At 46.0% G+C, this 54,183-nt stretch overlaps 1 protein-coding gene and 1 long non-coding RNA gene across 2 annotated transcripts; one reads left to right on the top strand and one right to left on the bottom strand.

Annotated features, from left to right (window-relative positions):
- Window positions 1-9,494: 9,494 nt before the first annotated feature.
- Window positions 9,495-10,259, bottom strand: LOC149328619 (uncharacterized). The gene is made up of 2 exons (XR_016285672.1): window positions 9,883-10,259; window positions 9,495-9,635 (listed from the first exon to the last, which is right to left on the bottom strand). It is a non-coding gene; the product is annotated as an uncharacterized LOC149328619 (long non-coding RNA).
- Window positions 10,260-11,644: 1,385 nt separating this feature from the next.
- Window positions 11,645-27,419, top strand: LOC149328618 (uncharacterized). Its single transcript, XM_089559039.1, has 4 exons — window positions 11,645-11,985; window positions 13,762-14,836; window positions 15,082-15,142; window positions 27,413-27,419. The coding sequence occupies exons 1-4, from the start codon at window positions 11,863-11,865 to the stop codon at window positions 27,417-27,419; spliced, it is 1,266 nt and encodes a 421-aa protein (XP_089415165.1). The 5' UTR covers window positions 11,645-11,862.
- Window positions 27,420-54,183: the final 26,764 nt, after the last annotated feature.

Raw genomic sequence — 54,183 nt, 5'->3', positions numbered from 1 at the left:
CAGGTGTGCATTCAAGGAGTGTGCAAAGCGCGACCTACTCGAAAACCTTTCCTCACCACAAGTATTACTAATTATAGCGCACCACAAAAAAGGGTGGTGTAGCTTCAGTGAGTGAATAATTCTTGAATGGACCGTAACTTTTGTACAAATAAAGCATTGAAACAAATTGTGATCTTCTGCCGTTTACGCAGCGTATCGCTATGACCCTTTCTTAATGCGGCGAGAAAGGCGGCCGTGACATCCTACAGTGGTTATTCGCAACTCCGGAAAAAGTTACGCGTATGGCAACACTGCAATAACATAAAGAAAGATGGCCGTCTTATCCGGATATGTGGCGATGCTTTCGCTTGGCGCTGTCTTTCAATTTCTAGGTTGTGATGTTGAATGATTGTGTTTTGTCGAAAGTTATTGGATTATAGCGAATAATTCTTTCTGTCTAATCCGGTTTGGCAACTACTCTGCTCGCCACGCTGCAGTCTTCACCCTGTGCAACACTGCGCATAGACAAATCAGGTTCGCAGTGCGATTTGCACCATACCTGCCTCAAAATAAATGCCTCTTCTAAGAGTCGGGCGTAACGGGAGGGCAGTCCACATGCACAAGGGCTTTACTGAAAGGCGCAAATCCCGGTACATGGCATTTATTCACTGCGACAAGCAAGCCACCTTTACGTATTCTCAGAGCTAACTGCGGATTGATTAGACGATGCATTTTTATGTAGCCGGCTGCGGTTGCCTCATTAAAGCATCAGGAAATGATAACATGAGAAATTGTGAATTGCTTCGCTTGCTGTAACTCTGCAGTTCTGTAAGTTCTGTAAGTAACACATAGGCACTGAGAATTCTGAAATCACGTTTTGACGTCTAATGTGGGGGCCGAGCCGCATCGCCTTTAAATCACGCGGTATTCTGTGGAACAGGTAGCCCTACAGTAGCTTCTATTTAGAAACCCGAGTGTCATTCGTGATGCCATTAAATAATGTATACAATAGTTTATCGAGCGGAACGTATACGGTATTCGTTTTGCGCACGTACTCATTTACATGGATCAATGTGCCTTCGCAGACCGACTCAGCGCCTCTATCCAAATTACAGGCAGTTCGTCTTGTGTGACGCCTATGAGGTCGAGAAAAGCAAGCAGCTTAGGATCATGATGCATGGACACTCTAGAGCTTCCTATTATAGATCCCAAATAATTTCGGATTTAGAGAGAAGAAAGCCGTGAAGAGCCGGGGGAGATGGTTGGAAGTCGAGAAAACAAGACATAAATATATCCTGGATAAACACGATGTTTCAATTAAGACTTCCCACAATTCCTAAAACTAGGCGTTTTGGGTTAGTAAAGCGCTTGTTTTGGCGTAGCATTGTCAGCGGTGTACTAAATCAGAATACAGCTAAGACGTCCTAACTACCAGGGTGGTCAACGGATATTTATTAGTTAAATTTTTATCTATTGCTGTATGGCCCATTAATTATTGAGGTGTGCACCCCACCCCCCCCCCCCCCCTGCCCCCGTAAGTAATATCCACCATATCAGTTTTCAGAATTTCGAAAACGCGGTTACCCTCGGCGCTGTGGCCCAACAAATTTGGGCTACATCGCGCTAAAATACTGCGTTTTCGAGAATCTTGCAGGGTAAGCAACCTCTGCAGTGCATGGAACTCGCCGAAAAAGCCAAAATTTTTCAGGCCACACCACAGAGGGTAACCGCCTTTTGAAATTCTAAAAACTTTTTTGAATATTACTTACGTTAGGCTATGCGCTTCTCACCAACTAAAGAGCCTAAGAGTAATCGTTAAGAAGTTAGCTATTCAATATTAGTTAACCAGCTTGCTAGTTACCAACACTTAGCTGTGCTCTTATGTATTTAACCGCTTGTCAATGCTATGGTGAAAGAAGCCATGTTTTACAGATTTTTGAAAGTTTTACGCGAAACGCTCTGTACAATTTAGTGACGCAAAAACTACATTTGCCTCTCTAATAATCTAATCACCTGATTGTGCTCCACTATGTCAGTGTCATTCATCGTGCACCATCGCTCTGATATACGGGTACGCTGAGCGACAAGCGGTTAGCATCCTGGCCTACTTTCCGAGGGCAAATATCAGCCACAGCGATGCTAAAACAACTCTATGGTACCACAAGCTCGGAGAAAACTGCAGTGGTCAGCTGCGGCGCGGCTGCGAAATGAAAGTGCATTGACAACAATATCGTGCTTCATTGAATCAGTTATTACAAGCTAGGTCGATGGCTGCCGGGAAGGAAGGAGTTGTGCGCAGTGGAGAATTTCGATCAAACGTCCATGATCACGGTAACTTTTTACAGAGCTCAGTATTTATCAGTAACGTTCTCTTCAGCGTCCCGCCCGGTTCTCTAAAAAACAATTACACTGTGCGGACGTTTCACCTGAATCTATAGATAATAGACAGAAGAAACACTTTTTCTATGTTAGAATTTTCATTTTTGTCTCCTTCGTGTCTTCAGTTAGGTGGTCTCTGTGCTGCTCAGTGAGTTTACTTTCATTAAAGGCTTTTTTTGTCAATTCCTTCTTGTGAATGAATCAAAACGAGTAAAAGAAACAAATGTGTCGCTTCAGAGCTAACGATAACGAGTAACGGGAAAATCAAAAGCGTTACTATGCTGGACCTGCATCGGCCGTTTTCTCGCTCAATCCCCTAGGTGGCGAGGTATGATCTGACATGGCCAATGTACCATCCACTACCGGCATCTGTGCAGCGTACCACAATCGAGCTTGGCTCGCACTGGCGGATATTTGTTTCCTAGGGACAGAGAAATGAGTACAATTTTGGAGCGCAGCTAGTAAGAGCCCTTTTCTGCGAGCGGCGGTGCCGTCATCTGTCGACGCAACCTAGCGCATGAGGTGCTCAGCACAGGATGAAAAAGATCTAAGGCAGAGCGCAGCATTGGTGGAAAGACGGCGATAGCGAAGAGAACGCGAGAGGAAAACGGAAGAGGAAGGTGCTGACAGGGAGGGCATGGTGAAGTTGCTGTGAAGCGCGCCCACGCGTCACCCAAGCACTGCCTCAGGCGGTGACCCATTAGCGAGGAAGTGGCGCCACATTCGGCACGTTCCGCGGGGCTGCTGCGAAATGTGCCGTACGAAACGGACGCAGCGTAGCACAATCTCGTTCCTATTTTTAATCACGTGCTTGGAGGAAGCATTCAGAAGGGTTGGAGTCTGCCAACCTGGATGTTAAGAACTGTGAAACCCGCAAAGGGAATGCGAAACAATTCGATATATAAAAAAACTTTACGTGAGGTTACCGGCAGGTGTGTAGAAACCCAATCGAAAATTCCACCAGGCCGTATGTGGTGTTAACACCAGAGTGGAAATTCAGACACGGTTCTGGTGTTTCCGGGCTGGTGTTTCCGGGCTGGTGTTTCCGGGCTGGTGTTTCCGGGCTGGTGTTCCCGGGCTGGTGTTTCCGGGCTGGTGTTTCTGGGCTGGTGTTTACGGGCTGGTGTTTCCGGGCTGGTGTTTCCGGGCTGGTGTTTCAGGGGCCGAGAAACCCACGTGGTTGTGCCTGGTGTTAACACCAGAATATACGGTTTGGTGTCTCCGGGCTGGTGTTTCCGGGCTGATGTTTATGGGCATAAAAATCCACCAGGCCGTGACACCAGACGACGTTTCCATGCATGCAGGCATACAGGCTCGTATCACGAGCCTGGCATGTGCCCTGCTGCATTCGGTATGTATGGTGAGACGTAATGGTGCATTATATGGAGAAAGTTGCATAGGAAAAAATCCCATGCCACTTCTTGGATAAAGAAACATGCAATTTTCTATGCTTACGCAAGATGTTTATTTCGGGGGTCTCTGTCGCCGCAGCTCACAGGCTTTTTGGGACAACCACATTCGAATGTTTTCGAGGCTTTGGCGACGTCCTCCTCTCCGTAGCCTTTTCGTGACGCGTAGTGCGTGAAAAACACTGCGTAGAAAAAATGCACCATGAGTGTTAGAATGCCGCACATTTGGATCTCCGCACTAGCTAATTTAGCTGCGGTACATTAGAATGCAGCTGTAAACAAACAAAAAATTTGAGGGGGCATTTAAGCTCTGCGGCTCACAGTTTTCTTTATTTAAGAGCCACCTCTCACAACCAATCATTAATTTCACTGCTACCTGCCATGATGGGCAGTTTTCTCACAATCCAGTCGGGATGTTGTGATGATGCCACAACATATGGTCCTTTCTTCCACTAGCTGTCAAATTATCTGCTATCAAAATTCCTCAATTGCTTTCCCACTGTGAACAATAAACCTTTCAGGCATTATTTTCTTTTAAAAACACTTAAATAATTAATTTCATGGCTGAAGGTGGAAGCACAATATCAATCACACAGAATGTGTAACACTAACAGCAATCAATTTTTGCGGACACAGAGCAAATTGAGTGAAAACTTTAGTCTGCTTACTAATAAATTTGAGAGTTAAACTGCAGTTAAATCACAGAACTAATAAATTTGAGAGTTAAACTGCAGTTAAATCACAGAACAGAGAGCAAGATGACCGCATTCACCTTTCAGTGCATCAACTTTGTGGGGGGTGAGGGGCTGTTGAGGCGGCTTCTCTCCGCCTTGGGCGACGAAGCGGTTGGACAGTGTGCCCGTCACACTCCGCTTGGCGAGCCCTTCCGTCGACCAAATGGCAGTCGCGGCTCGCTTCACGAAGTGTGAGTCCTTGGGCACTGTCAACAATTGGTCGTACACCCCTTTGGCCAAATAGACCCCATTGGCCAGGTGAACCTGCATGAAATCAAACCAAACTACTTTCAACACCACTTCATAATGTGAAAAAACACACACAGCCATACAGCCCATAAAAACAGCTGCTTCAAGGCAATCTGTGTTCAGTGTAGGTTGGAATATAGCAGTTAATGCAGCACAAAAAAAAGGTTACGTCACTTTCCTATCTGCCCTCAGCTCATGACAATATTGCGGCCCCTGGCCAAGTAATAAAACAACAAAACAAGAAAAAGGTAGGCACTTCCAAGAAATTACAGTAATCAAAATTGGCCATGTTACGTCCACTGCAACACAAATGCCTCCCCCACGGATTTCCAATAACAAACATGAGGAATTCACAGCCCCAAATATTTTCAGAATGTGTCCTCTTACTAGCTGTCGAAGCTTTCACACTCGCAGACAACCAGCTATATACCACACATCTTGCCTAAATCAATACCCAGGTCCCATGCAAGTCTATTGTTAAGCTCGAATATTCCAAACCAAGAGTTGTGCTTCATTCCACACTGCTCTCGTCGCACCCGAGTGCACCTGACCACCATCTGGTTGGATTTTTGTTTGACTTCAATGGTTTCCGGCCTGTTTCAAAGAATGCCCTCCCACAAAAATTTTCTGTATTGACCAATTAATATTGGAGATATAGCTATCACAATCAAGAAATTTCGCTGCCTTCTGTTTTGGTTCCAGCAACTGAAAAGTGCAGTATTATCAAAGCACGCACACATACACTGCAAGCCATGAAAAGATGGAAGTACAGGTGTGTTTTTTGTTGCATTCCTACATTATCATTTAGAGGAACACACAATATAAATTTGAGTTGGCATGCATTCCGGTATATTCTCAGAGACCACTCTCATTCAAAATGTGAGCTTTTATCAGCTAGAAAACACCAAAAAACGATGTACAGATGTTGCCACTAGCGGCCCAATTTATCCAGAGTACTTGTTTGTTTGTAATCTCTGAACATGGTCAGGGGACCTTTAATGTTATGGCTGTCACTGAAGGAATGAAGCTGCCTGAATAGTAATTGCCCGGCAAGTTTGTTGCTTGTGAATGTACTCTGCTTCTGCCACCTTGCCAGTGCCTGTGGCACAAGACACAAGAGTTTCATTGTCTCGCCTTCGCTATTATGTGAAACAACTAAGTGGTAACGTTACTACTAATATTAAATATTATTAAGCTGTATCTTTAACCATACCCTCCCATCCTCTGCTAGTGTGCACACTTGTGTGCCTTCCCTGGTGGGGCCTTCCTCCTGGCTGCCCAAACCACCCTCTGTGAACTCCACATGAACCAGGGCTCCAGGAATGGGGCTCGGTGGGGGCTCAGAGGTGGCTGCAGGTGGAGAGGAGGAAGCTGGGAACACCTCAGCCAAAGGGGCATCTATTGCAGGCGCCCAGGTAGCAGCTGCCGATGTAGCAGCCATCAGTGACGAAGCTGCTGATGCCGCAGGTGCCGGTGCCGCAGGTGCCAATGCCGCAGGTGCCAATGCCGCAGGTGCCAATGTCGCAGGTGGAACAGAAGCAGACGCCGCAGGTGCAGATGCAGCAGAGGCAAATGCAGCATGGGCAGGTGCAGCAGAGGCAAAAGCAGCACTGGCAGATGCAGCCGCCACGGCCGTGGAAGGTGCAGACGCAGCAGGCAGTGCTGCAAAGGGTGGCACAGATGTAGGCCAATGAAAATAACTTCACCAACGATCATGGTTTTTTGTAATGCGAAATTTGAGCACAGCTTAATTTTTTTATGTATTGAGGCAGAAAACAGACAATACTTAAGCTACCCTCAAGAGTACAATGTGGAGCACTCACGCTTTATCCAGTGCAAGGCCTCTAAACTACAACACTGAAAGAACACTCCTCAGCGGTGCGGAGTGGAGCAGTACAACCCTTGCCTGGCTGCAGCGTCCTCTCCTGTGTTTACTGCTCTTTGCAAGAATGCATTGCAAGTTGGTCGCCTCAGTGCTTCAAAGAGAAATGTTGAAGCCACAGAGGACGAGTCTTGAGTCTTTGTTAGGAGCGGGCCGCGAGGCACATGTCCCGTATATTTATAATATTGTGTGCCTGTTCCCATGGTAAACGCCTCGCACTCCACAAACAGCCCTCATACACGCTCATGCATGTGCTGGTTGACAATTCAACTGCAGATTCATGCCCGACTCAAGTTTAGACGCAGTTTTGTGGTAGATGTTACACTGATTCCAACATAATCAGCCATGCATCTGTGCGAAAAGTGCCTCCAAAATAAGCTCCACTACAACCTTATCCCCCGTTATTCCTTCCCATAGCTTGGGATTTTTTGCGGCATGGCTCACTGCTGTGCCAAAAAATCTATCAGTTCGTGTCCCACAAGAAACTGCATGTTTAGATATGGCTTTGTCAGGTATTTATTATTTTTTTTTTCTAACACCTGAAGTAATGAATTTTAAATCTGACATTAATGGAAAGCTTGGTCTTATTCAACAAGCCAACATGACTGAGTGAACTACTAGCGTGTTGACTTTGTGAACAAATAAAAAATTGTGATTTATGGCTTAGCCACAATTTACAATTAATCCATGTCCCGAAGCGACACACAGGCTATGAGGGACACTGCAGTGGAGGGCTTCGGAATAACTTTGACCACATGGGGTTTTTAATGGGCAGACGTTGCAGAGTACACGGACCCTTTTTGTGTTCTGCCTCCTTCGAAACGCCGCCACCACGGCCAGGATTGAACACAGGTGTCCTGGCTAAGCAGCCAAGTGCCCTGACCACTCAGCCACCGAAGCAGGTACAACAATTATTGGTATGGTGTTTTAAAGCAAGGGAAGAGAGTAAAAGAGTAACACAAAAAGATTTGTCGGCAGTCATGGCTAGGTTAAATCCTTCAAAGTGAGAGCAAGTTGCTCTTCAGTCCGCAGATTTCAATATGCGCCGTAAGCTATTCCCCTCCTCCCACCCCAACACACACACACACTTCCTTCTTAAACCACCCAAAAATTTTTCCAGGTTATGTGACCTGAAAACATTTAATCAATAAGCTTGACCAGCAGGAAATACAGGAAAAAAAACTCCTTATAAGGAGTGTACCATCAGCTGAGAGGAAGCGCAAGAGCTGGTGCTGCAGCTTGATGTTCAGCTGGCGCAGCTCCTCATTTTATTTTCTCAGCTTCTGCACCTCTTTCTCTGCTGCTGTCTCCGTGCTAAGGTCGTCCGTTGCGGCATGCTGCGCGAGCATCCGCAACTTTTTGATGTTTCGAACCTGCAGTAGTTAACACAGTGTCAAAACACATATTCACCCATATTGTCTTTAACATTATAAAAAAAATTAAATTTCTTTGGACACAAACTGCAGAAATGCTTGCATGTGACACAACGTTACTGAAAACCTATTAAACATCACATTTCATTACAAGGTTCGGGTTTCAATGGCGCATACATACTTTATCACGTGCCAGGTCTCTTGGGCGTTTTGCGGGGCGCGCGACTGCGCCACGATGTCGTTGACAAGAAATATGTTGGTCCATTTCTTCTTTTGATTCTGGGAAGAAATCTCTTTTAGGAGTATGTTCGCACAATTTTCCATACATTGATTGTAATGATAAAATGCAAGATAATGTTTCCTGCACCAAGCCTTTTGCAGCAGCTTCTATTCTAAATTATTTAATTGACAGTGCCTATCTGGCCATCAGCCAGAATTCCCCCAACACTCATCAGAGACTGGCTGCTCAATTGAGTAGTCTGTCCTTTTTTTAAGAATGAATCATTTTCGCCACTGTTCAGCAGCAGTAACAAACATTGCTATATGAAACTGCAGCCCCAGGCTTTTTTGTTTATGGGGGTTCAACGTCCCAAAGGAACTCAGGCTATGAGGGATACCGCAGTGAACGGCTTCAGAAATTTCGACCTCCTAGGGTTCTTTAATGTGCACTGACCGCACAGTACACGGGGGCCTCTAGAATTTCGCATTCATGTCAAGTTTTCAAGAAACAATGCAGAATCGACACTTCCTACCTAGTGTGGCGTGAGAACCTCTGTCACATTTGGCAGCTTTCTCGGCTACAGAGGTCTTCACAGTTTAATATTCAGTACACGTAGCTAGGACATGGTCATCAACTGAGCTATAACCAAGAGCAGTGAAGTATACATTTTATGCTTCCGAACTAGTCCCAAGTGATACACCCCCCCCCCCCCCCCCAAAAAAAAAAAAGCAACGGGTTCACCCTGGGAAGACCAGCCACTCATCACTTGTACATAAGACAGTTCATTACTACAACTGAAGAATGCCTGGAGGGGCGCCAGTGAGAAAAAAAAACGTATTCACGAGGCCCAGTTGATGGAGGTGCCGGGGTAATTTCAGCTGGGCGACTCTACCATCTACCGGACACTGCCAGATTAATTTCGTTACATCCATCAACATGCAACATGCTGCAAACAGGACGGAATTCGCAAACCTGCAAGTTGAACGTGAGAACTGCGCAACAGCGGTGCGCGTTACGAAAGGCAGAAAAGCTCAAGAACACATTCCTATAGCCCTGACAAGCAAATTCGAGTGCTGTACCGCCGTCAGCACGCTTAACAAAGCAACCACAGCTATCCATCGGCCGGCCGTTGGCCGTCCGTTTCGGATGTTCCGGACGGACATCGATTTCGGACGTCCGTTCCCGGATCTTTCTAAGATGTTTGCATATATGGCACATGCATACTTTCTTCGTGTCCGCGGGGCAATAAAATGAAAAAGCAACTGAAAGTACAGCGAGAATATTTTATTGTGACTGTACATCAGCACAGGACTGAGTTAATGTGAAGTGTGTAACTCCTCAATAAGACGTAAAACTTCGAGCGCACATCCATCTTCCTACTTCCATGATGAAGCAGAAGCGAACAGCTTTCTGCAAAAAATGAAAAGAAAAAGGTTAGTAATCAAGTCCACGCCAAATCTCAGTAGACCATGATAAATTCAAAAATGCTTGGCAACTTTGTTATTGGTATTCTCAACCCATTCTCAACAAGTCTCAACCCATCCGTAGCCCACACCACAGTATAGCCATAACATAACTCCAACTCTCCCGCGAGAGAATGTTACAGATCCTGCTCCACTGTCATAAAAGTAATTCCCAAGCAGTGTACTGCACTTACCTCCGTAGGACATGCCGTAGGCAATCACACTAGGCCTTCTTTCATCCGAAGTCGGTGTAGTACGATATTCCAGCGTTCCAGGAGGGCTTCAGGCACTTGCCGCATCCTTCGAATTGTTCAAGTTACACACCACTTTCGTCCGCAGACTAAAAAAAAGCCACACATTCTAGTAACAGAGCTCAAAAGGGGCACCACACTTCGCACCAAACCAGCAACGCCGCCATTACGCCGCTGCACTCTGTGGCTGATGGATTGGATTGGGCTGACTACAAGCTGCATTTATGATGATGATAGCGGAGTTAAACGGGAGTTTTGAATTTACAAGTGGTTTCAATCGCGTTTTACCACGGCTAGGGTGGCTACCACGGCGGACACGATGTCGCTACTGATTTTTATATGTTTTCTAGATGTAAATTAGTAACTGATTTACTGTAAATTTGTGTAGCACTCGCTCCTACCCTTAAATAAATTTAGTTCAGCAGTGGCCCTTGCACTGCAAGTATATGACTAGGGAATTGCGCGAATTTACAAAAGTCCTCAAGTCAAACCGTGTAGCTCATGGAAATAATTTCTCCAAAGCAGATATGCAGATATTAACGCAATTTCTCGCACACTAGCCAATAAAACTGACAAAATTTCCTTCGCGAATAAAATTTTCTAGGTTAAAAAAGCGAACTCTACAGTATACATACTCGAACGGCGCGACTTTTCTGTGTGAACAATTATAAAAAAACTCTATACTCATATCCGGAGAATATACTCCACCGTACATCCCTCGGACGTACACCTTGTCTCTAATGCGGATAGACAAAAGCGGATACTGTCTGTACGTCCGGCGGATGTATGAATACGGATATCCGAAATCGGATTGTGCTCGTACGTCCGATGGACGTCCGATCTCGGCAAAGGACGTTCGGATCTAGCTCGTACGTCCGACGGATATCTGTGGTTGCTTGGAGGAACGTTCGCTTGCGCATCCTGCACTGATATTACAGCCTCTGAGCGCTGGGCGCAGAGTCCAAGGCCATACTGCACGGTATGTTTGCGGACGTTGGAGACAGCTCGTGCCCTGCTTCCACTTTAATTTTGTCTCAGACGCAGCGGCCGACGCCCAGCGGCACTAACGTCAGTGAAAGACAATCGCTCGAGCGTCTGTGTTAAGCGTGCTCACGGCGGTACATACATAGAGGCTGAATGAAGTTTCAATATCAATCAACGCCCTGTACATTAAAGGCACTGGAAATACACGGGTAGCTACAGCTGCCGCAAAGTAGAAATTACAAAAGTACTCAGACAGTAATAAAAGTGTTCTTACCTGTCATCTGTAGGATTTCCGCGTCGTAGTATCCGCCCTTTGTTTTGTCGTCCCCCTCCCAATAGACCTGATAGATATTTCCCGCCGCAAAATCTTCCGTGCTCTTTGGGTGGAAATTTTTCACAAGAACCGATGAAGTGACTTTTTTCACGTTGTCAAGCAGAAACTTCACGTAAATGTAAAACACCATTGCACTGATGCACACTCGGGAGCAAGCCACCAATGACGCGCAGTATAGAACAATAGGATGTTGGAACGGTTGGAACAAACTATCTACATGATGTTTTGACAACGTAATGGTGTGTGTGGCGCTGCAGTCTTGTCAAACAAAAAATTGCATGCTGATGAGACTGCTTTAGCGCGTTGCTCTGAAACAGATTGAGTTATCTGTAGATGTTGCAAATGTAGTAGTTAACTTTGTAAGCGCCACTTTCTTTTTGGCTAGATTGTAGCGTTTGCCTTGCTGGGAGAGGCGGGCACGCATTGAAGCTATAAAAAAAAAAAGGAAAGGAGAGGCGGGCGTGCGGAATTTCCCGCGCAGTCTGTAGTCGCCTCCTTGGTTGTACGTTCCATCTGTCTTCAGTGTCGTTCTTGCACCTTATACAAGCCAACGCCTCATCTACTTGTACAAGCCTGTTACAAGCGTGCAAAGGAGGTGCTCCAACATGCCTCCCAAAAAACGCTACCGCGCCTATTTGGAGCCAAATGCGCTATCACTGAAAATTCCGCGGCAGACGACATGGAGCCGGCTGCAAAAGGAATCCGCTGCAACGTCTCAAGCACCGCAGGTAATTCACCGCCTTGTTTACGTCATATGCTAGGGCCCATTCACTTTCTGCGGCGAAAAGTTTTACATTCCATGAACTCATAAAGAATCCGCAAGTGTTTTTTTTTTTTTTTTCCGGGCTGTGCAATGTTGCAAAAGCGACCTTTGCCATTAGGCTTGCGAGCCGTGAGGAGAAGCCCGCTTTTCAGTGAATTTTTGAAGCAAAACGCGGGGCGAGCAAGTGCATATTTGTGGGTGTGGATGCGGAAAAGAGGTACGGGTCGCTGCGAAATAAAAGGCACTGCAGAAGTTGAGTGAAGTAGGGACAGCAAAGAAGGGCAAACGGGTGCTGGAGCTGGACAGCTCGAAACGCCGAGCACCGGCGGCACGGATCATGACGGCGCGGCTGCTGCTGTGCGTTGTGCGTGCATTACCGTAATGGAGATTTGCTTCGCTAGACTGTGCCGCGCTCATTTGAAGCGTTGCCTTTTGAATAACTTGGACCTATTCGTTTATTCTGTATTTCAACTTGCCCCCCCCCCCCCCCCACTACACACACTTTTTTTTCTTTGTGAAAGGGGGGGGGGGGAGAAAGCTAAAGTCAAATTTTTTTCTTTTTGCGGAATCGCGAGAACCTAGCGTCCTTACACCCACCGCAGGCAGTGGTCATGCTCTTACCTGCGCGGTAAGCATCTAAAGAGAGTTCCTGAAAAGGCGGAGCTTACATTGCTTACATGGCCTATCAACGTCCAAAATATTGTCTGTGATGGATGCAGACGGCTGATAGCAGAACGCAGCATGCAGAAATGAGAAACAGGGCTAGGAAACGGAAATGATGAATGTGATGAATGAAACCATGGCAAAAAAGTTTGTCGCATCAAAGATTGTGGCAGAAGAGCAAGGCAGCGCGGGTGTACAATGATCAGGAAAAAAAGCACTCCGCAGCATCGAATTAAGAGAAACAAGAAACAGAAGCAGAAGGAGACTGGTTAGGTGAAATGTGGATCGAAATATTGCGTTGTGAGGGCCTTTTGTAACATAGCCAGGCTGAAATACAGCCAAATAGCAGCCAAATTGGATGTAGCCGCCATCATTTGGGGACTTGAGCACAGGCGCCAATGAAAAATGCTGCGTATAGAAGAGTTCATCAACATAAATGCAGTCAAACACGAACTCCAACTGAACACTATAAATGTGTGAGAGGTGTCGACTACATCGGCATACTATATGTAGATGTGGCAAACATGAGTTTACGTGTCGTGCAATTCTGCTCTGACATCATCTGTGAGCAGCACGGATTGCACTGATACTTTTTAAAGCCCGTAGTAATTTTTATGGAAAATTCCTGTGCATACCAGTAAGAATGACAAAAAGTAAAAACACTGAGCCCTCAACATAGCGGATCTCTCAGGTCTCTCTCTTTGTCCAGCAGAACACCGGTTCAGACAAATCTTCTCATGTCAGTGTGTGAAGCTCACTTTATAGCACTGTGAGAGCTGGAGCCGGTCACTTGGTCAGCATCTTATCACAGCCAATGGCAGAGTTGTGTGCAGTGGACGCAATTACAACTGCTGCCCTCTCACATCCATTCCCATTTCGTCAGCTGGAATAGTCTCAAATGCTCAATCTGGGTAAAGAACAAGCGGTGTGAGGATGGAGCAGCAATTCAGCATTAATTGGGCTCACATCATGCCATGATAAGATGCTGACCCACTAATCGGCCAGATTTCTCAAAGCATGCCACTCGGGCTTTCGTCACTGTCTGATAATACATTCCTCTTTTGTTTATTCTTTGCAGTTAGCTGCAGTAAATGAGGTACCAAGAGGGGACGCTGAGGTTACAGACGAACAAACTGAGAGTGAAGAATGTCTGCTGCCACTACCTCAGCTCTCTGAACAAGCAGGAAGTGCTGCCTCTTTTAACCAGAATGCTGAGCAGGGAGACCCTGATGTGTATGCGGAAGCTGACGACCCAGATGATGATCTTTCTGATTTCATCGCAGCCAACTCAAAGACGACTCTTCCTGGCCAGTCCACAACTCGACTGCAAGCCATGCTCCTGATATTATCATTTGTTGTGGCAGCTAAGCTACCATGGACACAAGTTGACAGCTTGCTCAAGCTTCTGAACGCCCTCTTTGCTGAAGAGGTTTTTCCTTCAACCAAATATGGTTTTCGAAAACTGTGGAGGCTTCAGCAGTCAAAAATGGTGAGCATTCATGCCTTCTGCCCGACTTGCCAGTTCTTAATTGATGGCAATGGTACCAGCCACTGGCGTTGCCGAATTTGTTCAGAAGTTGCAAGCCTAGGAGAGGTTTTGAAGAAGGGGAGCTTTTTCATCACTCTTAACTTGAAGCGACAACTGCAACAGCTCCTGAAACGCATGGGCAAAATAGTTGGAAGCACCCTGCTTCAGCTTGTTTCATCATGCCCAGAGGCTTTCACCGATATCACAGATGGCCTGCTCTACAAGAAAGTTCGCAGCGACCACAAAATGAAGTGGAGTGACCTAACTTTGACGATGAATACTGATGGTGCACCGGTATTTAAGTCAAGCAAAGGTTCTGTGTGGCCAATACAAGTTGCCCTCAATGAGCTTCCCGTTCCTCTGCGGTGGAAGAATATTTTGGTTGGAGCAGTGTGGTTCGGCAAGGAGCATCCACCTGCACATCTCTTCATGAAAACCTTTGTGGACAAGTTCCAAGAGGTTGGCAGCCTGATGTGGACCTTTGCTGATCAAGTTGTGGAGTCTGCAGTCAGAATTGTGTGCTGCTGTGTCGACTCACCGGCCAGAGCTGCTTTGCTCAATGCAAAGCAGTACAACGGGTACTACGGCTGCACTTGGTGTCTTAACAAGGGAACTTTAGTTGACGGTGAGACTCCTGCTTTCATTCAGTCTTATGAAGGACACAGATATACAGCATATGTTTTACATGGCAGATTGGTTGCCAGCGGTAAAAGTAAGGAATAACAGCCTACTTGGCTAGTTGGATGTTTTATACTTTGCCGGTGTTATATTCATGTTTTTAATTATTTTCATTTGTTCTTTACTACTGCTTTGATCTGTGCGGCATGAAGTGAGTTTTGATTTTAATGATTTGTTGTGTTTTTGTTGTAGGCACAGTAAAGTACACGTTTGAAGGCGGTGCCATGGTTGAAAGGTCCCACGACACTTTGCTGTCAGCCATGTCCCTTGCAGTTACAAGAAAGTGCTCTGTCGATGGAGTGAAGGGGCCATCTCCAGTTACGAAGCTAGGAACATTGGACTTGGTCTGGGGCTTCCCTCCCGATTATATGCATTGTGTCCTGGAGGGTGTGACTGCACAAATGACAGAGCTTTGGCTGTCTGCAACTGGGAAGCCTTGGTATGTAGGAAATAGAATTGCCGAGCTAAATCATCGTATATTGAAAGCACGGCCACCAATAAGCTTCTCGAGACTGCCAAGGCCAATTTCAGAGAGGGCATTCTGGAAAGCCACAGAATGGAAGTATTAGTTGCTATACTACAGTGTGCCATGCCTTCAAAACATTCTGCCAGATAGATATATTAGGCATTTTTCATTGCTGGTAGAAGGCATTTTTATGCTGCTGAGAGAAAGTGTTGAACGCAGTGACACTTTTATTGCAGAAAGGTTGCTGAAACAGTTTGTGGAGGAAGTGAAAATATTTTATGATGAAAGTGCGCAAACATTCAATGGTCATCAACTTCTACATCTGGCGAAATCTGTTAGGATGACAGGTCCACTGTGGGCCACGTCAACCTTCCCATTTGAAGGGGGCAACGGGGACATCTTGAAGCTTGTGTCTGCTGCGAAAGGGGTTCCTCGGCAAATATCAGAAAGATTCATTATGAATGGAGTTCTAAATTCTTTGAAACGTCTGGTACCTCTTCCTCCATTTTTGAAAAAGCAGCAGGAGCTAATTTCAGGTAAAATTTCTAAACAGCACAAATCTAGTGTCTTAGGTGCAGCTTTGCCACCTTGTGTCTATGAAGAACCCATCCAAATACTGTTGAGGCAAAACATTGGTTCCGAGGCATGCGTAAGTGAGTACCTTAGAGCTCGTGTCAAGGGGTTCACTGTACACAGCGCCCATTATCAACAAGCAGAAAGAACATGTTCATGCTACCTGGAAGCAAGTAACGGCAAACTTGTTAAAATTCTCAAGGTGTTTGCTGCTGACAGCAAAATCTTGCTGTTGTGTCAAGAATTGATTACTGAAGTGTTTGAGCTTCCCTTTTTGTTCAGAATCGAGCACCCTCCATTTGGCATCGCTCTCTGCATGCTTTGCGAAGAAAGCGTTGTTTCATCTTGTGTGCTTGTGGAACAAGAGAGCACATTCTTAGTGAAGATGCCTAATCTTCATGAAAGTGATTAGTCATTTTCAGTACCATGAGGGAACAGCATGAAAATATTCTTGAGTAAGACACTTGTATCCCACTTGCTTCAAATGCTGTCAAATGGGAAAATGCCGCCCCTGTGCACCATATTTTTGCATGCTGGATACTACCGAGCTATGAAACAAACCATTCAGCATATTTTTAACTTTTAGGCCTCCTTGGTGTTATGTTTTTACAAGCACGGGCGTACAGTTCGACACGGCCCACTTTTGCAGGGAAACAAAAATTTAAACTTCTTCAGCTTTTGAGCTTTTTTCATCGGTGAACTGCAACATAATACTTCTTGAAGCAAGTTTCAGTGTACAAGCAAGTCGTCTTATACATCCAAAAGACTGCGGTATGGATATTTACCATATTTGAGGTCTTTTTATGAAGTGATTGCTACAGCTCTGTTCCTCTCTTTTTCTACAAAACCAGTGGTCAAAACTGGTTCAAAGCGATGTCATTCTGAGCACAGTTTTACGATATGTATGCAGCATGTGAGACACGAATACAGCTTTGTGAAAAATGCAAAAATGATGATGCTGATCTTTTCGACATAGACAAAATACCCTTTGCCCAGTCTGTTGCACATCTTACTCATAGCAGTTTCACTCATCCACTTTTTCACTGATCTCCATTTATGATTGTGGCCAACTTGCTATTGCGTTTTACAAAATTCAAAATGTCATGAAACTTGGCAGCACATTGCAAGGTACCTAGTTAGTGTTGTTTGAGGTTGCAGCGTGTTGCATTATCATTAACACACTGTCTTGTTTGTTGTGCATGTTCACTGTCACATGGCAGTGGCATCCAGTACACTGTCTTGTGCATGTTCAGCAAGAAAATGTTTCGATAGGCATGTTTTTCTTTGCATTTGCCAACACGTCAACACATACATGCTTCAATGGCAGCTTAGTACAAAATTCAGATACGTACTTGCCAACTGTCTCCATCAAGGGAACACGTAGCCTTAAATATTGAGCCGCTGGACAGACCAACCAAAGCATGAATGCTCCTGCAGTGCCGTGTTTCACATGAGGTTCGGAACTTAGTATTCGGAGAAGCCTTTGCCCCACAGTATATGCAGTTTAGTTGATGATTTCTCTACAAGATGTATCCCTATATATATGACTTAGCAACCCGAATGAGCCAGCTTTTTTGTAAGTGTTCATTTCTGTTAAATGAACACACTTATCAGGGACTGTTATCTCTGTGTTTTCAATCTGTTCCGAGTTCATGAACAGTTCTTTGAAGCAGTTCTCATGCATTCGTTTATATCCAGTGAAAACTGCACCCATTTATTTTTATTCTTTGCTTACTTCAGCTGGATAACCTGACTGACATTGTATCCTGTGATATGAGCCCTTTTTATATAATATTGTGCCTTATTAAGTAATGTCAAGTTGCGGTGTACTGTCTTGTGCATTATTTGCTGCTCTGCTGCTCAGCACGAGTTTTTTGATTCTTGTCCTTCATGCTTCGAAGTAGGCATTGTCATGAAAAACAGCAACTTATGCTGAAGATGTTCTCTACAGCGTATTTGCACTTCCTTTGCACCTTTCCATAGCCTTCAGTGGTAATGTACAGCGGGGAATTTTTTCAGTGCATGTAACTTTGGAAGGGCATTGTTTTCCAAGACCCTTTATATAATGATATGTAAAATGTCTTTTGCTTGTTTTTTTTACCTACATGTGCTGACCTTGAGACTTTGTTTGGCTGTTGATGAAAAAGTTGTCTGGGGCATCTCACCTAGCGGGTGTTAAAACAAGTAAACTAGTAGCAAAATGCTCCTTTTAGCAGCTATGCAATTGGTGGTGTTTGGTCAGTGCACGAAATAATCGTTGGCCATTTAAACTTGATAGTTCACATTCTCTTCATCTCTTAACAATGTACAGCTCTCATGTCAGTCAGAAAATTAAGCTCTTACAGGCAGAATCTATAGCACAGGGGGAGCTTAGGATGTTTTCGGCTGTTTTGCCGTGTAGCACTTTTTACTGTTGCCAACTCAGCCATGCCTGTTCCTGTCTTGCTGTTCCTTATGGTTTCTGGCATTGCGTCGATGAGCAAATGCACAGTGCTGTGTGAAGTTGTCTTCAAATGCCCTTGCAAAATTTGTTATCAACTGAGCTGGCATTTGCTGTTGTGCTTAATGCAGCTGGCAGCACTTCAGTACTTTCCTACCTGCCCGTCAAGTATTGTGTCTGCACAAAAGCCCACCTCCTTATCACCATTCTGATTCCAGTAATTTCATTGCCTTGATCACTGTGAAAGGCACTGGTAAGCACTATGGAAGCTGCCTGGCTGTATGAAAGGCCCCACATTGCTACAATTCAGGGGAATGAATTGATGGTGTTCTTTTGTGATGCTTTCAGGGGCACTTTCCCAAATGCCCATTTCGCGAAGGCACTACTGCAACTCTGAAACGAAGGAGTTCTATGCTGAATTTTGAGAATAAATGTGTTTTAATTTCTTTCAAGCTTTAGTTCAACCTGCTGTCATGCCTTTATGTTTTCATAGTCACACCAGATACAAATTTTTTGTTGTCCTGGCTGATATGAGCATTTAACTATACCTGGAAGCTAAAAAAGTGTGCCTTTTGTGTCCACATAATAAACAGACTGCCATTCATCCTTAGTGTAATAGTAATAAATACTAAATTATATGCTGTATGATAAGCAAATGCACCTCACAATTTACCTTGGACTTTTTTACGGTTTGACTGTGGTGTGAAGACATGAACACCCATAGTTGCAACAATGGACTATGCAATTAAGCAGGACAGAAATCTTTCATTAATCTCAGTAAGTACCAAACCAACCTACATGTTGGTCAGTGCATGAAATAATCCTTGGCCACATGTCTGGCATGTGCCTGAGATTGTATCTGGTACATCATGCAAACTAGAATGAACCGAACAGATCTTTTTGGTGGCGCTCGGCTCCCGCACATGAATACCGCAACAGGTCTGGTGTGCTTGAGCTGGATCATATACGCCAGATGACTCGAAACCAGTCTAGTGTACGTGCACACCAGACGACATGAAACCAGTCTAGTGTGCACACCAGACGACATGAAACCAGTCTGGTGTGCACATCAGACAACACCAAACCGGTCTGGTGTGCACATCAGACAACACCACACCGGTCTGGTGTGCACATCAGACAACACCACACCGGTCTGGTGTGCACACCAGACACCACCACACCGGTCTGGTGTGCACACCAGCACCACCAGGCTGGTCTGGTGTGCACACCAGGCTGGTCTGGTGTCCACACCAGCCACACCAGGAAATCCTGGTGTTAACACCAGAACACACCAGAACAGTCTGGTGGATTTTTCAACTGGGAATGTTAGAAAAAGTCGAATAAGAAAACGAATCTCATCCTATTCTACAGTTCATCAGGTTCGATTGTTCATGGTACTCATACACATGGCCTGCAAAGCTGCTTCAACCAAGCTCAGCAAATTTTCCTTTCAAACTGGAGATCTTACGCCATGGCTGCCAACTCTCGTTCCTCATCAAAAGTGACTTGAGAGTAGTTTGTTCACCGCCGACATCACAATCAAAAGCTAAATTTTGTATGTATATGACATGACACTAAAGAAGATAATATTCTAACATTTTTAAAGCCAACACTTATAGCTCCGGTGCTCACGCTTCGATGGTATGCGCGGAAAACTGATGTTACGAAACGTCTCACAAGGAACACATAATCATACAAACTTTCGATTCATATTTGATTCTGCTATTTGACTGTTTGATTCGTGTTCGATGAAATTTTACTCCATTAATCATATTTGATTCGGCTTCCAAAAACTACTGTTTACGCACCCCTATATAAGTACAGCAAAAAAGCAAGAATAAAGTTCGCCCGCGCTTGTTCCTTACATCGACATGCCACACGCTGGTGCACTACTCTCAGAGCAGTGCTCGCTAGGCTTTACTATGCCTAGCATGTTTCACATCGAAGCAGCAGCGGGCAGTTCTTTGCAGCTAGTCCCTTAACAACATCAAAGTAGAGCTCATTTCTGATACGGCTGCGGCAACAAAGCGATCGAGCCTGGCGAAAGCCGCCTGCATGCTTTAGTTATTTTGGTTGGCAGCGCCGCAAGACATCAGTGTGGCATGATAAACGAGTGCAAAAGATCGAAGACCATCTTCACCACACACCCCGTTCACCTCGCTCACCCAAGTTCGCCTTCTAAAGATTGGCAGTGGATGTTACAGCTGTAGTCAAGGCAGCCACCAATGCTTAAACATTGAAGACAACGACGATTGTCTACTTTTGTCAGAAAAACAATCTGGGAGAGCAATAATGGAAAAGGGGTGCTCCTTGTTCCAATACTTCGTAGCAAGTTGAAAAGCAGAGGTCTTCTTTCAGCACAAGCCACTAACTGACCATGTGCACTGTAAGACCTTGAGACCAGCTCAGCGGGCCCGATTGGTGATACTTCCATGGTGTGTTGATGCAGTTTTTCTAATTAGTTTTTTTTTCTCTTGCAGCCTTGGGCGCGCTATTCTGGTATTATCACCCTCAGATCCTGAACATAAAATGAAATCTTATGGTCCGCGGCGTCACTAGAATCGCAACGTGTGATCACAACATCGCAGCGATGGAACCTTCTTGTCTAAGATTTCATGGAAGCGTTGAGCGTCATGCTGAAATGAAAAGCAAGCATTCTCGCTGTGACAACAGTTGTGCGCATGTGCCCTCATTTCTGTCACCTACGTTGTACTGAAATAACGAGCTAACCTAAACATTAGTTGTGATTTGGACGTATCTGCCAGACTCCTGATTGCACTCAGCGTTGAATGCTATTACTTTTTAATGAATCTAGATTTGCGTGAAAGAGAATGGCTGCTCCCTAATCACGTCACCCAGCTCAGTTCGAACACTAATGGAAATAACAGCTATGTCCTGTAAGGAATTGGCTGATCACCATTTTTAAAGGGCTCACATCACACAAGGGCTGCCGTTAAAACTTCATTGATAACGCAAGCCTAGTTCCCAGATAGAAAAGGTCTCGTATATTCAAAGCCTTGATATATATGACGGAGTACAATATTACACTGTAATGGGCCCATAATCCGTTAATAAGCCTCCCCCACTAAAAATAGAGAGCGCTGTTCGATTTGTGATCATTGAAGTCAAAGTTCCATACAGTCATGGAATCTCCCGCTTAGTTATAGGGTGTAAGCTATAGTACATCACTTGCAGGTGCCTACCTGTGGTAATAGGAATGATGGTATGTGGAGTTTAGGGTCACGAAATCTCACGCCGGCGGCGAGAGAACACGTAGTAGAAGGCTCCTGAATATTTAAAACAGCAATGGCTTTTTGATGAACTAACGAAATGTACGCGCTGCTTTTTTTCTTTAATTGTCCTGCCACTGCGGTGTTCGCCTGCAAAAGAAGGATTTGGTTTCTCATCATTGGGTCTGACGGCCAAACGCCATAGGTACTCATTTTTCCCAGTGGGTAAGCAGAGACAATGCCGGCATGTAAGAAATCAATGTTAGACACATGAAATGCAGAGGAAGTATACTAAGAATAAGTTAATATTGTTTGATTCCTCCATTTATTCAGTGTTATCCTCATTAATGAACTTACTTCTTCCATTCGTCACTTTTACGTGCCGAGCAGCATTGTCTTAAATTCTTCCTTTCAACGTTCAGTAGGGCTTCGGACAGGGTGTAGAATGGGTTTCTGACATACTTATCAGTCGCGCAATGCATTTTTGCGGCCACCTAACTTGCCTTACTGAGCGAAAACGTGCGTGTGCGTGCGTATTCTTGCGTGCGTGCGCGTGTGCGCGTGTGCGCGTGTGCGCGTGCGTATGTGTGTGTGTTATACTACCGGAATGCGCACAGTAATAGTAGTAGCAAAGCAAAAGTACTCGTAGTATCGTAGTAGTCGCCGTCAAGTCATCGACGCCATCATCTACCGTCACCCATCATGTGACCACCCCAGGTAGTTAGACCGTGATACTCATTTTTCCTGCTAACCTCCCTGCCTTTCCCGCCAATAAACCCTCTCTCTCTCTCACACCTCACGATACCTTCCTCGTTTTAGATGAGGCGACAACGTGTGTGTGTGTGTGTCTTATGCTTTAAGAGGCTACACGATGATAACATTGTGAATTGACCAGATGAGGCGCTATCCAGCGTGCCGCAGTACCAAACCCCGAAGCTGGGATAAAGTCGCAAACTGTGGCACCACGGACAAGTCGCCTTGCAGGATGTTGGTACACAGTTGACGCACGGCAGCGTATTCTGTACACTACAAGTGCGCAATTGACGAGACCAATAAACGTGCGGTGGATCGAACAAAGGACGAAAACTCTTTGGACGCGGCCCAGAAGTGCGGGCCTCCACCCGGTGATCAAGCCTGTACAAACGCTGCAAGAAAAATCCTCACTACACTAAAAATCCTCGTTCCAAATCTGCCTAAAAAGAAGCACTGTCCTCGAAGTTCAAGCATGGCGGTAGCAATAAAAGTACACAAAACAATTGCGAAAGTACATCGTATACAAGCCTCACACAATTGCAAAAGTACGTCGTGCCAAAGCGTTCAGGTCGTTTGCACTACAAAGGGTGGAAAAGCTATAGGGATTTAACGCAGTCAAACCGAGTTGACGTGCGAAAATATGGGACTCCTAAGTTCTGCTTGAAGTGCTTTACTAGGTTAATGCACATATGTGCAGAACTGGGCATTCTCTTCTGATTGTATGTAGGTGGTGGCTAGTCCTCACAGAACTACCTGCGCAGTAGCCCACTGGTTAAGCGATGCGCCTCTACAGTGGCACGCTGCTGTTTCTATCACAGCCATTAGTAGGGATTTCGCTACCCACGTTGCTCTGCCCGCGCAATGAGGTGGAATGGAAAATCGTTATTGTGCTCTGCGCATGTCACAGGCGGCGTTCTCATCCATCCAGAGAAACTCTTCAGCTGTGCTCCTCTGCCCTCCGTTGAAGGCTCAGTCCGAGAAATTTCTCGCGACCAACCAACGAGGACCTAAAACTCAACGTCTACCTAGAAGGGACGCCCATACCCGAAAAGACAACAATAAGAATTTTGGGCATGTGGCGTCAATCCAACCAGCGCAGTACTCACACTTTTACCCTACTGAAAGCAACAACGCTACAAGTCGCACGCATGATCACCCGCATCACCAACAGGCGACATGGCATGCGTGAAGAGGACACACTAAAACTAGTCAGAAGCCTAGTAGTTAGTCGAATCACGTACAGCCTACCCTACCAGTGCCTCAACAAAAACGAAATACAACAAGCGGATGCCCTGCTACGCAAAGCGTATAAGACAGCGCTCCGACTACCACGCAACACGTCTACAGAAACACTCATTGCCCTGGGATTACACAACACCTTTGAGGAGCTACGAGAGGCGTAGCTTGAGTCGCAAAAACTCAGGCTGTTGCAAACACTGACAGCAAGAGCGCTCCTGCAGAGCCTCGGATACCGCGAGCAGATGCGAGAAATGTCGAGGACGGCAACGATCCCCGACGAGCTTCGCAAAACCCTCAAGGTAGCGCCAATACCAAAAAACATGGATCCCAACCTCCATCGAGGCAGAAGAGAAGCAAGGGCCAAATTCATCGAGAAAACACACGCTCCTCAAGCCACGCCCGTGTATGCAGACGCGTCTTGGAGAGGAGGAGATACCAAAATCGCTGTAGCGACGGTGGTCGATTCGTCTTTAAGCGAAATGACCAGCGCGTCTCTCCGAGGCTGCACAGCTGCAGAGTCCGAGGAAGTAGCCGTTGTCCTAGCGGTGGTGGAGGGCTATAGAACCGGGCGGTCACTAACAATACTCACGGACTCTCAAACAGCCTGCCGAAATTACATAAATGGCAGGATAGGTCGTCACGCGCTCCCTATACTCCTCGCAGCGAGCGACAGAATTAAAAACCAGGAAGAACAAAATGACAAGATCCGACACAAAATTGTGTGCGTACCGGGGCACACGGAGGGGGGGGGGGGGGGGGCAGGGAACTGAGAGGCCGACAGGATAGCTCGAGGATACATTACTTTCCGAGCATCCGACGAGACCGCGGAACTCGCGCCAGCACCCAGGGAATACTCGGCCTTACTACAAAACTATAGAGGCAGAAGAATGCGATATCCCCCACCGCACAAATCTCTCACCAGAGAGGAAGCTGTCACTTGGAGACAATTACAAACAGGTTATTTCCCAAACCTGCATATACTAAACAAAACGCACCCTTCGATATACACGAACAAATGTCCCTGGTGCGACGAAAAACCTACTCTATACCATATCACATGGGCCTGCCAAAACATACACGTGGTCCCCAAAATACAAAACCCGAGTGCGGAGCAGTGGGAGACTCTGCTGTCCAGCGACCGCTGTGAAGTCCAACAAGGTCTGGTACAGCGAGCTCAACGGGCGGGAGTGACCAGCGGAGCCCTGTACTGAGGGCAACCGACCACTAATTAGAGGCAGACGACTTCGACAGAGAAGGCTCCTGGGGTAGAATCAAGACGTCTCTGAAGAATCCCCAAACCGCAGGAAAAACCATCAGTGTAAATAAAGTTTTCCCTTCCTTCCTTCGCGACCAAGAAAGGCGCACAAGACAAGTTGCTGGCTCTGAGTCGGTACGTTTGGAACAGTGTTTTAGCACCAATACTCTCTTAATATTTTTTTCCTTTCCTTTCGAATCTACCAGCCTCATTAGATGGCTCTACCCTTCCTCCTATTTCTGTTTATGTTTTAGAGCCCTGCTCTTAAGCTCCCGTAGGTGGGTTGAGCCCCATCCCTGCCGTCTGTGCCACGGAGCCAAACCATAAATAAATAAATTAACCAGTAAAAACAGAGATTGACGCGAGCGGGATTCCAACCCGCAGCCCCACGAACAGATCAGCTTCGCTGGCCAGTGGATCAAAGCACTAGGCTATCGCCGCAGATTTTTTTAACGTGATACTTATTACAGTGAAATTATATTATATTAACATGAGCTTTTTAGAAAAGCTTACGCGGATTATCACAAAACACATCTCAAAAGACAGAGCAACAGATCACTAGACAGGAGGCATACAAGAACACATCACCAAGAGGGAGTGCCACTTCGGTTTAAAGTCTGTCTGTCCGTACGATTCCCTCAGATGAACAATCGTTTGGCAAAAATGAGATTTTGCCGAAACAGCAGATTAACAGGGCCGGTCCATCAATCTAGTTTTCCGCCGCCGCCGCGGTGGCTCAGTGGTTATGGCGGTAGGCTGCTGACCCCAAAGACGCGGGTTGGATCCTGGCCATGGCGGTCCAGTCGATGGAGGCGAAATTCTAGAGGCCCGTATACTGCGCGATGCCAGTGCACGTTAAAGAATAGCTTCATCCACGCTAGGCTTGTCTGCGCAGAAACAGGCCAGGTGATCTACATAAGCTAATATTTGACCTCACTGTGTAGAATACGGAAACCCGGGTATGGCACTACTGTCCAGAATGCTGATGCATGGTGGCTCTAAGTAGATTGCGAACAGAGGTATCGGTAACGGACACCCTTGTTTCAGAGACGAAAATATCGGCACGGGTCCTTAAATGGAACGATTCGCAATCAAACAGATTGAGCAATTACTGTAGCAAAGACGAACTACTTCGTAGACAACTGAACCAACATTAGCGTGGTCTAAAAGTGAGAACAGGAAATTGGGCCACGCACTGTCATAAGTGTTCGCAAGGTCAAGTTGAGACATTGTCAGCGGTTTGTCAGCGTTGCTGCACAACTGTAGAGCTGTTCGTACTATACCTAATTTATGTTGAATGGAACGACCCCGCAAACAAAACATCTGATCAGGTCCAATGAGAATCGACATTGCAAACTCGACTTAGTCCACATTAGATAGCTTAATGTAAATACAACCCTATACATACTGCAATTTTCTTTTAGCAGCGCTCTTTCATATCAATACAATGTGATTTTGCGAAATGTTTTGACTCACACCTCCAATATTAAAAAAAATGGTCAAAATCTTGAGCAGAATGGGACTCAAGATGGGCTTAAAGGCGTTGTAAAAATCTTCAGAAAGGCCATCAGGCCCAGCTCTCCATGAAAGTGCAAACTTTTCAATGGCGTCTTCTAATTCTGCCAAAGTTAGTCAATATTTTCGACCGCTCATGCTATGATAGAGCCTTCGCAAGGGTGACGCAGAGTTCCACATCCTCAATATTAAAGGTTGCCAGGTAGCGAAAAACAGAAATGCGTAATATTTCTCGAATTCCCATATCATTAAACCCGTGCTAGTCACGAAGGCAGTACAGCATTAAAGTGCTGTTACTCTCTTGGCAACCGCATGACGGCGCTCGTCAAGTAAAGCCTGAACAGCCGGTTCCTGTAAGTGCAAGTTGGGATTGCTGTGAGGCCGAATGCGGGCTCTCTTGTAACATACCGCGTCAAACTATTGAAGCTGGCCTTCGACGCCAGCGGTTTCCTCTGAGCACAAATAGGAGCGCCAAACCAGTCAAGGTCATAAAGGCCGCAAAGGTCTTTGCCGTAACAGCTTCAGACTTTTTTAAAGTGGGACCTAACCAAACCAATTTCAATTGAAATGTTTCCACTTCCTGCTTAAACACATCTCAAGCTGCATGTAAATGTATTCCTCTTGAGAAACAAGAGCGAAAAGCTAAATTGAAGCGTGCTTTAAAATTCTCGTTGCTTATCAGCACAGCGTTGAGCTCGCAATGAGCCCAGCGTGGTCGCAACCTAGGACGGCTGCATTCAGCAATGAAAACAATAACCATGCTTTGACAACCTGTCACGCCTCGTGTTAAATTGCAACACGGTCTCTCACGGTGCACTGCACATCGTCGCCCTCTTCAGCATTGACTGAAAATTATTTTATTCGTCGGAAGAGCTTGGTAAGAGGTTGCGTTAAGTGATCGAGAGTACCTATCCCTCGACGAATTTGTCAGCCCACTCCACCGCCTCAACTTGCGGTCTGGGATCAGAGCTAGTCAGCACGGTCTCCCACTGCTTCAGAGAAGGAGCGGTAACTGGATCACCCTGAGGTGGCTCTTTTTTGCAATCCCACAGGATATGACCATAGTTGGCTTGTTGGCAGCAGTGTTTACAGTTGGGGTTGTATAGATCAGGAGAAATGTGCGCGAGGAGTGATGAGGTGCGTATTGAGCTCGTCTGTAGACGACGCCACGTAACCTCTTGTTCTTTAGTCAGGCTTTTGTCCGGAGGGAAGAAAGTTCTCCTCTCTACTTTGAAATGAATGCCTAGATCTTGATATGTGATCATGGAGTCCTTCGTGAAATTCAGGGAGCCAGACTCATTCACTGCCCGGTCTACGATACCTCGGGCTTTATTGTGGGCTGCCTCATTCCCCGGATTCCCCGTATGGACTGGGACCCAATCAGTTCGGAATAATTTGGTGAAAATTTTGTGGTGTTGAGGATTCTTGGGAGGTGTTTGTAATTCCCCTTTTCCGAAATTACGGACAGCCATTTTGGAGTCGCCGAGAATGATCCTCTTTTGGGTATACGCTAGGGCGAGCTGCCACTTCTGCCGTTTCAGAGGATTTCGTTTTGGTTGTAGCTGAGACCATGTGGTCATCGTTCTCGTTCGCAGCCACAATTTCGAAGGGATTCGTATGCTTATATTTTGATGCATGCACATAAATTGTCCCGGCGCACTGTCCGTATTTTTTTATAAGGCTTTGGCTCGTGCTTGTCTTCTACCCTCATGATGCGTGGGATGCATGTTTTTGGGCAGTGGTATGATTAGTAGGGATTCGCTATAGTCGCAGGACAAGTCTACTTTAGCGTCTTCATTCGTATGTTTAAAGTTAATTCCAAGCCTGGTTAGAAAGCTCCTGCCAGCTCTGGAATTGGCTAATCTCATCATTCGAGCCATTAAATGGGCTTCTTTCCGTCACTAAGGTGTTGTGTATTCCTAACTTCATAAGCCTTTCGGTTCGGGCATTTAGTGGTAATCCTAAGGTGGCTTTGTAGGCTAATACTGCTATCGGACTAATATACACATTCTCACGCGTTGTGCATTACACACCTTCTTTCACTAATACTACTATCGAACAAATATTGCCGACAGACGTGCCGATGAACCTGCAAAACAAAACAATGAGCCTATAGTTACAGAGGCTGAGAGCGCTCAGATACAGCCGCAGCGGATCACGCCTCGTGTTATGTTGTTGTTGTCGTTAGCCTTTGAAAAGATGGCATATAGCCACACTGGGGGATCGGCCAAGAATCGGGAGGTAAAGGTTGCTGTTCACCTGTGCATACTAAAGGCAAAAGAAAAGGACGTGGGAGAGCAGCACCGTGGGAGTCTACCATAAGGAGGGCAGGGAGTGAAAAAAGACCTCGTGTTAAGCTGCAAGACACTCTCGCCCTGTGCATTGCACATCGCCGTTGTGTTCTACTAGTACTCCTATCGATCCAATGCACACATTTTCGCGCGCTGTGCATAGCACATCGGCGTCTTCTCCCACTAACCCTGTTATAGAACTAATGTCGCCAGACCTGCCGGCGATCCAACAAAGCAACACAATGAGCCTATAGAGCCTGAGTCACCGACCAAACGGCGCTAAAATTTTGCATTGGTGCTAATTGTACTCGTCCTTATAATTTTCAAACAAATTTCTAGCTTAGTATTCTTCGAATATATTTTTTTTTGCTTCATATATCTAAGACTCAAGACGACTCCCCAAAGGACACATGAATGGCTTTAGCATTCAGAGAGACTGAAGAAAGAAAGCGTTGAGGTTCCGGGAGTTGTTTACAACAACATGCAGAGACGTGCACTGTCGGCAGGAGGCCGCCGACGCACCGCTGACCGAAAGTCGCGGCTCCAAATGCCACCAAAAAAAGCCGCCAGCATGAAGTTTCTTTTCTCCTTGAAATTCGTGACATTCGTAACGAAATGCTGCTCCGAAAGTTCTACAAGATGGATCATGAACAGCGAGGACGTCTCTTTGAGCCTCCTACGCAACGCGCACTAAGCCTATCAAGTCCGGCGTAGAGGTCGCGTCGCACTTCGTCTGGTTTGCCTTGCGAGCTGTGCAAGTAGAATTAGAGGACGCGATTTGGTACTCTAAGTCCTAATGTTCAAGAAGTGAGTTGCTTCTTCCCCATGAAGGCATTGCGGATACTTTTTGAGAAAGGCATATGTTGTGCCTAGACTGAGCCCGTTAGCGCCGTCTATTTATTTATTTATTGATACTTCAAAGACCCCTTGTATGGGGCATTACATGAGGAATGGGCATTGCCGTTAAAGAACAATTGTCTTTATAGCGTTTTTAAAATGGATGTCATTGATATGATGCACGGCGTCCTTTGGTAGATCATTCCAGTCCCAGAAAGACGTGACGAAAAAACATCCAGAATGAGCGGTAGTTCTGGCGTTTGGGGCGTAGACAGCCTTATCATGACTAATACGGCTTGAGAGGCAATACCTATGTCTGGGCGAGAAAAGACTATCAATGAATCGCACTTGCCTATCGCATGGCATTTTCTGCCTCCATGCGTCTGCGGTCTTCTCTGAGAACAGCAATCCTGTTACAGCTTCGCCGAAATTCCACTGCATGTAGTCAGTTGAAATTAGCTGAAGGCAGCAGTTTGATACCGCAAAACCAAAACGCTCCTTACGCAGGAATGTGATGTTGTGATGTTACGCAGTGTTATGTTACGCAAGAGTGTGAGTGTGTCGCAGGAGGAGACACAAGCACAGATTGGGCTGCCCCTCCAATGTGATGTGTTTTCTCGTGTTGTCATTCCGTCGCGCTTTATTAATCTTTTATTACAGTTAACCAACACGAAACAAGATCTTGTTATATTCGCAAAACACATCCGGGTGGAATGTTTAGTGTTTCTTTTAAAATTTGCAGTACCCGATAAGCAATATTTATTTCTTCCCCTCCTATGTTTCCTCACCTCAGCCACTAATACACTCTTCCCGTCTTCCTTTCCTGTTTCTTTTTTTTCGCACAGCACAGCGTGTGCACAACCATTCGGGAAATGCGAATTTAACTTTTTCGGCACCTTTTTTAGCACACCCTATCCATCCCTCTTTCCTTTCCTCACCGCAACTCTTTATTTTTCACATGAAAGTCATGCCCCTATGAAATACTTACTTCACACCTCACGTGCGAAGCTTGTGCAACTAAAAATTAGGCAGTGGCTTAGCTCTGGTTAAGCCTGAATATACAAGCTAAAAGTTGCAGTTGTGTTTGGTTTGACGGCACGGCTGTCGCAGTTGGCGCACAGTGCACTCGGAGCACCACGATAACGGTGGAGGCGTTCGGCCGTCCCCACACTGCCTCCACGGAGGCGGAGGAGGCGACGCGCGTGTAATGAATACGGTGCTGTCTCAGACGGTTGCTTTAGAGACATCTACTGTGGTGTCCATTCCTTTCGGGTGTACACTAGGATATGCGAGACAGGCATTTCCTTTCCTTAAAACCAACTTTCATTTCATTTCATTTCCCTTAAGGGCGCGGTTTGGGTATCCACCGAAATATGAGCGAGACAGGCGTCGTTACCTTTCCTTAAAATCAATTTTATTTTCATTTTCCTTCCCTTAAGGTGCGGTTCGGGTGTCCACCGAGATATGAGAGCTTCCTGGCGCACTGTTTGTCTTTTATTTATTTTTTTACTTGTGCTGTGTGTGACGTCACTCGATTTCGCCCTTGCGCAGCTGTGGCAAATCTTGGCTCCGACGGCTCACGCGAAGCGTGGCTTTGGTGCGAGTAGTTAAGCTTTCGCTTCAAAATTCGTAATGATGAATGTCTAAGCCTAAACACGGGTCACGGATATCTACTTGCTGTTTACAATGAAAGTTTTTAAGACGGAAACCTTTAATGCCTCATCGTTGTAAGCAGCAGTTGTCGACAGAAATGTCACGCTTTTCAGTTGGTCGAAACGGTCGTTACGTCACAGTGCGCGAATTTCAAACGGGGCCAATTGTACTTTGGCTACTAACCAAGCAACCAATTAAAGGGATCGTATAGTGATGCTCCAAGTAACTTTGACTGAGTTTAGTTAATTGCTTACTTAACCAATATGCCTAGTTAACCTGTCTAGTCAGACGATATAAATAAATAAAACCGAGTAAGAAATTTGCCGAGCTTGGGAATCGAACCCCGGTCTCCGGAGTGCGAGACGAAGACGCTACCACTCGGCCATGACAGCTTTTTTCTGTCTTTATTGCCTGTTTTGACAGATTACAACAGATCATAAACAGATGTTCTGCGCTGCACTCTCAAACATCAAGAGCGGACACGTGTTTCACTCGCGTGAGAAAATCAAAACTGTTTCAGGGAACACAACTCTCCCATCAACTCGATAACTTCATCTCCAAAACATAGCTCCGGTGTCTTCGTTCACTCCCATCTTCCTCCCTTCCCGTTACGGCGAGGTTTAGGTGTCCACCGAGATATGAGTGAACGAAGTGGATTCCAAGAGAAAGCAAACGTAGCAGGGGACGGCAGAAAGTTAGGTGGGCGGATGAGATTAAGAAGTTTGCGGGGATACAGTGGCGGCAACTGACAAAGGACAGGGTTAATTGGAGAGACATGCGAGAGGCCTTTGCCCTGCAGTGGGTGTAGTCAGGCTGATGATGATGATGATGATGATGAGATATGAGAGACAGATACATTTCCTTTCCTCAAATACCAATTTACCTTCGAGCAAGGCGTATTTGTCCGCGTTTCAGATTGGTCCAAATGGTCGTAACGTAACCGCGCGCGAATTTTGACGGGTGTCCACCGAAATATGTGAGGCAGTTACTGCGCAACTTCCTTTCCTCAAATACAATTTTCGACTAGTGTCTACTGAGATATGTGAGACAGTTACTGCGTAATTTCCTTTCCTCAAATACAATTTTCATTTTCTTCATTACTGCCCCTCTTTCTTCTTTCACTCACACTTCCTCCCTTCCTGTATGGTGCGGCTCAGGTGTCCACCGAGATGACAGAGAATTACAGCCCCATTTCCTTTCCTCAATAAGCGTTGCGTTCAAAGGGCAACGCATCGCGCCGATGTAAATTGTAAATTGTAAATTGGTTTTTGAGGAAAGGAAATGGCGCAGTAACTGTCTCACATATCTCGGCGGACACCTGAACCGCGCCGTAAGGGAAGGGAGGAAGGTGGGAGTGAAAGAAGAAAGAGAGAAAGAGGTGCCGTAGTGGAGGTCTCCGGAATAATTTCGACCACCTGGGGATCTTTAACGTGCACTGTGGAGGCGTTCCTTGGACTCCGTGGCAGCGCTACAACACGCTGTCGCGTTCCACTCCTAAAGGCGAAGCTTAAGCGTCATTAATTGGCAGTTAATTAATGCACCAATAAAATGTGCAGTGAACAATCGCGTAGCAGAATGCAGCACTGAGGCTTTCGCCTTTCACAACTCTAGCCGCTAAAGTTCCTCGTAATTTTTATGCGAAGCATACTACTTTAGCTACCACTTCAGCCCTTCACCGTGGTTATGCGCCTCCAAATCACGTGATACATGACGTCACACCACGTGACACGATGACGTCACGACAGTAGAGAAACGGGGGCCCACCTCGCGCCGTCCCTGTGGTTGTGCGCCTCCAAATTGCGTGATACATGACGCCACACCACGTGACACGATGACGTCACGACAGTGGAGAAACGGGGGCCCACCTCGCGCCGTCGCTGTGGTTGTGCGCCTCCAAATTGCGTGATACATGCCGTCACACCACGTGACACGATGACGTCACGACAGTGGAGAAACGGGGGCCCACCTCGCGCCGTCGCTGTGGTTGTGCGCCTCCAAATCACGTGACACAATGATGCTTCGCATCCTCCAGGCTTAACCAAGTTAAGCCTCAGCCATTTTTTTTAGGCTGAGGGCACAACCTTTCTGGACGCTGAACCTTCGTTGTGCGTCGGAATTTGTGTGCTCCAAGGGGATTGAAACTGCAAATGATATCACGAAATTTCCCGTTGAGGTATGGGAAAAAAAGTTCCGCATGGTCTTTCCAAACGATTGCCTGCACCAATCTGGCGCACTCTTACAAGAGCAGCGAAAATCAACAGTGCATTAAAGCTTCTAAGCTCCGCACTGTAAGAGACACCCTAGGATGTCTAAAAGGTTTATTTAAAGTGCACTCAAAATGTGGCGACTTTTTTGCACAAGAACACTGAAAATAGTACCGTTCCCCCTCCATTTCCATTGCGTACTTTTTCACTACTTGATAGACAAAATATTCACACGTTTTTGATTAATTACACCATCGATGCTCACCTTAGAGCGTAAGCATTTTCCTATGCTCTTTCCGTATGCAAAAACTATCGTGGAGACTGTTCGTTATCGCCCCTTCTAGTATATCTGTTAGACCCACCGTACGCAGCGAGCATAAGAATGAAAACAGTTGCAGGGTCAGTCCAATCAGTTATCTGAGACGCGCTCGCAGCAGAAAGCGACGCGTTCTTGTCATCGAAGTCAGTGGCATAAACTTGCATGGTTAGTTTTTAGTCGATTGTTGTACATTTCTTTAAAAGAAAATCTTGGAGGCTGCTGTATAGCAAGCCTCAATTCTTAGGGAATGGAGCGCGACAGTTACTGCCGTTATAGACTCATCTACCCTCTTTTTTGAAATTAATTTCTGGATCACTGTTCTCGCAGGATTCACGCTCTATTATAGCAAGCGATCATCCACACTTATTGCGCCAGTAGCGACGACTTTAACTCTATACGGACACCAACAAAATTAAGGCAATGGAGCACGGCGCATTCTGCTGGAAAACTCGGTCTGCAGCCTCAATCGGTTAACCGCGTTTCGACAAGAAAATTCACTGCGTTCATTATTGCTGTCTGAATGGTATTGCTTTCCTTTCATTGACACCGTAATTGAACTTCCCTGTGCACAGTATTTGTGAAGGTAAAATACCCACCTTTTGGTTTTGGCATCAACAACCTGCCGTATCTAGGTTTTAACGCAAAGAGCGCTTTCAGTACATATGAAGTCGTTGTCGAACTAAACGATTTCCCTCCATTGGATAAGGATTACATAATTAGGAGTAAGAAAACAAGGAACGAAAACAGTATTGAAAGAAGCTTCGAAATGCAACCGCTATCAAATATGCAAATTTCGCCCCTGCGAGCATAAACAAAATTTCCAAGGACCGGAATGCTATAGGCACACTCCACTTGTGCCGAAACGCAAGCGACAATATTGCAAAAAGATTACCCGGTCTGGTAACCACTCGAGCAATTTTTATTCGAGAAATTTCTTAGCGATTATTATAAACAAAGACACAGTAATCTGCATTCAGATATAGCTGTCGTTTACATATTATGCATGCTGTTTACAATGTTAAACGCCATGCTGTGCCCAGTTGTTTGTCTTTTGACCATAGCTCCTGTGTATCGCAGGCTCGTCATGCCATCACAGGTACTCTTCCATTATTTCATGGCATCGCTGTTGCCAAGTGGGTCACGGGGCGCATTGTAACTGCGATTAAGGGCAAAAGAAGCAGTCTTGTAGCTGGAAGCAAGCACTTTAAAAAACCGCAGGCCAGCCATACTCGTTGCGCATGGTCTAAGGACATACAACTTGTAACACCATTGGGGTACAAAGGCCACAAGCCTCACTAGGTTGCAGGCTCATTTATGACATAAAAATCAACCAGTGTTCAACACGAAAACTTCCTGGTCTTCCTGGTTGCTCTTTATAGAAATCATACAATGTAGTATAAGTTTTCAGAGTGGTATTTAAAGGTTACATTCGTGCTGCTGTCATTTCACCTTTCAGACTGGCTTCTCACCTTTGCTCTATCCGTGGGTACCAGTAAACCTAGCAAAAAAACTGACAAGTGGCCAAAGCTGACGACATAACCTCAGTTTGGTAACTCTTGCTTTCGGTTTTACGTCTTCGCGGTCGCATCCGATGGCACGAATTTCACAACGATTGCAGCTGCTACCGCCTTCGCAATCCCTTTGTTGTTAGTTTCTTTAAATTTAAGGTCATACAACTGATCGGCTATCTCTTTTGTAGGCACTATTACCTCGAACACAATATTGCGTTTCGCAGTCGAATGAAGGTTCTTTGGCAAATGCGCCCGTCTAGCTTTTGGAACAGCTTATTCATGCGACCAGATATACCCCTGAGCATCAGCTAATCGATAGAGTCAAAATATTGAAGCGTTTAAGTATTCTAAATTGGCCGTATTGAGATGGGACAAGATGGTAATTTTATGTAGAGTCCAACGCTTCCGCATTAAACACGTCAAGGAAGTACTACCAAACCACTTAAAGTATTTTTATGAGAGGAGGAGAGGAGAATACCTAAGTAATCCGCGATTCCCTGATGACATTCCCTTGATAAGCCACTCAGGACATGCACTGCAAAACATGATCAATGAATTAGACAGCCAGAGCAGAACGGTTTGGCTAAAAATTAACACGCAGAAATTCAAAGTAATGTTCAATAGCCTAGCAAAGGAACAGCAGTTCGCAGTTGGTAGCAAAGTGCTAGAAGTAGTAAGAGAATAAGCCTATTTATGGCACGTAGTGGCAGCTGATCCGGGTCATGAGAGGGAAATAACTAGAAGAATAAGAATGGGGTGGAGCGCATGTGGCAGGTTCTCTCAGATCATGAATGGAAGTTTACCAATATCCCTGAAGAGAAAAGCATGCAGCAGCTGTACCTTACCGGTACTCACCTATGGGGCAGAAACGTGGAGGCTAACAAGGAGGGTTTAGCTTAAATTAAAGAGAACGCAGTGAGCTATGGAAAGGAAAATTATAGGTGTAACGTTAAGAGATCGCAAGTGGGTGGAGTTTGTGAGAGAACAAACGCGGGTTAATGACATCCTAGTTAAAATCAAGAGGAAGAAGTGGGCTTGGGCAGGGCATGTAATGCGAAGGCAAGATAACCGCTGGTCCTTAAGGGTAACGGAGTGAATTTCGAGACAAGGCGAGCGTAGCAGGGGGCGGCAGAAAGTTAGGTGGGCGGATAAGATTAAGAAATTTGCGGGAATACGGGGGCCACAACAGGCGTAGGACAGCGTTAACTGGGGAGACATGGGAGAGGCCTTTGCCCTGCAGTGGGCGTAGTCAGGCTGACGATGATGATGATGAAAAGGAAAGTTCTGTCCCACCGCCGTCATCAATTCGGAAACAATGTGTCTAGTAATTTTTTATACACTGCTGTAACCTGTATCCTAGTTGTTTAGGTTTTGATCTGTGGGTGTGTTACGATTGCTTCATTATTACTCCCATATGTTGCGCTCCTCGTGAACGTTGTGCTTTAGCTTTTTTATCTTCAATTCCCCAACCCTTGTGTAATGCGAAAGCCCAAAAATTGAGAATAAATGAAATAAAACGATAGTTCAAAACATTAATATTGTCAGCACCTCTTATCCTCCAACCGCCTTCAAGAACACTTAACCGTGAGTTCCAACTGTGCTCAAAGCCATTTGCTCAAATTCTAGGATGCATTTTCCTCATAGCTGCCTCCAAACTCCTAATAAGCGTAAGCTGCAACGCAGGAAGCACAACAAGTGAACAGTGACCATAAATAGTACGCTCGAATATAAAACTCCTTTAACGCAGAAAAACATCTTCTCTAACACAAAAAAAATTTCTCAGTAGAGGAGATACTTGTAAAACGCAGATAAATCGTGGGACAATTGTCGTGCGCAATACGACAGAAAAAGTTTAGCATTTTCTTTTTTCTTGTTTAGTATAACAACCAAATGTTCATTCATGGTTAATGAGCGCAAAAAGACGATGACAAAGTAGCCCAGCTTCTTACGTTAATCCAAAAGTCATTCCCTAATGTAGTGCTGAAATGACCACAAGTTTCACAATCATATGGAAAACGTTTCTACCATTCCCTTCCTAACGGCTGCATAAGGCTCATGCCATATTTATTTTACTTTTGTGTATCCCACACCGCGTGGTTCACCGTATCGTTCGTTTGGTTTGTTAGTAATACTGAGGACTGTTTTCCATCCTCGGATGGCAGCACAATTTCGAGGCATTCATTTTGTGGTGGCCGGTACGCTTTATTCCCCTGCATGTCAGTAGAAGGGCATGTCGTCCACCACTGACCGACAAGGGCAGTGGTTGACATTGCTTTTGTGGAACAGGGTGTGAGCTCTTTGAACAGCCACCGGCTACTTGTAGCTGTGTGGCAAACAGAAGCAGGCAGCCGCCCGAAGAACGGTCTTCAACGGTGTCGTAGGCTGGCATCCCTAGCCTAAGTGTATGCAATTTTAGCGAGCGCAATCGCATTCGGCCATCCACGTCTGGTGCCTTTCGCTGTTCACGGGCGAACTACTATCCAGCCTTCCGCAGAGTAGGAAACAATTTTTCGCGATGCTTCTTCCTCGCCACACACTGGCACAAGCTGTCTGTAATTCTCGAGACAAATCACACCCTCGTTCCGCTACAACCATGTTGTCCAGCACTAGCATTATCAGTGCCTATCCTTGCAGCCAGCATGGCTCTCTGCGCGTTCTGCAACCCTGACACCCAGAATGCCTTTGGTTTTTGCTGCTGTGTGGTGGTGGAAAGCGGTGTCTTACTAATGAAAGGTGCGACAAACTGTAATGCCGACCATGCGTTATAGGAGAAGAAAAGGTACCGATCAATACGGAAGGCCCATGTAAAGCTGCTCAAGTCTGAGATACACTGCGCTGGCCGCATAAAAAGAAAACAATCAAATCATGTTATATCTGCTGCATATCACAAAAGTCTGCCCAGTCCGGGAAGCGTCGTGTTCTCTCCAATTCTCACACCGACTGACTCACCGCGGTGACTAAGCAAAAAAGATAATTAAATAAAAGTCTCTCACAGACATACATAATGAGTCAGTAACTTGTCATTCAAAGCTGTCAGTTGTGACTAGAGATCAGGAAAGCAAAGGAAAATTTCATCGAGGTTCTGACTCTGTTTTTGGCCATATTCAATGCAGCACAATTTTACAGGCAGCAGCAGCAAAACAAACTAAATGCTGTAGACGGCATTCGTGCTCTTGTCTCGTCTTATGTTTTGCCGTTTTATTAAAATGTGTCCACTGTAGCGTGTGTGAAATGTGTGACTGTAACGGGTATCCTAACAAGCGTGTGCACGAACGACACATCCGAGCATAGATGACGCAGAAAGGTATTTTATGCAGTGAGTACAACGTAGTAAGTGGTAGAGCGTTGAAGCAACAGGAGTGTCTTTTATGCTACGTTTGATATCATGAATGCCAGAACCGAGGCTCTCGACAAACTGCTCTGCAGGACAGAACAGAATGATAAGGAGCTGCTTGGTGCGTGTATTCGCAGGAGAAAGAAGTGAACAGTACTGAAAACAGTGTGACCGCAAGGAAATAATATTATGGTTTTTTGCCAATTCCTATAACTCCTCAAGCCCCGCCGCGCTGGCTCAGTGGTTAATGCGCTCGGCTGCTGGCCCGAAAGACGCGGGTTGGATCTCGGCCGCTGCGGTCGAATTTTTATGGATGCGAAATACGAGAGGCTCGTGTACTGTCCCAGGTGGTCGAAATTTCCTGAGCCCTTCACTACGGCGTTCCTGATAGCCTGACTCGCTTTCGGACGTTAAACCCTAATAAACTAAACTAAAACTCTTCAAGTTTTGCGCATTCATCGACTGCGTTAATCGCTCTTTCGTGATCACATAATCATCGCGAGCATAAACACCGTACCATATGACTCGCGTTACCCGCGGACACATCACGCGGGACGCGAGCTCTCCACGAAACGAAACTTTACGCCTCGAAGTGAACCCGGCCACGGCGGTGGTATTTCGATGGAGGCGAAACACAAAAGTCGCCGGTGTGCTGAGCGATTCCAGTGAACGTCAAGGGTCCCCGAGTAGTCGAAATTATTTTCGAGCCCTCCAATACGACACCTCTTTCTCTCTTTTTTGTTCCGTTCATAGCTCCTTTTCTTCTTTTATGGCGAAGTTTAGGTGTCGGTCCAGGCAGAAGTGAGACAGTTACTGCGTGAATAAGGACGGAAAACTGGGCGAGTTGGTGGGATTTTCATACATTCAACTGCGCGGAAAAAACACGGACACGAGGTAGAAGGCACGACACGAGCGCATACTATCAACTGAATTTTTATTTCAGGAATCAGGTGCCTATAAACGCTCAAAAACCCAGGGCACAGACGCATAGAAACAAACGCAACACAATCACGAACTTTGGCACGTGCACTGTCAATTCATTCAACAAGACAAAAACCCCCAAAACAAGGAAAAACCAACAGGTGGCATTCGGTAAGGCCAACGTTCCGTACTTTCTACTCGTGCAGAGATAATTGCGTAGAAAAGGTATCTCCTCATCCAGCAGGCCGCCGGAAGGCGAAGCGACGCATATATCTCCTTTTTTCTTGATGAGATATGCTTCCACTATCTCCCTACATATCTGGTCTCGGTGTCTGAATAAGATTGTGGTCTTATTCAGATGTGGAAAGCATCCCTGGCAATTCCTGCAGTGCAATGCAAGGTTAGACGAGACCGCGCCCTTCAAAGACCTACGGTGCTCCGCCATCCGCTCATTAATACGCAATTATCTAAGCACGAGTAGGAAGTACGGAACGTTGGCCTGACCGGATGCCACCTGTTGGTTTCTCCTTGTTTTGGGGGTTTTTGTCTTGTTGAATGAATTGACAGTGCACGTGCCAAAGTTCGTGATTGTGTTGCGTTTGTTTCTAAGCGTCTCTGCCCTGGGTTTTTGAGCGTTTATAGGCACCTGATTCCTGAAATAAAAATTCAGTTGATAGTCTGCGCTCGTGTCGTGCCTTCTACCTCGTGTCCGTGTTTTTTTCGCGCAGTTGAAAGTATGAGTTACTGCGTCTTTAACTTCTTCAAAACCATATTTCGATTTTCAAGCGCTTCCCACATACGCATTCGCGATTTCATCATCCTCCCCCATCGCTTTCGACCGAATGCGAAAATCGTCCCAGCTGGTGACTGCATTTTTAACGGCATGAAAGCTAACCAATTGCTGGGTCGTCATCGCTGAGGAGAGATGAGGAGTTCTGCTTTCTAGCTATGCCCACTCTGTTTTCACAGATCAGTAAAATCTTATTTCCAACACCTTGTATACTTGCACAGCTTTGTACATTGTGGATGGTACAGCGCGTAACATACGAAAGCACAAAAGAAAGAGACACTACGGACGACCGCTGTACACATTACTCTTGTGCATGAAAGCTGTCTCAGCACCATGCGAGAGCCTCCCTTGCGGCAAATATGGTAACCTTTTCAACAAGATAAATGTTTGCAGACAGCAGGCAACAAAGCTTATGGGCAGAAATATCAAATCTAGCTGACGTCCCACATGTGCTAATCGTAGAACGCATGTGACGGACGCTAGAGGTGATGGAAATAGGCGCTTTCTGAAAGAATACAACCGGCCATATTTGGCACATGTCACCTGAAAGAATGACATCGAACAGCGTTACTCATATTGCCTTGCAAGAACGCCTTAAAGCCAGCTCGGTAGCCTTGACATAACTAACAAAATTCATGAAAAGCTAAGAAAAAATACAGTGTTCACTCGAGTTGCTTCCCTCAAAGCTGGATGACAAGCTTACACGTCCTGAAGCAAATAAAAAGAAAGTAAGAAAAGAGAAAAGAAGTGATATCAACCTACCACATCGGCCAAAAGCACTCGACGTACACTAAAACAGTTACAGGCACCCACATGCGATATTGTTTGAAAATTCACAGTGTCAAGCAATGCTAGTGTTCACTTCAAAACAATTATGCAGTCACTTAAAAGGAGGCCCATACCATTTAATGCAAGCAATGAGGTACTCTATGCTGTGGGCATTCCAAAGGCAAAGTTGGTCCTGCGAATCTATTGCTGGTACTTTTACAGAGAAGGAAGCAAAGAACTAAAATGAATATAGATGAAGGCGGTTAACATCAAATAAAATTTAGGATCCTTTACAGCGTGAACTCTAAGGCTTGCACAGTATCCATAAGAAGAAAGAAGCTGTGTTTTTGTGTTCTGCATGCATCTTAAATCAACGAGGAAGCTCCTAAGTGCCCAAGGTATTCTTGCTGATGGGAAAAGAAACCATTTAAAATTAAAAAAAAATCATGTCAATGTTGTGCAAACTTTTTGCAATCATTGCAAATGTCAAACACCTGCAGAAGTAAAAAAAACTTCGGCATTTCTTGCGACAACAATGTAATGTTAATATTATCAAGAATGATTGCTTACATTGTAGATACCTTTAAAGTCGTTTGTCTCTGCAGGTTTATTTTTTTGCTGTTGAAGCATTCAGGTGGATTCTTCTGAAGCGTAAGTTATTGCACCGATTCTAGAAAACGTGTACCGATATCATAGACCTCTATACAGACCTAAATCATAGACCTAAATACAGATCTTTTTAGCATGTTGTCACGTTCTTGAAAAGGTTCTCTACTTTTCTTCAAGGATAGGAGGAAAGTGAGCACGTCATACTTCACAACAATAAAAGACATCTAAGTTAGTAGACAACGTTGTGGCCTGTTATGTTCATGTAATAACGTTATTTTGATACAGTACGCCATTTTTGTGGCTATACAATGAGAAAAACCTGTGTCAACTGTGTCCTTATAACCGTAATAAAACAGGAGACATTATTTTCATTTATTAAGACGAGGTGCTTATCAGTACTATTTTTCTTCGGCATATGGACGAAATAGGTGTATTTCAACAATATCGAGTAAACAATTATCGATAGAAAAAAAAAGATAAGCAAAATAAGGTCTAAACACAAGTAGTAGCGGCTGTTCTATAATCATAAGAATATTTACGTAATGTAAGTCGAAAAACCTCAAGTACTTCATAACAGCTAAGGAGCAGGAATCAGTCTGGAACCGAAAAATCAGACAAGTATATACACAAAGAATAAAATTACTATACTGACAACACAACTGGCAACATATCTGGTGAAAATACAGTAAAGATTACACTTCCCATTCTGGATTGTCTTCGACGCCCAGCGCAATAACTCTACCTAGCACTAAGAGATTACCACATTTTCGTTTGGCTTGAGAGGACACTGGCTGGAAGCAAGTTCAGCACGGTCTATATTGTGCAAGAAACCACTCAGACGTTGGTGCAGGGTTTAGCTGAATTGTTCCCTCTTCCGTATTCAAGGCACCTTTGAAATGTTTCGGAATTTGTGTTAAAAGCTGTGTGCACGATTTTTAAAAACAATAAAATACTTCTAATTCTAACTCTGCATTTTGAAAATAAAAGTCAGTCTTCTTTTCGGCACCACTAGCACATGAGAATAATGTGCTTTCACATTTTATTGGTATCCGGAAACCTTCTGGTGCTCACAGTCACTCCTTATTAAAGACAAAAACTAAGTTTCTTTCGTAATAAAGCTATGTACATTACTTTTATGAAATGCAGATTCTCGTTCAGGCTCAATGGCCTCGAAAATACGTATCACAAGTCCGCGCAGAAGTATTAGAGTATAATTATTTATTGCTTACTTGCTTCACCTTACACCTTTACGCAAAGGTGGCAGAGGGAGAAGGGTAAAAGCAGAAAGAACAATTCAAAAGAGAGCCCGTAAACAAAGTACCCAGCTACACAAACTTACAAAATTAATTAAACAGTCAAAGTGTGCACAAAAGTATCACTTTTAAAAACAAAATCAACTTAGGTGGACAAACTATTTCATTTGCAGGCTGGCCATAAAAAAAGGGAAGAACAAAATGTGTTCCTGATAAAAGAATATTCATAAACTTTTTATCGTATTTCCTACTGGGTTAAATACTGGAGATGTCATGTATTCTTCATGGTATTTGCCTGTCTGTGAGTAATAGATATTACAATCTTTAAAGTGCGTGTTTTCTCTGGTCTTTCATTTCACTCCAATGAGGAGTCCCTTTGCTGCTTTTCATGATTAGCTTTTAGTCGTAGTTGCCAATGACGAAACGCACTGCCCTGTTTTGCAGTTTCTCGTTTTTTTTATACGTTTTGCATATTAAGAAAACCAACATACGCACCATATTCGAGGACTGAGCGGAGATGCGTAAATTATAGCTGCTGCTTGGGGTTCCTTCGTAGATGGCTCAAATTCCAATCCAAAAACCCAGAATGGACGTGGATTTATTCGCAATATAATTATCATGCGTATTCCACTGCAAATACCAGCTAAGAAGTGGACGTAAATATTTTATTTGCTCGGTAGTGTTCATTGCACCTTTATTTACTCTGTACTCATGTGGCTGGTCATTTCCTTTTTTACTAAATCTGACAGGTATCGATGTTTTGTGTTGAATGACATTTTTCGCTTTGTACACCAAGCTCGTGTATTGTTCTGGTCACTCTGCATGACATCAACGTCACTGGCATCCGTGATAACTGCAAACACACTGATATCAGCAAACATGCCAAATGACGAACACCTACCTGTCATTACGTCACTGACAAATAAAAATAAAAGTGGACACCGAGATGAGCCTTGGAGTAGACCATAGTTTACTGGAAGAAGCCTGGAAGAAGCGCAGCCACACATCATTTTCGTAGTAGTACGTATCCACCCTTCCACTTAACAATTCATCCAGATTAAAACGGTGTATTTGAACAAGAATTATGCGACAGTATGTATCAAACGCCTTATTAGAATACAAAAATACTGCAGCAAATCTTTGTAGTGTTTGTTCATTCTTCAAGGTTGCCGGCACACCGCGTTATCGCTTTTGTTTGTGATGCAAGACGCGCCTATATTTATCTGGATTGATCTCATCCAGGCGAAGCCGATTCTACGTTGTTCTAGAATGTTCTAGTAACTTTCCAAACTTTATTTCGAAAGTTCACTGTATGCTTTTAAAGAGCACGGACGATAGCGGCGGGCATTCTGTTCGACGACCGCTGAGCACGCCTGTAGCTACGCCGCCGCCAAGTGATTCAGTTCTTTGCGAGCGCAAGTCAGCCCGAATAAAGGGTTTCGTTTAGAAATTCTCGCTGTTTTCCTGTTCGCCGGACTGCAGTCACCACTACGTGACATCTAGTGGAGGTGCTAACAGATGTCCCTGTCACCCTCACCCCTTGGATCCCGTCATATCAGCCCGAGCCGTCTCGGGGAAGATCACGACAAAGGCGCAGCGGACGTCCCAACCTAAGACAAAATGCGTAGCAGCCATCGTCTCCAGAGGCGTTCACCTGAATACGGACTACTGCACAGACCACACGCGAGTAAAAAACTATTTAAGGGCGACGTCAGCCATGGCTACGGCACCAGCCCCCGTTATATTTTTCACCAGCCCCAATTGTCGCCCACGTTCGCTTCACCGGGCGAGGATCCTGAAGAATTGCTCGAAAAGTTTGAGCGTGTCACCGTGTTCAACAGTGGCGACGACCAGACTAAAGTGAGTCATGTTTTCTTCGCCTTTGAAGGCCCAGCGGGAATTTGGTTCGAAAACTACGAAGCTTCTCTAGCTACGCGGGAATCATTTAAGCGGGAGTTCCTGATGACATTCACGAGCATCATCAGGAAAGAAAGAGCTCAAATGCTTCTACAATCACGCATCCAGCACCCGAACAAGACAGTGACCGCATACGTAGAAGACATGAAGCGCCTTTCTCGACGAGTCGATCCTGGTATGAAAGAAGATAAGAACGTGGAGCTTCTGATGCATGGTGTTAAAGGGGCACTTTTCGTTGGTTTTCCCCGCAATCCACTTAACACTGTCGCTGAATTCACCAGCGAAGAAGCCACCATTAAGAAATCTTGGAAGCACGAGCCCGCCATTTCTCTCGACAGCTCCAAGTTACCTCAACAACTTTCTTGGATGGTACTGCATTCGGAAGCAACCTGCGGTATGTCATCCGCGAAATTTTACGGGAAGAGTTGCGTCGCCTATCACCATCTTCAAACCAGCCTCGAATAGCAACTCCTGAAGAAATTATCCGCGAGCAAGGGCAACATGCGCTTGGCACTCCGTCATCTTCGCCTCCTGCTGAAGCTCCAGCATTAACCTACGCCGCTGCACTCGCAGTCCTCAGCCCGAACGAGAGAGTCGAATTCCACCTCTTCGACGTGAACCAGCTGTTCCCGAACGCCGTCCTCCTGCCCCCGCCCGCCCAGCCTACAAACTACGCCTAAGCCCCTGGAAGTGCGACGCCTGGAGGGCTTCCAACAACCGCCCACTGTGCTTCCATTGCGGTGAAGCGAGTTATATCCTTCGTCACTGCCCGTACCACCGTATTATTCTCCGTGGCTTTGCCTTTGAAGCGCCACGGCCAAGCTTTGGCCAGCGTCCGCAAGAAACCGACGAGTACTTGCGTCGAGAGGAGTATGCGCCGAACCGCTTTTCGCGCTCACCATCGACGTCAGTCTCGCGTTACGCGTGGCCACGCCGCAGCTACGCAGCCGCGGTACAGAGAAGGTTTCCCAGTCCTCATAGAGGAAACTAAGTACAGCAACTTCTGGAGGTGAGGTTGCTCACTAGCAAAACGGCGAAGATCCTCAAACGACCATATCGCATGAAGCCGCTGTCGCCGGTACGCCGACCCAGCATACAATGACAACCTCGACCCCGACGAGAACCGCCTTCAAAACTACGCCGACACACAGAACAACTTCGACTACACGCCCTGCCTACAGTTCACATACACAACGAAGCCGTGACCCAACGCCGAGGACAACGTGCAACGCAAGAACCAGGACATCCGATTTAGAAGTAGCTATCGACGGCCGGAAAACTACCGCTCTAGTCGGCAGAGAAGCCGATTACTCGGTGATGAACGACACATTAGCTGCGCACCTGAAAGAAGTAACGACCACTTGAGACTGCCCGCGAATTCGCACCGCAGGGGGCCACCTCATTACGCCATCAGAAAGATGCACAGCACAAGTGACTGTCAAGAGACATACCTATCCCGCGACCTTCGTAGTGCTACGGCAATGTTCCTGCGAAGTGATCCTGGGCATGAATTTCCTTAATGAGCATCAGGCAATCATCGACCTGCTGTCCAAGCTCAACACTCTTTCCACGAACGAGGCCTTCGCTTCAATGAGAAGTGAGGAACATCACGTTGCCCTGAGTTTCCTGGAGGAACAAGTGACCGTCCCATCCCGCTCCGCGTCATCATCATCGCAGGTGCCATCAGAACGATGCACAGCGCAAGTGACTGTCAGGGGCATACCTATCCCGCGACCTTCGTAGTGCTACGGCAATGTTCCTGAGAAGCGATCCTGGGCATGTATTTCCTTAATGAGCAGCAGGCAATCATCGACTAGCGATCCAAGCTCATCACTCTTTCCCCGAGCGAGGCCTTCCCTTCAATGAGTAGTGAGGACATCACGTTGCCCTGAGTTTCCTAGAGGAGCAAGTGAGCGTCCCACCCTACTCCAGCCTCATCATCATCGTAGTTGCCACGGAAGGCAATAACACCAAACTCATCATCGAGCGGAAATCGCAGTTTGCTTCCAGACCGAGGAATCGGCATCGCAAGACGCATTGCACATTTCCGCAATGGCCAAGCGGAAATACTCCTGTCTAACTTCAGCGAAGAACAAGGACACGTTAACAGGGGAACGACGATTTCTTTCTTCGACGAAATATCTGACGTACGAGGCTTCTTGCTCCTCTCCGACCCATCCGTAGAAGATTCACCTGACCAAGAAAACTCGCCCACTTTCGACATCAATCCACACCTGCTCAGCAACAGACAAGACCAGATACGCAATCTACTTCGAAGCTCCAGCGAGTGCTTCTCGTCAGCGTCGAAGGTTCGACAAACGCCGATTGTCAAGCTTCGCTTTATAACATAGCAGATCGCCTGGCCTCTACGCCAAAGTCCTTATCGAGTGCCGCCGCGAGAACGACAAGCCAACCGCGACCAAGCGGAAGAAATGTTTCGCGACGACGTCATCCAAGATTCAAAGAGCCCCTGGGCGGCACCGGTTGTTCTAGTGAGAAAGAAAGCCGGCGCACTTCAATTCTCCGCTGATTACCACCTTCTGAACAACATCACAAAAAAGGACGTCTACCTCCTCCCCCGCATTAACGACACACTGAACCGGCTCTGCAGTGCTAAGCATTTTGCATCGATGTACATTAAGAGCGGCTACTGGCAAATTGAGGTCGGTGAAAGAGATCGCGAGAAAACCGCATTCATCACTCCAGACGGCCTCTTCGAGTTCAAGGTGATGCCATTTGGCCTCTCTTCCGCACCAGCCACATTTCAGCGAGTAATGGATAGAGTGCTGGCTGGTCTGAAGTGGCAGATATGTCTGGTATATTTAGATGACATTGTTCTCTTCACCCCGAACTTTCAAGAACACCTAAGAAGACTTCGAACAGTACTAGAAGCAATCAAATTGTCCGGCGTACCCTTTATAGCAGAGAAGAGCCACTTTGCCTATGAGTAGCTGTTGTTTCTAGGCCATCTTGTGATCAAGGAGGAAGTACCTCCCAGACCCGCACAAAACAGCTGCTACGCAATGTTAATGTTTTCTCCGCCCGCAGATAAGCAAGCTGTGCGCATATTCCGCGCACTGTGTGCGTATTACCAACGATTTGCAAGAACTTCTCGCACATCGCCGAGCCACTGACCAACCTGACAAATGCAGACGAGCCATTTAAATGGTAAGCGCCGCAAGTGGAAGCCTTCAAGGACCTTCAGCGTCGTTTACAGTCCCCACCAATCCTCGCGCACTTCGATGAAAATGCCGAGACTGAAATTCATACCGACGCAAGTAGTGTGGGCCTACACGCTGTCCTTATTCAGAAAGCTCCCGGAGTGGAGAAATTCATCGCATGCGCTAGCCGTTCCCTGTCCAAAGCCGAGGCTAATTATTCGACAACCGAGAAGGAGTGCCTTGCAATCATCTAGTCTACCTCGAAATTCCGCCCCTACCTGTACGGACGACCATTTAAGGTGGTCAGCGATCACCACGCACTGTCTTGGCTTGTCTGCTTGAAGGACCCCTCCCACCGTCGTTTACAAGTCCGGACACAAGCACCGTCGTTTACAAGTCACGAGCCCGCGCAGATGCGCCGCCACCAGGCGACTATGAGGACTCCTTCCCGGAAGCCATCAGCTCCAACTCTTTTGCACAGGAGCAACGTTCGGACCCTGACGTTAAACGCCTCATCGAGTACTTGGAAGGCAAGGTTTCTTCACCTCCCGCCGTGTTCAAGCTTGAATTGTCTTCGTTCTGTCTACAGAATGACGTCCTCATAAAGAGGAACTTTGCAGGGAACAAAACGGCCTACCTCCTTGTTTTACCTGCAAGTCTGCCCGTAGAAATTCTTCAGCCTTCGCACGACGAGCAGACAGCTGGACATCTGGGGCTTTCGCGCACCCTCCGCCGCATTCAAGACTATTATTGACCCCGATTGTCTGCCGATGTCGCACATTATGTGAAAACCTGAAAAACTGCTCAACCCCATTGAACCTACCCTCAAGACCCTTTCAGCAGATCGGCACTGGCTTGCTTGGCTCTTTCCCTCAGTAAAAGTCTGGAAATAAATGGATCATTATAGCGACCGACTACCTGACCCGCTAATCCGAGGCAAAAGCCCTACCGAACGGAACAGCAGCAGAAGTCGCCAAATTTTTCGTGGAGAACATTCTTCTGCGACACGGCACCCCCGATGTACTCATCACTGACAGAGAAGCAGCATTCACAGTGGAACTGACAAAAGCCATCCTCCATTACAGCAAAACCCGCAACCGGAGGACAACTGAATACCACTCGCAGACCAATGCACTGACCGAGCGCCTGAACAAAACCATCGCCGATATGCTCGCCATGTATGTCAATGCGGAACAGAAGACATGGGACGTCCCCCTGCCTTACATCGTCTTCGCCTACAACATCGCAGTGCAGAAGACCATCCGGATGACGCCTTTTAGGCTCGTCCATGGCAGGGAGCCCACGACCACGCTAGACGCCATGCTGCCCAACGTTACCGAAGAAGATAATGTCGACGTCGCCGCCTACCTTCAAGGCTGAGGACATCATCATCATCATCACCTTCAACGCGCAGAAGAAGCTCGAAGACTTGGCCGATTGCAGATCAAAGACCAGCAGCGTACCGACGCCAGGCGCTGCAACCTAAGACGCAACGCGGAATGCAAGCCAAGAGACTGAGTCTAGGTTTGGACCCCATTCACCGCCGCGGGTTGAGTGAAAAGCTTTTGCGACGATGTTTCGGCCCGTACGAGGTTCTTCGTCAGCTAGGTGACCTCGACTATGGAGTCGTCCGTGACCAAATGACGTCACTTCAGTGACACCGCACACGACCAAAAGTGGTCCATGTCGTCCGCATAAAGCCCTATCATGCGCGCTGAAGGACGCTGTGTTGCCACACTCGGTGTTTACTTTTGCACAATCCATTTTACTTGTTTCATGTCGCCTTATGATTTACAGTATCGAGTCAGTGCTTCTTTGAGAGGGGAGTAATGCGGCGAATTTTTATAGTGTTTGTTCATTATTCAAAGCTGCCGGCACGCCGTGTTATCGCTTTGTTTCGGATGCAAGACGCGCCTAGATTTATCTCGATTAATCGCATCCAGGCAGAGCCGATTCTACGTTGTTTAAGAATGTTCTAGTAAATTTCCGTGGTTTATCTCGAAAGTTCGCTATCAGCTTTAAAAAGAGCACGGACGAGGGCGGCGTGCTTTCTGTTCGACGACCACCCAGCACGCTTGTTCCTACAAAGCCGCCGAGTGATTCAGTTCTGTGCGGGCGCAAGTCAGCACGAATGAAGCATTTCGTTTAGAAGCCATTCTCGCTGTTTTCCTGTTCTCTGGACTACAGTCACCACTGCGTGACAATATGCGATCAGTTATCAATTGTTCCTCATCTGCCAAAGCCTCATTATAAATGAACTCAACCATCTGCGTTGCACATGAATATCCGCCACGGAAACCACGCTGACAGTAATTGAGAAGGTTATGTATGTTTAAATATGACATTATAAAGCTATAAAGAACTTGCTCCATAATTTTGGATGTGATGCTGGTTAATGAAATAGGACTATAGTTATCAACAGAACATCTTGGACCACTTTGTGTACCGTCAATACACGTGCTCACTTCCAGTCCGCTGGAAACACTGCCTCATTCAGCGATTTCTGAAATGACCGTAGAAAGTCCAATGACAAAGTACTCTACAGTTTCTTTTTCTTGCTGCAGGAATACCGCCTGGACAAGAAGCTTTAGATATATCAGCTACATAGCGGCTTTTGCATAACCGGCACCTAAAATATACCGGGAAGCATATAGTCAATTCCATTCTGACAGGCATCAAAGCATTGTGATCTTCAAACAGCACCACCAGTACCATATGTAACATTTTAGAGAGAACGGGCTCGCTGGAGCAAGATTTTATTATCCCCTTCAGGCGCAACGTCGACATTTGTGGAAACGACGTGAGGACTAGTGAAACCGCACCTATGCAAGGCGCATATCTGCCACGAAGATTTACTACTAATAAAATATTGTCTCAAATTTAAAGCAAAATAGTACTGCTTTCCTTCTAAGTCCCTGAAAAGTTCGCAACATTTGGGGTGATAAATCTTCTTGAGAGGAACAACATATTTCTCTGCATACCTACTTTCCAAAGGAAACCGTTTCAAATATCGTTGTTTCACAGTTTAAGAAGCTGTAGACAAACTTTCATGTTGAAAAACTAGCAAAACGTTTACGCCTGGCATGTGTGTATTTAGGTTCACGACAAACTTGCGACGTGTTTTTAGAAGAATGGCCTTGAGGGAACAATAATATCTATATTATCATATCGAATCACAATTTGTTCGAGCTTATCTTCGTAAAATTGGACTAATTAAGACAAACATTGCACAGCACTAGCACTTGTCTGCCATATGGAACTGACGTTCATAATAGGAGTAACATTTTGCATAAAAATATTTTCTGCATCGTTACTGTTCACGAGCCATTTATTCTACATATGCTATACAAGTATTTCGTCGTGAGCTGCTGTGCTGCAAGAAGACAAACGTATGAATTTTCATTCCTTTAAACAATATGCCACAAACATATCACGAGTAATTATGATGGAATAAGCCCCCAGTTTTTTATGCCATTTTATTTTCATTAGCTAAAACAGCCTGCAGCCTGAGACATCGAAAATGCCGAAGCCATCGTAGAGGGGAAACCCATTTACTCCTGGATCGAGGACCGGGCGTCGCAAGGGAGTACCCCACATCCTAAATTACCAAGCCCAGGTGCTGCCAACAAACTCCACCGAAGAATACCGGCATCTTAACAAACGTACTACTATTGCTTATATCGACGAGCTGGCAGACATCAACGACATGTTTGCCCTCCCCGACCAACCCGTAGAACCATTTGAGCAGGGCCGTCAACCCATTTTTGATATCAACCCAGCATTACCCCGTAGCAGACAAGACCGAATACGCAGTTTTCTTCAAAGGTACAGCGATTGCTTCTCATCAGCATTGAATGTGCGAAGAACCCGGCTTGCCAACCAAAGCATTGTCACAGACGAACACGCCCGACCACGGCTACAGAGCCCCTACCGCGTATCGCAGCTAGAATGCAAACCTACCCACAGCAAGTTGAGGAAATGCTTCGTGACGACGTCATCCAGCCATCTAGGAGCCCCTGGGCAGCACTAGTCGTCCTAATGAAAAAGAAAGACGGCACCCTTCGCTTTTGCGTCGAATACCACCGCCGGAACAGCATTATGAAGAAGGATGTCTACTCCCTCCCCCGCCTCGACGACACATCGACTGTGCAACGCTTAAGTACTTCTTATCGTGGACCTGAAGACCGGCTACTGCAAATTGAAGTCGACGAAAGAGATCGCGAGAATACTTCGTTCATCACACCAGACGGTCTCTTCGAGTTCAAGGTGATGCCATTTGGCCTCTGCTCTGCTCCAGCGACGTTCCAGCGAGCAATGGATATGATGCTCGCAGGCTTGAAGTGGCAAATTTTTTCAGTCTACTTAGATGACGTTGTTGTATTCTCCTCAAGCTTTGAAGACCACCTCAGAAGGCTTCGGATAGTCTGGAAACAATCAAGTCTTCAGGCCTAACACTGAAACCAGAGAAGTGTCCTTCGCCTACGAGGAGCTGCTGTTCCTTGGTCATGTCGTAAGCAAAGATGTAGTTCGCCCAGGCCTTCAGAAGACGGCTGCGATCGCAGTTTCCACAGCCTAATGGCAGGAAAGCTATACGCATGTTCCTTGGATTGTGTGCTTATTACCGGTGATTCATCAAGAACTTTTCGCGCCATCGCTGAAATCTTTGACTGAACCAACCAAGGCTGACGTACCTTTTAAATGGGAAACAACGCAAGTGGATGCCTTCAAAGAGCTGAAGCAGCGTTTACAGTCCCCTCCAGTGCTCGGGTACTTTGATGAAAACGCCGAAACCGAAATTTATACCGATGCAAGCAGTGTGGGCTTAGGAGCGCTCCTCGTTCAGAAAAATGGTAGACAGGGGAAAGTTATCGCGTACGCTAGCCGTTCACTGTCGAAAGGCGAAGCCAACTATTCGACTACCGCGAAAGAATGTCTTGCCATTATTTCAGCCACATCGAATTTTCGCCCCTACCTGTACGGACGACCATTCAAGGTTGTGAGTGATCGCCATGCTCTGTGCTGGCTAGCCAAGTTGAAAGATCCCTCCGACCACCTTGCTCGTTGGAGCCTGCGTCTTCAAGAATTTTACATGACTGTAGCCTGCAAATCTGGTCGCAACCATTCCGAAGAAGACAGCTTGTCACAAGCCCCCGTCGACGCAGCACCTGAAGAGGGAGACGACGGCGCTTTCTTAGAACCGGTAAGCGCCCGCAGTTTCGCGCTTCATTATCATCATCCACTGAGTCTCGGGCATTATGTCTCTTAAGCATCTGATCCCGCTCCATCTAAATTCGGTGCGGTTGCTTTGGGTACCGGGGCACATGGCCTTTCAATTAAATGAGTTTGCGTATTTCTTAGCAAGGGCCTCTCTCTGCGGTCCAATAAATGCTGTCCTGCCAGCCTGTGCATATAGAGCTGCGATGAGCTTCCACAGTTACACATTATTTCAGAATTTTCAGCCTCAGCCCTTACTTCATCTTCCGAATATCAGCATCTCCTGCACCCTTTAAGTAGCAAAGACTGGCGCTCCCGCAGACTGGAGGTCTCTTTCACGCGCTTGCGATGCCGAGTTCCTCTGCTAAATTTCTACCTTCACAGATCTGGTCTGGCAGTTTCTCCACTGTGCCCTTTTTGTGCCGAACCTGAGACGGTGGATCACTACCTGCTGTTCTGCCGCCGCTTCTCTTCTATGAGGAAGCGCCCATTAGAAATTCCGTTTCACCAGCTGGGTCTGCCTGTGTCCATTACGGTTTTTCTTTCCTTTGGCGCTTCTTCGCTTCGACGAAGCGACAGGAGTGAGCGCTGTGCTATACAAAATTTCTTCTAATAAGCAAATGACTCCCATGCTAGATTTAATTTTATTTTTTAGTTAATTTTATTTTGTGGTTTTCAAAAATTTATTTTATTATATTATTTTTATCTCTTTCAATCAAAGCGAAGTTGAACCATTACATGTGTTGCATTCGAATTTTCACATAAAGTACCGTTCCATCGTCGAGCTCCCAGCTAACAGGTTCCCTGTCATTGCGTTGTCCAATCTGCCAGCCTATACTCTATCACTATTCCTTTTCCTCCTCTATAAACGCTCCTCTTCCCAGCAGCTCCCCGCCTGTCTCTTGGCCACTCCCCCGTAGCGGGTGCGTACCATTTTATTTCAGGCCAACCAGCCAACCAACCAGTTTCGCGCAGCAGCAGCGCTCGGATCCTGAGTTGCAAAGTCCAGTTGATTATCTGAAAGGCAATACCGCATCACCT

Source organism: Amblyomma mixtum, chromosome 9, assembly GCF_055824585.1.
Source record: "Amblyomma mixtum isolate Tamu chromosome 9, ASM5582458v1, whole genome shotgun sequence".
NCBI classification, from domain to species: Eukaryota; Metazoa; Arthropoda; class Arachnida; order Ixodida; family Ixodidae; genus Amblyomma; species Amblyomma mixtum.
Note: the sequence above shows the minus strand (reverse complement) of the source record. Positions and strands in the feature narration are given on the sequence as shown.

Excerpts from the sequence above, each read along its gene's own strand:
- LOC149328618 (XM_089559039.1), top strand. The coding sequence starts at position 11,863 with ATGCCTCCCAAAAAACGCTACCGCGCCTATTTGGAGCCAAATGCGCTA. Across the intron at positions 11,986-13,761 it reads CAACGTCTCAAGCACCGCAG|TTAGCTGCAGTAAATGAGGT; the intron begins GTAATTCACCGC and ends TATTCTTTGCAG. Across the intron at positions 14,837-15,081 it reads CAAGGGAACTTTAGTTGACG|GCACAGTAAAGTACACGTTT; the intron begins GTGAGACTCCTG and ends TTTTTGTTGTAG.